The sequence below is a fragment of the Clarias gariepinus genome, chromosome 13, assembly GCF_024256425.1.
Source record: "Clarias gariepinus isolate MV-2021 ecotype Netherlands chromosome 13, CGAR_prim_01v2, whole genome shotgun sequence".
NCBI classification, from domain to species: domain Eukaryota; kingdom Metazoa; phylum Chordata; class Actinopteri; order Siluriformes; family Clariidae; genus Clarias; species Clarias gariepinus.
In genome coordinates this window covers 8800173-8867500 of record NC_071112.1, presented here as the reverse complement: position 1 = coordinate 8867500, position 67328 = coordinate 8800173, and the positions used below count along the sequence as shown (strand labels likewise).

At 37.9% G+C, this 67328-nt stretch overlaps 3 protein-coding genes across 7 annotated transcripts in view; all 3 read right to left on the bottom strand.

Moving 5' to 3' along the window:
- Positions 1–2378, bottom strand: part of clic4 (chloride intracellular channel 4) — a 31210-nt gene extending 28832 nt beyond the window's left edge. For both annotated transcript variants that reach the window (XR_008361865.1, XM_053509962.1), the window contains exon 1: positions 1991–2378. Coding sequence is in view for 1 of the 2 variants with exons in the window: in XM_053509962.1 (XP_053365937.1) it covers positions 1991–2056 (66 nt within the window). In the remaining variant the exon portion in view is untranslated. The remainder of the gene's footprint in view (positions 1–1990) is intronic.
- Positions 2379–6719: 4341 nt separating this feature from the next.
- On the bottom strand, positions 6720–22135 carry srrm1 (serine/arginine repetitive matrix 1). Of its 3 annotated transcripts, none has more exons than XM_053509596.1 (17): positions 22012–22135; positions 19330–19419; positions 18593–18715; positions 15648–15818; positions 15217–15302; positions 14915–15103; positions 14591–14794; positions 14362–14478; positions 13867–14021; positions 13582–13662; positions 13302–13388; positions 13063–13207; positions 12891–12974; positions 12486–12797; positions 11613–11838; positions 8177–8353; positions 6720–7356 (listed from the first exon to the last, which is right to left on the bottom strand). In XM_053509596.1, exons 1-17 carry the CDS (start codon positions 22030–22032, stop codon positions 7249–7251), a joined length of 2376 nt encoding a protein of 791 aa, XP_053365571.1. In that variant the 5' UTR covers positions 22033–22135; the 3' UTR covers positions 6720–7248. The 3 variants fall into 3 exon arrangements, with proteins under 3 accessions (XP_053365571.1, XP_053365572.1, XP_053365573.1); XM_053509597.1 differs by having other exon boundaries at positions 6720–7349; XM_053509598.1 differs by lacking the exons at positions 18593–18715; positions 19330–19419; positions 22012–22135 and adding an exon at positions 18190–18482.
- A 1778-nt stretch (positions 22136–23913) lies between these two features.
- On the bottom strand, positions 23914–44743 carry zgc:154055 (uncharacterized protein LOC556036 homolog). 2 transcript variants are annotated; one of them, XM_053510179.1, is made up of 11 exons: positions 44437–44743; positions 42281–42334; positions 41480–41588; positions 40809–40934; positions 37730–37903; positions 37230–37447; positions 36776–36937; positions 33571–33712; positions 33095–33315; positions 30543–30694; positions 23914–24475 (listed from the first exon to the last, which is right to left on the bottom strand). In XM_053510179.1, exons 1-11 carry the CDS (start codon positions 44619–44621, stop codon positions 24291–24293), a joined length of 1728 nt encoding a protein of 575 aa, XP_053366154.1. In that variant the 5' UTR covers positions 44622–44743; the 3' UTR covers positions 23914–24290. The 2 variants fall into 2 exon arrangements, with proteins under 2 accessions (XP_053366154.1, XP_053366155.1); XM_053510180.1 differs by lacking the exon at positions 42281–42334.
- Positions 44744–67328: the final 22585 nt, after the last annotated feature.

Here is a 67328-nt window from a genome sequence, read left to right as displayed (position 1 = left end):
TTTTCCAAAGCCACAATAAACAGAGGGACTGAAAGCTTAACTAGAGAAAATATGAAATTTTAAAACTGCTTTTGTCACTTCGAACTTCTCGCTGGAGTATAACTTCAGACAGATTCCTGAAAAATTTATCCCAGTCCAGGGAGAGGCACAGTGCTCTCCTGGAGTCAGCAAAAATACTTCAACCTCCCTGCAGGCCACATGTAGGAGGAGGCTGGAGTGAGAGAGAAGAAACACCATGACCCTGTGTACAAGAGTGAGACAAAAATTTATAGCTTTTGGAGGTGTAAGACGAAAGAAAAAGATTCTCCATTTTGGGGAACATTTCATACTTTCATGCAGGATCACGGAAAATCTTGTGATATTTGCTCAGACCAAACAACAGCTTATTGAAATCATCTTTTTGTATGTTACCAGATATTATGCAACTGAGAGTGAATTCAGACTTCTTCCCAGCTCCACCCCTTATTCCCCTCTTTTTCCTCCCCCTATGCACCCCGTTCCCTTCCAACCCCCTTCTCCCTCAGCCATTTTCCCGCTCTCTTCCAAAACGCAGAGCTTCTAGACAAAAGCTAGACACAGCAAGAAAGAAAAAGCAAGAAAGAGAGCAAGAGCAAAAGTGAGGTCTCAATATTTCCGTCAAACATCATCGGTTGGAAACTTTTCTTAACTGCTGTCCTCTTTCCGAGTTTGTGCGTTATTCTTGTTTAATACCAGCAATTTCGGCAAACCGCCCTTTACCAGGAATGACAGTGCGGTACCAGAAGACGACTGTTGCTCCACCCATTCTTTTATTTTTGGTACTTTTAGTACTTTATGCATATGACAGTTAGCCCGTGTGTTACTTTAAAGCCACCTAACATTAGTGATATTTTTCCACAAAACATTCAGCGTGGCAAAGGTGTACAAGCTTGGATGACAACAATGGTTACCATGGTGCCATTTTGGAAAAAATAATCAACCATGCCATGATGTAATAAAGCGAAGTCACAGGGTCACTGTTGCATGTCCAAACTCTTATACCACAGGAACTTGCTTACTATACAAATGTACATTCATTTAACAAACCCCCACAGAACAGTACTTGTAATCCATGTTCCTGTTATCGCTTATATCAGCTACAATCATTCGTTCTTTGGCTTCTCCTTTCTCCCATAAAGTTAATGATACTGGAAGTTAATGGTGTTGGCAAAAAATTACAGCTTTACCTCTGGTACTGGAGACTGCTTCCAGAAAAGTTTAATAAATGTCTTCGAACACATCAACATGTAGCATTGAAAGAGCGATTACTTTAGGAACAAATTTTTAAAAAATCAACCAACTAGAATACAGAACTTTAGAGTGCGACAGTTTAAACTATTGTATTACACAGACAAATATGAAATTAAAGGACTTTCATAATGAAACAACAAACCTAAGACAAAAACTCTTTCATGATGCATCTAACAACAATATTAAGCACATTAACACAAATGTTAGTATCCTGAAGGTAATCTTGCTGTAGAATCGCAACAATACATCATTTAGAAAAGAAAATGCAATACCAATATTAATATTTTAATATTACTTTAATAATACTTTTGTCTAGGATTTACCAATAAATGTAATAAAAATATAACATTTAATATATCCCAAGCTGTATATCGCGATGATAACGCGTGTTATGTATCAGAGCTAACTAACGTTAGTTAACTTCAAATCAGCGATAATGATTTCCTTTTAAACATAATAATAAAACAAAAAGAACAAAATAACCATTATCCCCAAACCATAATCTGATAAAATTATTAGATAATTGTATTAACCCATTTTGACCAAAAGCCAATTTTCTGTCCAGTTTAAGCATATTTAGACGGTAAAGATTTATTTTTTTAAATTAACGATTTAAACTCGTGCACTGCAGCTGGCGTTGATTTCTAACGGGTTTTTTTCTCCGCATCAAATCAGGCTCCTGAAACTGACACACAAAAAAAAAAAATTATTAGTGACTTACCTTCACAAAAAGCTCGATAACGGGCTCGTTATCGCCCTGTCCGTTCTGCGGTACCGACAGAGACATTCCCGAACTTTCCGTATCTAATTTGGTTTAAAGAAAAAAACGATAGAAAAACGCATAGACAGGCGCGCGCCCAGAAGGTGGTCCTCGCGCAAACTTTCCCCAGCGCTGAGTAAGGTTAGCTTTGTAGCTAACGCACTGTCTTCTTTGGAGAGCTAAACAATGGCGATACGCGGCTATTCCAAACTATTAATATATATATATTTGTTTATATATTCTTTTTTTCACAAATTCGAGATTAGGGATCAGGTCGTCATCGCTAGTCGCAAATACAGCCACTCTCAGAGTGTGGTGAGACTTGAGGGCGGGAGGACTGGGCATGGGGATGTGGACAAGGGAGGAGGGAAAAAAAAGCAACGGGAATATTTAAAGACGTGACGTCACCTTTAAGGTCGAACAAAAAGAATGGGTGGGGTTTAGAGGAGGAAGGAGGGGCGCTGAGTCTACTCTGTGAAAAGCTAAAAGGGACAAAATTGTGGACTGAACTCTCTCTCTCTCTCTGTCTCGCTAACACACACACAGTAACTTGACTTCTAACCAAGATTTGGCAATGTTTGTATTTGTCATTCCAAACATATATTTATTCCAATATATTTTTGGACGTCACAACCGTGATTTCAACCAAAATGTCTCTGACGCCCTCTAGTGGTTGACTGCAATTTATAAACCCTCCCACTCCGCTCTTGGGTTCCCAAGTGCAGTTCTGTGGACGGTGTAATGTGACCCCATTTAATAAAATACAAATACAACAATAACCTAGCTTGACGCTGTTGTTTTTATCTAGCCTAAGACAAAATTATTTTAAATAATTTTCAGGAAAACCCTTATCATCCAATCAGCTAATAAGGACCAGGCTGGAACTCAATTTGAGATTCATAAAACCATTTGTTTAAAAACTATTTTTCTTCATAATGTTATAATTTGCAACTGCATAGATTTTCAGTTTCAACAATCGGTGACCAACAATTTAAGAAATAGGGCATGGAGTTTGCATGTTTTCTTAGTGCTTAGTGGGTTTCCACTGGGTACACTGGTTTCCTCCCACAGTCAAAAGACAAGCAGATTAGGGTACTTAGTGTCCCCAAATTGTCCGTAGCGTATGAATGCATGTGAATGTTATCCAGAGGTCCTACTACAAGTGTTAAAATGGGAATATATACAATAGCCACCTTTGGCCTCCATGGATAGATGGATGGATATTTCACAGATGCAAGCTAATGTTTTGCTGATTCACTTGCCTTTTCTAGGAGTAACCTAATCAGAGTGCTGCAGTGATTTATTATAACATACTGTCCATGTATACCCCAGCTCTGTCAATTTCTGGCTAAGGATTGGCCAAAAGGTATTATTAATTTTTCTTCAACTCACTCGTCCCTGTGAATGAGCTATTACCATAGAAACAATAACATTTTACAAGTGGCATTAACATCAGAATAAACTTCTGCACGATTGTCAGAGCCGCATGTAAATAAAATTAATCAATACCTTTTTTGACCAATTGAATTTAACCAAACTGTCAAAGGAAGAAACTGATAGTTTAGATTCTGAAATTACATTGGAAGAACTCTATAATGCAGCAATGAATTCTCATAAGGGAAAGTCACCGGGAATTGACGGCATCCCGGTTTGATACTTTTTCTTGTTTAATGTAAAATTATATAATACTTTGAAAACAAATAAAAAGAAGAGAGAAAAAAATTAATGAATACCTTCTGACCAGTCAGAGTCTGCAATTCAACTTGACATTTTAGGATAAAGATTGACATGTATGTTTTTTTTTACTTTAGATATACAATGAGGTTTAATCACTTTGTCTGCCCTGGTTTCTAAAGATAAACTTGCTAAGGGTTCGTATGGTTTCCTGGGGGACGCCAAGGGGATCTACACACACAGACACAGCCAGACACACACTCATACAGAGTTATCTTATCTCTCAGCTAAGCAGGGGTAAGTCCTGGAACCTTGCGATAAAGCACAATAAAATCTCCGGTTAATTCACAGTTTTCAGTAATAATTTATTAATATCTTCGATTTTAAAGACTGCTTCTTAAAAAAACACACTGCTTTATTATTATATCCCGGAACTTTGGGACACAGCTACTTTCTGTGACACATTCAAATAGAGGTTGACTAAAAAGGCACATTAAAAACAAAATAAAAATATAGTTGCCAGCAACGATGACCTGTGCTATCGCCACCTGGCCGCGCCACACGACCTTAGGGCCTTTTGAGTATGTTAAGACCTTTAAAATGACAACACTGCCTGGGTGCAAGTCCTCTTCTGAGCATGCTAAGACCCAGATGCTAATGTCACTGAATATGGCATAAGTTTAAGGCATCGTCACAGCTGGATGTGTCTTTCTGGTGCTCTCGTGTGTTTGATGTGTATTGTATGTGTGTAGCATATGTATGTATATTTAATAGTGCTGATAACAAAAATGTGCATTTTTCAAATGACCCAAAGTATTTGACCTCCTGTTGCGTTGACCTTATGACATGCATAGTGATAATTGTTGAGCCCAATGAGATCTGGAAGTGTACCAAGCCACACTCAGGGCTTAGACTCGCAAACGTCCTAATGCCAGCAGATTCCAATGTACCAAATTTAATGAGTTTAGCATGTTAGAACCCCAAGAAGGGCCCGGATAATAATAAAAAAGAAATATATTACTAAAAAAGAAACAAACAAAAAAATCTTTAAAAGAACAAGAGGGCACATTTATGACATCAGCACTATTAAAACAGTCTTATCAGAGCGACGGTGATAACGTCAGTCATGTCAGCATCGTGTTACAAAAATACAAAATATGTATTTTGGTTAAAATTTAAATTTTTTTCCAATTTACTTTACAAAAACAAGTAGTTCCTGTTTTTATTTGATGGGAACTTAAAAAAAAAAAACTGAGCTATAGCCATTTGGCAACATTCCTAAATTCTGATATTAACAAGTGGCATGACTTAGGAAGAATGCTTGCTTTTTTAAAATTTATTTACTTAGAAGGGGTGTTCAAGTCAAACCACGACTTGTGAGGAAATTTTCTGGGTAGATGAAGACGTAAAACCGATTGACATTTACAAGCACACTACAGTGATGAGACTCTCAGCCTCAGTAAAATATTTGAATGGTGGAAACATTTTAAAGAAGGCTGTATGTCTGTGAAGGACGATCCCGGCCAAAGTCGCTTGGAGCCCACTGCAGTCAATCCTATGAGCATTTAGCAAGTGGAACACCTGATCCTTAAAAATCAGCATCTAACTTGTAACCAACTTGCAGAAGAGATCAATCTGTCTGTGGGACTGTACACACAATCATTCACCAACACCACCTGCGGAAACTCAGCTGGGAGTTAGTGCCACGTCCCCTGTACAGTCCTGACCTCGCTCCAAGCCATTTATACATGATTGGGTCATTAAAGGAGCATTTTAGACATGAAGCAGGCAGTCTAATCATGGATCTGGTACTGAGAAAACTTTCTACCTTGATGGTGTCCAAGCACTGATAAGTACAGTAGTATAGCCTGGGATTTTATAAAGAGATAAAGGGAGTTTTTACTCTCAGGACTGATCTGTTATTCTGCACAATCTCACTTTAATTTTTTGTGTATGGGCAATTTTTTTTGTATGGGCAAACCCAGGGTGTAAGTTAGCTTTTTTTGCAAAAAGAGTGGTATAAAGTCAATACCCAACATCAATGTGAAAAAACTAGTGAAAAACAAATCCGAGTTGTTTTACTGTTATCATACAAATACTGACTTCTTTATGTTATCTTACCAATACATGCACCTTTAAGAAAAAACAAACTGATTATTTTGCAGTGGTCTTTTTTTTCATGGTTGAGAGTCCAAGCCTTGGCCAATTAACTCCAAGGCTGATAAAACCAGACAAGCCCATTATTTAAACATAACTCTTGAACCACTTTGAAAGAAAACAGCAGCATGGCCAAAGACCACTGCAATAAAACACTGACACACCACTGATAATGTGACAATAACGTGCATGGCTTAAGAATGTTATTGTATGATGTACAGTATTCTATTAAACCGACAGAACCTTGCAAAAGTATTCATACCGCTTGGATTTTTCCACGTTTTGTCACTTTACAAATGTATTTTATTGCGATTTTATATGTGAAAGACCAACACAAAGAAGCACATAATGGTGAAGTGGAAGAAAAATGATAAATGGTTTTAAAAGTAGTTTTTTTACAAATAAAAATTTGGAAGTGTGTGCATATGCATTTCTTTTACGATTGCCCTGCATTTGGCTCAATCCATCTTCCCATCAACCCTGACCAGCCTGCCTGTCCCTGCTGAAGAAAGCATCCCCACAACATGATGCTACCACCACGATGCACAGTGTTAAGTTTCTGCCACACAAAGTGTTTTGCATTTAGGGACAAAAAAAAAAGGTTAATTTTGGTCCTATCTGACCAGAAGCACCTTCTTCCATGTTTGCTGCATCCCCTACATGGCCCTGCAAACAGGATTGCTTTTGGCTTTCTCTAAATGGTAAGATATTTTTTAAAACCTAATCCTGCTTTAAACTTCTCCACAACTTTATACCTATAAAAGTGCACAATTTGGACACAGTAACATCATGGACATGGGTGTAAAAACATTAATTCAACAGGACAAAACCCTAAACAAGCCACTCGACACCATTCAAGTTAGTCTTTTTGTCGTTTGTTTAATGTGACTTTTTCAAAGCCAGAAATGTTTGAACAATTTGAAACAACTTCATTACAAAACAAACATTAGGAGAAGAAACAAAGTTCTCACTTGTTCTCTGTTTTGCACAGTGTGTGTGTTTGTATTTTTACCGTATGGGACATGCACACGGGAATAAACACAGATCTACCCCAACCAAGAAAAAAAAGTAAAATAAAACACTGAGTAAGGTTATAAAGGGGGGGAAAAAAAATCTACAGACTGACTCTCGATCTCAGTTACCATCAGTTGAAGGAACAAAAGAATGAGAAAGGGAAGGGGGGGGAAATCGGCATTTCTTTTTTTCTTTTAGTTGATGAAGAAACATAACATGCTGCAAATTTCAACACAAACTGCATGAAAAAATAAAGTTACCGCCATATCAATATCGTGTGTGAACTCCTCAAAGTTTGTACTGAGAAGAAGGGGGAAAAAAAAAAAGAAGAAAAAAAAAAGAGAACAAAAATAGAGAAAGGACTGGGAGGATTCTCATGACTGTGAGGGGGACATCTGAGCCTTCCTCATGGAGCGCAGAGCTTTTTCCCTCAGGTGCTTCTCCAGATCATCCAGACTGTCCTCTACTTCGCTCTCTGATTCCTTCAGGAAAGGTAGCATTAATTAAAATCTGATTGAACACACACTTGCGACAAACACAATCAGGGGATGCATGCATTAACTATGTATGCAGTTAATCATACAGAGCATTATTAGCGGTTATTAACGATATGTGTATTAACCACATCATGAGCACTTCGATATCACCCTGTGCTGTGGATACTCTCTCAAATCTGTGCGACTTCCACACTAACAATTTTAGATTCTTTTTTTAATTCCATCTAGAAAAGTTAATAGTAATTGACTAATTGGTTATTGATTAATCATTAGCAATTTACACAATAAAAAAACTATTAACCAATGTTTATTTTGTGTAATTAAAAAATGAGAAAAAAAAAAAAAAAAAAACTAAGACAGAGACCAGAGCTAAACTTTATTTTTTTTAATGAAATTGTTTGTTTTAAGAATTTGGAATTTGTTAGTATATTCAGCATAAGTAACATAAGAGAACCGTTTTAATCCAGTTAAAACAAAAAACTGTTATCAACAATTAACCGATTATTGTTTGATTAGATATCAGTAAAGAAAAATGTGCAAAATTTACATCCCTATATCAACATCTTATCCCCTCATATATATACCCTTTTTATTTGTAAGAAAGTACCAGAGATCGCAGATAAGTCTCAAGAGTTTACATAGCAAACACTAGATTTGCTAATTGAACGTCTGAATGACCTAGCATGTGACCTCTATGTGATTTAGCCCGAGTTTGGCTTTAAAAGCTATATAAATGTGTGTGCTAGACAGGCCACACCCACAAGCATGAACAAAGGCTTCAGCAGATCCGAAGTTCACACTTCACCTTTTTCTGATCGGATTCATGCTCTTCCTCCACCCGAGCGTTGTCCTGTGTATCCCCTGACGGTGCAGCGCTGCCTTTCTCCTTCTTGTGCTTCTTGTGTTTTTTGTGTTTCTTTTCCTTCTTGTGTTTCTTCTCCTTCTTTTTCTTCTTTTTCTTGCCAACCTCTACATCAGAACCCTAAACGATTATAACAGAGAGAGAAAGAGCGAGGGAGGTGAATCTCTAACAAGCATTAAACAAATGCTTGTTAAACTGCACGAGGTGTGGCATGTGTTTAGAACCTAAGCAGTATTAGTAGATAACAGCTCTGTAACATCATAAAGCTAACATATAGCGATAAACATGTTATATTTAGTAGGGGTGTGCCAAAAAAAAAAAAAAAAAAAAAAAAATCGATTCACAGAAAAATCTAGATTCTCATCTGCAACGATTCAGAATCGATCTAAAATGTCCAAGAATCGATTTAATAAATAAATAAAATCAGCTGGCTGTTTTCAAATTAGCCTCCATTTTTGTAACTAGCCTACTGGTCTGTACTGATGTCATCACGCAGGCGGTTTTTGAACGTAAGCGTGCGCGGCAAATCACTAAAACAAAGAGGAAGCAAATATGGATGAGAGGGAGATCCAATCAGCCCCGTCTTCACTTAAAGCTAAAGTTTGGCGTCATTTCGGTTTTTACCGAATGTCTGGAAGCACTGCGCTGGACATGACACAGTGTGCAAGCTTTGCAAAACGAAGACTTCGGCAGCACAACAAATGCGCGTGCTCATATTACTAGGCATCACCCGGAGCTCAGCAACACGGAGCAGAGTCAGCCGCCAGCTGCAGACCAACGCACACTGCAGTGCTTCACGAAACTCCCTGATGTTTTTATTGTCTTCTCCGGTTGTGTTCTACATGATATTTGTGGTAAATTTTCCTGGAAAATGCATCTATTTTCAACCATTTTGTAATATGAAGAAGCACTTTATTTTTGTTCCAACTTATTTTATAGCTAGCTACTAATGAGTAGCAATTGACAACCAGACAATGTTTTTGATAAAAGGCACTTTCCTGAGAATTTAACTTAATAAATGTGAAAAAGACACTTTAATGTCTCCGTTTGTCATTCTGTATAGCAAAGCAGATGAAAGTAGATCATGATCAGAAACCCGACTAGAAATCATTATGAATAAAATCTAATCATTTTGAATCGAAAATCTTTTTGAATCGAAAATCGATTTTGAATCGAATCGTGGCCTCAAGAATCGGAATCGAATCGTGAGATGGTAAAAGATTCCCACACCTAATATTTAGCACCTTTATTTTACACATGAAACATGCCTGGTAGTAATGCGCAGGTCGGGTATTTTTCCAACCCGCGGGTCCCGCTTTTATGAAATTATTCGGCCCGCCGCAGCCCGCCCCGCACCACTGTATCTATTTTTACAACCCGCCCTGGCCCGCACCCATTAAATAGACATACTAGGCATTGTAATTTTAATGAAAACAGCCTTTATTTCAGCCTGAAAGTGCTTGAAAACATCGCCGTGTAAACTGGCAACAACATATGATTATGAATATGAACGATAAATCAGGTCATATTAATAAGATAATGATACACATCTTAAACATTTACAAAGCAGCGTTTGTAATCGAGGCTAAACTATTTTTTATTTTATATTTGTATAGGGCAGGTATTTCTACTTTAGCGTTTACAGCCTACGCTAAATAACCACTGACTTTTTTTTTTTTCATTTAAATCACACAGAAATGTTCATTTAGCGTTTTTACGTTCGCTGTGCAAAAAAAGAATGCTAAAACATTAGATTTAGCAGCCTGACCTTTTTTTTTCTTTTAATGATGTAAAGTCCTGACCTCAATTTCTCCCGCATCTCGTCTTCCATCTTTACTTTTATTTCTTTGTTTTTGTTGTGACTGGCAGCTGTAGCTGCTTGGCGCTTTCGTGACTTGTCACGTGACGTAACCTTATCAAAGAACTTAAAATATGAAAATAGATATTCCCAAATATTTAATATAGGCTATAGGGAATTGCACGCAACATACATGGATTTTTTTAATTTAATTTTGTTTTTAATTTATATCAGCACCTGAAGCAACACAGAAAAGTATGATGAATGCATGGCGGTAAAAACCAAGAGTAGTAAAGAGACCAAACAAAAAGCACAACCCAGTGTGAGCAGAACAAAACACATTATTACAGATGTGTTTGTAAGTCTCAGTAAATGACGTAGCGATGTTCAACTTGAAATAACTGCAGTGAAGGCACTGGCTGCATGGGACCTCTGTAAAGATGGTTTGGTCGCTGTCACAACAGACAATGGCACGCACATCGCCAAAGCGGTGGCGCTTAATCACTAGACTAGGTTCCAGTGCTTCATGCATAGACTTCATTTGGCCATTGGTAAGTTAAATTCATTTAATCCTTTTATATTTAAAGCTACTTAACTGTAAATTAGAGAGGACAGCTATTAACAGATTTTGTTTAAGAATAAATGGAAATACAGTGTAGAAAACGGTGTGTCACAAAGACCACTAGAAATCTCAGTTTAATTATTTTCATGATTATTGGCATGACTCTAAAATTTATGTGTTTAAAGGACACTTTTCCTTCCTTTAATCTTTTCTTCATCATTAGATTAAAAATGGTGAGTGATTTGATAAGAATACCAATATAGAATATGTTACATCCTCCATAAATGTCGCTGTTTTGGGACAAAATGTAAAAAAAAAAAAAAATTTTAAGTGGGTATTTGTTTTATTTATCTGTACTTTTGACTTTTTATTTTAAAGTTAATTAAATTTAGTAATGTTAAGAAGTTACTTTTGTACAATTTTGTTTTAATTTAAAAACATTGTTCATTTCTAGTTGCTAGATTGCACTGTATACGATATCTCAGTTGAGAAATTCAAATTTCAGCATTAATTAGTAATGTGGGTGCATTTTCCTTGAAAACAAGCAAGTTGAGTCATACCACTTGTTTACCGTATCGCAATCGTAAATTGCAATTTTGACTTCAATAATTACAATGTGACATTTTTTCCAAATCGTGCAGCCCTACTGGGCACCTGGCCATTTTAATGTGCATATTAACATGCCACACAAAAAATGTGCCTCGACAGGTGTATTCTGCTCCCCCATCCATTTGCATTTCAACCCATCCATTCACTCATTTGTGTAAAGATGAGATAAGCTACCTACACAAAAACATTACACCGAATCCTCCTCCTAATGCCTGTTGGACTCCCCGCATCACAGACTCTTAACCCTACTGTTGTGTGTACATGCTTAAGTTTAAACTAATAAGCCCTGCTCAGATCAGATTTTTTAATATAATCACAACTGAACTGGGCTGAAGTTCAGTTTTTTTTTTTAAGACAAGGTGCTCCTGCAAAACAGGAAATTAACCAGGGCATGTTGTGGCGGAGCCTACCTTGTTAGGGGAGGGGCTTCGAGAGGCACTGCTGGCCTTTTTGGCTGGAGGAGGTGGTGGAGGTGGAGAGCCACTGGCTGAGCGGGTGGGAGAAGGAGATGGGGATGCAGACGCCGGCCTCTTGAGAGTCCCGGAGGCTCCCGCAGAGGATGCTGGGAAACGGTCGGGAGAGGCAGAGCGTGACCGAGACGACTGTCTTCTCATCGGCCGTGGACTCTGAGAACCTCTGTTTAAAAAAACAAAACAAAAACACACATTACAGTTTCAGCTTGGTTACTTCTATTTTATGATTATGGGCAGATTGATGTCCAATCTTAGCTATTAAAACAATAAAGATGATTATGCAGGCCTGCTGACCCAGGAGAGAATAAGTATTATATGGCGTTTAATTTTATTTATTTATTCTGGAAAAAGACTCAGGTGTCCTCGGTTTTATAGAAGGAAGATTTATAATCATGCATGCAGTCCTCTACTCATCTTTTTTTTTTTTTTTATTTACTCAAGAGCTCCTCATCCACATGCTGACCTAATTAAACCCAGCCTAGGGCTCTTCACAGCATTTCGCACCTCTGACACTCATTAGATCACATGACCACATAATGTTTGAGAGGGAGACATGCTAAGGAAGTATCACGTAGCTTTGGGCAAGAAAAAATAAAATGTAAACGCTCACACACATGGCAAAATATAAAACGTGTATAAAAGATTTCATGACAAAATACAAATAATTTCAAAACTTAATTTCTAACCATTAAGCAGCTGAGGGTCCTAATAAACAACCCACACATGCTTTAATGCAATTCAGAGCATACACAAATTCAGCACTTTATTACTTATATTTGATTAACACAAACTTCAGCCAAGTTTCCTCACCTCTGTGTGTTACGTGGCTCAGGTGTACGCGACACCCTGCGGATGGCTCTGCCGTGAACGGGAGATTGCCCCCGTCGCTGTGGGGACGCCCCTGCGGGCGGGTACCTGCCCTGAGGGCTGCTCTGACGCCCTGAGGATGACATGGGTGGGCTACGGCGCGAACGTGGAGGAGGAGAGGAAGACGACCGAGGACTACTACGCTTCGGTGGAGCAGGTGAGGGAGAAGCGCGTCTCTTGTGAGCAGGAAGAGGTGAGGGGCTGTAACGCCGTTGGATTGGCGGGGAGTAGCGGCGAGGAGGGGGCGAGGGAGACCTGTAAAAACAGAGCATCAGGAATGAACTTTTGAAGAAAGAACGAGGCAACAATAGTTCCAAGAGATCTTTTATAATAAAACGTTTGTTATACCTCCGCCTGGGTGGAGGTGATGGTGACCTACGACGCCTGGGGGAAGGCGAGCGGTGACGTCGAGGAGACGGAGAACGTCTCTTCCTGCAGGAAATACCACAGGAATTAATATTTCCCAGATAGATAAAAGATTTTGACCTTAAAATACAACATCAATACAATAATTTGTTACCTAGGTGATGCATCCCGGTGGCGTCTCCTAGGCGACACGGGTGAGTGACTCCGCCTCCTCCTGATGTCACCATTCTTTGCTGGTGGCCCTCTTCCAGACCTCCTTGGTCCTTCATCCTCTGAGGATGAGGAGGATGATCCAGTCTCTAAAAATAAACAAATAAAAGAAAAATTTATTGCATAAAAAGAAGGGGGGAAAACACTACAGGAAAGTCTTTTGAAATCTGAAAAACAGGCAACCTGAAGATGATTGCTGATTCTGTCTGCGATACTGTCGCCGCTGCTGAACGGAATCGACCGCTGCCCCCTTCCCCAGCTTATCCTCCTCTATAACACAGAAGAGAGGTCACGTCAGTCAACACACACGGACAAACTCCACTAGATTTTCATTAGTTATTAACTACATTGCAGTTGCTACCAGATTATTCTGTAAAATGAGTCTCATTAAGTCTGAAGTGAGTTAATAGACAAAAGTGCATAAACAACCAAATAAAAATCTCTCGTTTGCACATACACCTACCGGATTCTGACAGGTCTGATCGTCTGGGTTTCGGAGCAGGAGACGGCGACTCGTTTCGTCCAGGAGGTCGCCGATTCGAACCTGAAATTCAAAAAGATTTCTCATAAAGACAAAGTGAGAAAGTAAATGAGCTTCTTCCTTAATTAGTGAGTTAACTGATCATGAGTTTAATAAGTTGTAAACCTGATTTGTGCTTCAGAGACAAAAAAGAAAAAAAAAGAAAAAAGCTCGATAAACAAAATGTCAGTAAGTGTGTGAAAGAAAGGAAGCGCACAAGTAACATACCCGAGGGACTGCGGCGCCTCCTACTGGGGCTAGTGGAAGTATCAGTGCGGCGTGGTTGTTTTCTGGGTGGTGTAACAGAGCTGCGTTTAACAGGCCTTTTATGAGGCGAGCGCGAGGAAGAGCTGCCTGAGGACGAGCGAGAGCGTGAACGTCGCCTGGCACAGAGATTGAGAACAAGTCAGAGAAAATGACACACACATACACAAATATATCATAAAATCACAGCTCTGAATACATACTCCTGATATGTAACCATGAAAACAATCAAATACTAGATAGAAAATATTGACACACGCATATACATTTCAAGATTTTCCCCCCCGACTTACTTACATTTAATTTTGCCCTTTTTAAAAAAAACCTAGTTGTTCACCTTTTCAGAGTTTATATCATATTTACCAGTAAAGACAAATATTTATCAATGGCCTAAGTTCTAATAACGCTAGAATTAAAATCAATATCTAAATGTAAAGTCAGATTCATAAGGAGTTGTACCTGCGGGCAGGTGAGCGGCTACGTCTGTGTCTGGAAGGAGGTGGGCGTCTCGGGGGACTCCTCCGTCTGGGGGACATGCGTCTCCTCGGACTCGGTTTGCGCCGAGGCGAGTAAGATCTGTGATTAGAAGATAAGTGCATTACCAAGGTGGAACTACATCCATGCTGATGTTTACAGGATTAAGTTACGTGTACATACACGCAGCCTTCCCATTTTAACCTTGGTTTACCTAGAGCGTGACCGATGACGTCGTCGGGGGCGGGGTGAGCGAGACCGCGTGCGATGGCGTGGACGATCTCGACGAGCATCTTTCTCCCGCTCACGCTCCCTGTCTCTCGGTTTCGGTTTGTCCTCAGTCTTTGCAGGTTTCTCCGGAGACACGTCCTTAGGAACCTCGGAAACTGAATCCGGCTTTGCGTCGCTCACCAAATCACTAAACAGAAAACAGCTCATACGTCAGATCAAAATCATTTTTATTATTGTAGATTTTCTAAGCACTTTGCTAAGAATCCTAACAGATTATCACAATTAACAACAAGTATATTCCAGTTACCTGGTAGAGGAAGCCTCCTGTATCAGAGGTTCCGGTTTGGAGCTCTCTGATTGGTCAGGTTCAGGCTGGGGCTCAGGTTTGTGACTGGGTGGACTGGGCACAGGCAGAGCTGGTGGGCTGGGTTTGCGTCGAGGCGAGCGAGAGTGGCTGCGTTTCCTTTCGCGCTTCACTGGTGAACGAGATTTTCTCCTGAAGGGCAAAAAAGATTGGAGGAAAGGTCTAAATAGATGCTGTTTATAAGAAGATTCTACAAGACATCTAGATAAAGAGTGTTAATTTCTGGATGCCGTTTTGGGACTTACCGTTTGGGACTCCTGGACTGAGCTTTCTCTTTGCTCTCTCTGTCCCTCTTATCCTCATCTACCTTCTTCATAACCGCCAGCGACTCCTGACCAGAAAAACAGAAATAAACACTTTATTTTACACTTTGGTAACTTTATGTAAATTGCTTGATTATCATACAAATGAAATAAATAGAAGCAAAATAAACAAGATAAACAGTCATCTTTAAACAACAGGCTGCATCTACTTGTGAAAACATACTGCTGCAGATCAGTTCTGCTAATTTGCCAAACAAAGAACAGAAGCATGGAACGTTTATCAATTATATTTGGGCAAAAAAAATATTTGTGGCTACACCTCCAAACTAGTCACATTCTACTATGAATGCAAAACATTTTCGCATTTACCTTTATATGCATATACTTATCACCATTGGGATAAAATCTCTGACCTGTCTGAGCTTGATCTCCTCTTTCTTCTGCTCGAGAAAAGCAGACGGGATTCCAGCGATGTTCTCCTGAGCGCTCAGCAGCAGGGGCCAGAGGTCCTTCATGAACTCACGTGCGTTCTTCCCGTTCAGAAAGCCAGTCAGGTTAATCTGCATCATCTTACCATCTGGATTCTACAACACACACATTGAGGACGGAAAGAGCAAAGCAATGGGGACGAAGATTAATACAGAGATAAAATATGGAAGCGCAGAACAGCAAGGATGGGCTCTAATTGGCCAAACCTAACCCTTTACACCAAACTCTTAGACACAAAGCTAGTGTTAATTATTTGCTTGTTTTCTTTAAAAAAAAAAAAAGATGAAAATCTGGATTTGGTCATTACTCAATCTTTGATTCCACAAGGAAAAAAACAACATTTTAAAAGCATGCATTATGTCTGGTTTCTGATCTTTAAAAAGAGCCCTCCTTGTATAGAGAGAAAAAAACTTTAATAAAATGAATAGACATGATTATGAAACCAGAACTCATTGCATGAAAGGTGAACAGCTTTGCCCCGCCCTCCCTTTAACTGCTGTGACACAGCAACAATAAATCCACAATACAGAGTGTGTCAAAAACCCCAAAGAGACAAAGTACAGTCCGGATGTCTTCAGTGTGTGCGCATCCTCGAGGTTGGGGGGATTGGAGCGCCCGCCGCTCCTGCACAGACAGGGACGCTCCGTTTGGCTCGCTTCCGCCTCCCTACTGCTTGTGACTCAACCACCTTGAGTATTATGTTATATCACTTATCTAAATTGCAAGAGACGAACAAGCAATAATGAGTACACAGGGCATGGAAAAAAAGTTTAATTTACTTTTTTCTTCTTCTTAAAGTTAGAACTAATTTCAAAAAAAGAAACAAAGTAAAATCATCTTGGGTGTTTTGCTAATAGTGAACTACTCAGTAATATGCTTTAACTACTTCACCATTTTCTGCCTGCATGCCTATTAAGTCTGAACAAAGCTCAGAGAGGGGACAATTGATTTTCGCAAAAAAGTCTCTCGCTCGCCTCCTGCACACCGACACAGAACAACTTACCGGCAGCCATGTAATCAATGTAATCCATTTATGACTTTAATCACCGAATTTACATAGCGCATAAAGGTTTATATTAACACACTAGTTTGAATACTTGGTATCCATAGCAACAGCTTGTTCAAGGGGATCAAATCGTTCATTTATAGAGAGAAGGAGTCTGCAGTGTCAAAAGTAAAGCTGTAACTCTTTAGAGTTTGTTTATTTTATTTTTTGCAATTACTTGGCAACATAAAACTATTCTGTAAAGTTGAAAACATCTAGAGTCTCTACTGTCATAGGCAAAAACCCAGATGTTGACTATTTTCCTGTAAAGGCATACCACTAATCTTTTATTATTTAAGAAGTGAAAAAACAAGGTCATCCCAAACCCATCTCTAAATTGTACGTTTTCTAATAATAGTCCAAGATTAAGTTGTTCTAAGGCAGAACTATAGATTAGAGAGACGGCATGATGTCACTTTTTTCCTTACACCGTTTTCTTTAAAAAGCTCTCAATTGTCCTACATTAAACATAATAAACATTTTAAAGGTTCAGAACTAAATTTCAAACTTTGCTGTTGGTTAAAGGATCTGATAACTAATCCACTGGTTTGTTCTTGCTGGCATCAGTCCGATCTGAATGCTGGCGAATGAACCTGAATCCGCCAACAGTTATAACATAATAAACTAACAAGACTTTAATCCTTCATTAGCTTTTTAGTGGTGTGTAAAGGTAAAAAAGGCAAAACTTTTATGAAAACATTGCTTGTGAACCCAAAGCAACACTTTCAGCTCATGATCCAAAATGTTAAATAACTAAATAAACAAATTTAAGGAAAGTTGGTAGATTTAAGGAAAAGACAAGTTTGAGAACAACCAGAACTGGCTAGGATCACATACAGCTATTTTCTGGCCTTTCATTTTTGTAGAATTATTATTTTAATTAATTTTCTGTAATAAAATATACAGTATAATATAGACAGAGAGACATAGATAGATTTTTTCTTTCCTTTTTTTTAAAAATAAAAATGAAAGAAAAGCATATTTGAATTATTTTTGTCTTGTGGGTTTTGTATTGATGGCATCAAATGATGGTTTAAATCTAAAATCCTTCCTCTAGGAAAAAAAGGAGAAAATGCACAATTTAAAAATAACACTAAAACTTATACATATATATTCAAACTTCCTATTACCTTCGGAATTAAGGTGGCTTCTTTTATTTTTTAATATTTCCATAGATATTGCTAATAAGAAAATTTTATAACATGTATAAAACTTATATAGGTTATATATAAAACTATCACCAGCATCAAGTCCGTAACAATATTGCTATCAATATTTACAGGGTTTTCTTTCTTGTTAATGTGTGTACTTCTATTTTAATGTGCTTCAGCAAATATCAAGCCTGAAAATAAAAAGAGAATAAAAACAAACTAATACGATTGATGACTGAGATAATGCCAAGCCCTGATCGTAAAACTCACCTCAAAGACACAAAGCTCATGATGAAGGGAGACTTGGGGTTCAGCGAGACTTTGGGCTCAGCTGAGATCTAATTAGGTGTTGGTGCTATACTTCAGTTGCAAGGAATAACATCCATATTGGTTCAGGCCTTTTAAATCATAAATCACATCATCGTTAGAAACAGTGCCGTTCAGAAGACACGCTGATACACATCACAGCATCTTGAGAAAGAACCAAACCATTTCTTTACCCAGAGCTAGCACAAAATGAATCGTGCCCTTTCACTTTTCTTTTTGGTCTGGTTACTGTATTTTAAGTTAATTTTTAACTCCTGACGCATTCACTCCTCTGCAAAAGCCTGGCACATATCCGAGTACAAAAAGAAGAAGAAAGACAGAGAGGGAAATAGAAATGAACGGCTACCTTCTCCTCCAGCTGGTTGAAGACAAACTCGACAACAACATCGTCGTCAAAGCCAAGGATCTCTGTGACGCGCTGCGTTATCCACGGCTTGATGACTTCCAGGTTTACTTTGCTCATGTCCACCTGAGAATTAGATGTATTGACAAAATGTTTAGATACCAAAAAAATGGCTTTTGAAACATTGCGGCTGTTAAATGCGGGAATTCCCAAAAAGTATTCAATTCTTAAATTATCTTCAAATACACAACATTCACGTCAGTATTTGAGTTTTATTCCAAATTCATGTACTTATAGCAAAATTCCTATGTCAAAATTCTGATCTGCAAAAATCAATCAATCAATGTACACTTAAACTCACAAAGGAAAATAATAAAGGATATAACATGGACCCAATAGACCACACCGAGCACATTTTGAAAGACATCACAGGACATGTTCCCTTGCAATTTTAGTGTTAAAAGCCCTAGCCTTACGTCAAAATGAGATATTTTCTTAATTTGTTTTACATCTTTTTGTTCATGAAATGCTGTCAGAACAGGTTAAATGAGATAGGATTAAATCATAGGAATTGTAATATAGAATGAGACTTGCATGGCTCGTTTTCCTGTTTGCATACACTTGTATGATTTTACATGCGTGTGATCTATTAAGTGATGTAACAACTGCCATGATGCGCATTAAATCACACTGGCATGTGCAGTCAAAGTGATCTCACACAACTTGGGGTTACTTTGTACCTTTTTCTCCAGACATTCTGCAAACTTCAGCTCCTTTAACAACTTCTTATGCTTGTTACTGAAGCGGTTATCCTGCTCCGCACTGGTTCCCTGCAAAAAACAAAACATGGCATTAATTATCCACCCTGTATGGACACAGAGATGCAAAGGTAAAAAGCTGTGAGATTCTGGTACAAACCGACCGTTTTTACCCCCCTTACATTTTTTCAAATTTGTTTCCATAAATTCTGTAAAGCTCCATACAAAAACAGACAGCAGTGTTTTATTCCTTTGTTTTAATTGGTAAAACCATAATTTTTTTATCATCCTTCAGCTACAATTTTATTGTGTAACAGTTATCCCCTTGGTAGATCGAGCTAGATATCCCAGTCCTGTGCAAAATAAAATAATCAGGTCCGTAGAACCTGCTGATTGCTTTTTTTTCTACATTGTAAAAAAAAATATTGTTTCCATATGCCCATATATACTGTATATTTTTATATACAGTGAAACCTTGGATTGTGAGTAACTTGGTCTGCGATCATTTTGCAAAACAAGCAAACTTTTAATACATTTTAACATAAGAAACGAGCAGTACACATGCGCTTTGTCTAATGAGCATCATGCAATCACAACTGAGCCAATGGCTCTTCTCTCTCAGACGCTACTGGATTGTGGGTAATCATCTCGCATGTCCTGTTTATGATAACAAATAAACAGTGTGTGCACATGTAAAGCAAGGACGATTCCCTTCCTCATCTCGTTTTACACGGTAACCCGCCACCCTTCTCTCAGGAGAAAGGGGTAGGGGGCTATTGCGTAGGATGACTCTCTTTCACACACACACTAATTGAAAAACACTGGTCGGGAAACTTCTTTAACTAGGAACCTCTCTAATTCGCACTCGTGCGCGCGCACACTAACAGAATAACTGCTTTCTCTCAGAGAAACTCTGGATCTTTAACAAGGAACACTTGCTTTTACCTCCATTTACGGATTTGTGACATTGCATTGTTGTTAAACATTAATCTTCTGCACTGCTGCAGCCCTTTCAACCTTTCCCAGAGGCCGTTATTGCAGTACAGTTACTAATGGAGTCACTACAGTTGGTCCCAAAAAAATGCTTTATGCTTACACGTGGTCACTACGCTATATTAAACAGTACATGCGCACTGAGACTGAGCATGGAAGACAATTACCCACAATCCAGCAGCGCAAGAGAAAACAACAACTGGCTCAGGTATGATCACATAACGCTCGGCATACAAAGCGCATGCATACTACTCCCACTTCAAAACACCAGTACTATCTAGCCCACCTTGCTCGTTTATGGCGTTAAAATGTCTTTAAATTTTGCTTATCTTGCAAACCCCTCGCAGACCAAGTTACTCGCAATCCAAGGTATATGTATATATTTTTGTTTAACTGATAATGGCCTTGCTTAACACCAAGTCATTTGCATTTATTAATGCTACTATAGATGTAAATTGTTCAATAATAATAAAATCTTAATCATGTTTTAATTTTCTAATATTTTTGTCATCAACATCACATCTTTTAGCCCCGACCTCATTTAAACTACTCACTTACTCATAGTCTATACCGCTTTATCCTGTATTCAGGGTTGCGGGGACCTGGAGCCTATCCCAAGAGGCTTAGGGCACGAGACTGGGTACACCCTGGAGTGCAAATCCATCGCAGGGCACACACACATCTATTCACACACCATGGGCATTTTGGGAACACCAATTAGACTAACTTGCATATCTTTGGACTGTGGAAAACCAGAAAACCCGGAGGAAACCCATCAAGCACGTGCGAACATGCAAACTTAATGCACACAGGGACGGTAATCGAGCCTGGCTGGGAAGCGAACCCAGACCCTGGAGATGCATGGCGACGGTGCTAACCACTACGCCCATTTAAACAGCATTATACTTTTTAAATAATTAATATAATATTTACTTAAAAAACATAATTGAATATATTTTTGCATTAGTTATTTATGCATAAAAGGTTTTTTTTTTAATGCACATGTTCAGCCCAACGTGTCGAGTTCATCTCTTTAATCATAAATTAATCTCAAAGGGTATTTTATTTTTACATTTAATCATGTAAATACCCATTTCTTTTAAGGCGACATTCTTAAATAATCACTTCTGACATTCCCGCGATGTGGCCTGTTGCAACCCAGGTCAGAACTTGCTAATATTTTACTACACAATAACAGATAACATGATAGAATTTACCTAATTGTTAAAACTGATGTTTAGGTAAAACTTTATATAATAAGAACAATAAATGTGAGTTTTGTCGTGTAACCAAACCCTAGCATTCGGCTAGTTAGCATAACACAACGCTACGGTAAAAATCAAACGTTTAAAAGATTTAAATCTCTTAAACATTACGCAATATATGTAACATGCACAAACGCGTCAAAATAACTTCGTATGTGTGGACTAGTTATAAGATAAGCTGTTTATTTTAAAATAATAAACAGAAAACAGGCTTAAGCTTGGCGCAATGCTAACGCCTCGCGTACTCGTCCGCCATTTTGTCTAACCTGCTCAGCACCACAGGTTGGTAAATACAGCGCGGTTTCTAAAACGCAGACAAGAAGATACACACACCAAACAATGCATTCATAAAAAATATACATGTTATTATAAAAACATTATTTAATATGATAAAAATGTTACTCACGCGGAAAAATCCCGCGTCCATTTTTGTAACCGTGGGAAAAACGAACGACGGTCCCCGTAAAGACAAGCTAGAACATCCCACAATCCACCGCGGCGGCTCTTAGCTCGCTCTTCTCTCGCGTCACTTCCGGATGGACGTACCTGAAAGGTGACGTCATCAACCTGTGCCGGGGCTGTTTCGCTTGGCGTTGCCACCCACTTGAACAACAACAAGCGTTCTCTACAATATATTTAACCTTTACATTTAAAGATTTTAGTATACTGTAATAGTACATAGTATGTAACACTGATATATTTTTTTGCTTTATCCTAACAGTATATCACAGGAAAAAAGCAACACTGCTATTATAATTATACTGTAATAATTTGCCCTCCAAACTATCCACTTTAAGATCTTTGAGGCCTGTATCTCAGAAATTCCCTCAAAATATTAGGCCGTGATGAAATGTCTGTAAAATTGAGCACCAAAAAAGTCCACTTATGAATAAGCCCTGTGAATTTAGACTGAAACGAGACTAGGCTTCTCCTCATGTCCAGTCCTGCAATTCCACTTTTCTTTTGCATTTATCATTATCAAGTTTAGCCTAATACATTACTGCACAGTCAAATTCCTTTTACTTTTCCTTTTGCTTAAAATATTGCAATCCACAAAGCATTATGGGTGACATAGTTTAAAAGAGAAAAAATTGTTGGTGCACGTCTCACTGGCGCATCTGTGACCAAGCCAGCAAGTCTTTGTGATGAGCCACAAGAGAAAGCTGTCTGAAAGGGATGTCTGGGTGCTAAACCGGATTGTATCCAAAAAACACTAAACCATAGCTGCCCTACTCACTGCAAAATTAAACGTGCACCTCAACCCTCAACCTTTGTTTCTCTGAGGACTTGACTGTTCAATAGTTCAGGCCTGGAACTTTATACAAGTCTACCTGAGTTTTCAATAACTAACTGGACTCCATATTAACATCAAATAACATCAACTGTTATGCTGAACTGCCTGCCAACTAACACACAGTATGAATGCAGATCAATTAATGCTTTCTGTTTCACCCAAATGAGGATGGGTTCCCTGTTGAGTCTGGTTCCTCTCAAGGTTTCTGAGTCTTTCCTTGCCTTGCCTCGCCCTCAGCTTGCTCACCAGGGACAAACTGACCATTTTGATTCATACACATTCAAATTCCATACAAACTTAAATAATTCTTTTGATTGTGTAAAGCTGCTTTGGGAAACCCTTCTCCATGTTCACTCAAGTTTGTTGACGATGGAGTGATTGGTTGCTTTACTTCCCAGGGAGCCCTCATGTCTGTGTTTCCTTCTGGCTCTCCCTTTAAGGGGACGGTTCCACTTGACCACGAAGATAGTCCTGGCCTCAGCTAATGCAGACAGTTGTTCTCTGAAGACTTGTGATTGCAGTCAATCAGTAGCTCAAGCCCGAATTTTTTTTACAAACAGTTTTGTACCTGAGCATTTAATAAGTAAAGTGGACTCCATATTACCTTAAACTCATCTTCTGTTATACTGAACTCCCAGCTTCCTAAGAGACAGTATGATTGCAGATCAATCCTTGCTATCCGGTACCACCCAAATAAGGATGGGTTCCCTGTTAAATCTGGTTCCTTTTAAGGTAGATTCCCAAGTCAAGGAGTTGACAACGTCACCCATGGCTTGCCCATTAAGGACAACCTAATAGTTAAGATTTATACATATTTCCTTACACTTTTCAATCTCATTTCTATAATTATTTGATTCTGTAAAGCTGCTCTGCGACAATGACTATTGTTATAGCGCTATATAAATAAAACGTATTTAAATGTTAGCACTCCACACTAACACAGTTAAATAATCACAACAAATCCCCAGAGGTCCAAAAGCATAAATCTTTAAAGTCATGAGTCATTTGTTCGCGTTTTGTTCTTAACAATAAAGTTTATTAGCTTGCAAAATGACTTTCTCGAATTAGTCTAAAAATCACAGGAACATCAGCAGCCTTGGGTTATTTTTTTACACCATTTAAAAACTCTGAGGGTAACAGGGTGACCTCAGACTAATAAAAAGGATGGTCGGTGTGAATCTGAAAACCAACAACATGATGTTAGTAGCTTCCTGTTCCTCCCCAGGTTAACAGGAAGATCCCTGAGCGTGGAAGTGTTTCCAGGTTTCAGTTCCCATCAATAGTCTTTCAAACTCTAAAAATTACTAAAAAATAAAATATTTTCAGAATATTAAAAATCCTATTTAAAAGTTGCAGTGATGTGTACAGATTGAAGAGGTTCAGAGAGAAGATCATAGTATCGTCAGCTCGTCCATGTCGTTTTCGAGAATAGTGAAAGCGTCTCGGTGTGTGAAGAGTGTGTGTGTGGCTTCATCACTGGTCATCTTCTCTTTCCTGCCCTTTTTCACTAGAGTCATGATCTCCTCTCGGGCCTCGTCCATTATTTGGGTGTGTTCTGTCCACCTGAGGAAGAGTCCTACACATGCACAAACCCACAAACACAAATGAAATACTGAAGATGTTTTAAACAATCTGATACAAATACATAAATACAATAGGGCTGCTTATTTCATTAGCCGGAAGGTACCAAAATTAAATATAGAATAAAGCATTTTGTGTAATGCTGTTCTAGGAAATTAATCAGGGATGATGAGAAGTTCTGTTGCTGTGTTGATGTTAATCATTTTTAAATATAGCATTTATTTTATTTATAATCTAAATTAAAAACTACAAGTTAATACATCTAAATCTGATTTAGAGTTTATGTAATAAAACATTTTACAAATATCAAAGTAAAATTTGCTTTCTTTATACCTACAACTTTATTTATAAATGTAAACCATAAAAACAATACAAGCATTAAGGAAATAAGATGGTATTTTCATGGTATTTAGCTTTCACAATAAAAAAAACTCACAATAATAATAATAATAATAATAATAATAAATAATTTAATAGATGTTTAATAATTTTTATGAACTTAATTTTTTGGAATGATTAATTATATAATAATAATAATAAGAAGAAGAAGAGGAATGAACAATTCCCATAACTCATTCGTTTTCAGTAATCCTGCGGTCCGTTCTTCGTCTGTCACTAATTCAGTTAGGTGGATTTGATTGTTGTGGATTTGTCCTGATCCTGGATTGTTTCGTTCTTCGATGCGCATCTCGCATTTGCTGTCATAGCAATATGTCCGTAAGCTTAAACTTGCTCAGAAGCAGGTTTATTTTATATAAACAGGATTTAGGCTGCGCTCCTGGTGGGTTATGATTGGTTGAAATGGCGAGGTCACATCTGATTGGTAAAAAAAGCACGACTGACGCGGACTGACTCACGTGGGAAAAGAAAAGTATCTTGCACACATGTGAGATACTGTGTATATATATATATATATATATACACACAGTATCTCACAAAAGTGAGTACACCCCTCACATTTTTGTAAATATTTTATTATATCTTTTCAAGAGACAATGCTAAAGATATGAAACTCTGATAGAATGTAAAGTAATCAGTGTACAGCTTGTATAATGGTGTAAAGTTAATGTCCCCTCAAAATAACTCAACACACAGCCATTAATGTCTGAACTTCTGGCAACAAAAGTGAATACCCCTAAATGAAAATGTTCAAACTGTGCCCATTGTCAATATTTTGTCTGGCCACCATTATTTTCCAGCACTGCCTTAACTCTCTTGGGCATGGAGTTCACTAGAGCTTTACAGGTTGCCACAGGAATCCTCTTCCACTCCTCCTTGATCACGTCACGAAGCTGGTGGATGTTAGACACCTTGCGCTTCTCCACCTTCCGTTTGGGGATGCCCCACAGATGCTCAATAGGGTTTAGGTCTGGAGACATGCTTGGCCAGTCCATCACCTTACCCTCAGTTTCTTCAGCAAGGCAGTGGTTGTCTTGGAAGTGTGTTTGGGGTCATTATCATATTGGAATACTGCTCTATGGCCAAGTTTCCAAAGGCAGGGGATCATGCTCTTTTTCAGTATGGCACAGTTTACATGTTGGCATTCATGGTTCCCTCAATGAACTGTAGTTCCCGAGTGCCGGCAGCACTCATGCAGCCCCAAACCATGACACTCCCACCACCATCCTTGACTGAAGGCAAGACACATCTGTCTTTGTACTCCTCACCTGGTCGCCGCCACACCCTTGACACCATCTGAACCAAATAAGTTTATCTTGTGTTTGATGTGTTTCCAGTATTTCATGTCCTTAGTCTGCTTGTCTTCAGCAAACTGTTTGTGGGCTTTCTTGTGCACCATCTTTAGAAGAGGCTTTCTTCTGGCACGGCAGCCATGCAGACCAATTTGATGCAGTATGTGGCATATGGTTTGAGCACTGACAGGCTGGCTCCCCATCACTTCAACCTCTGCAGCAATGCTGGCAGCACTCACATGTCTATTTTCAAAAGCCAACCTCTGGACATGACGCTGAACACGTGCACTCAACTTCTTTGGTCTACCATGGCGGGGCCTGTTCTGAGTGGAACCTGTCCTTTTAAACCGCTGTATGGTCTTAGCCACCGTGTTGCACTCAGTTTCAGGGTGTTAGCAATCTTCTTATACCCTAGGCCATCTTTGTGTGGAGCAATAATTCTTTCTTTCAGATCCTCAGAGAATTCTTTGCCATGAGGTGCCATGTTAAACGTCTAGTGACCAGTATGAGAGTGTGATAGCGATAACACCAAATTTAACACACCTGCTCCCCAAGGACACCGGAAACCTTGTAACACTAACAAGTGACATGACAACGGGAAGGGAAAAGGGCTGATTGGGCACAATTTGGGCATTTTCATTTAGGGGTGTACTCACTTTTGTTGCCAGCAGTTCAGACATTAATGGCTGTGTGTTGAGTTATTTTGAGGGGACATCAACTTTACACCATTATACAAGCTGTATACTGATTACTTTACATTCTATCAGAGTTTCATATCTTTAGCATTGTCCCTTAAAAAAGATATAATAAAATATTTACAAAAATGTGAGGGGAACTCACTTTTGTGAGATACTGTGTATATATATATATATATATATATATATATATATACACAGTGGTGTGAAAAACTATTTGCCCCCTTCCTGATTTCTTATTCTTTTGCATGTTTGTCACACTTAATTGTTTCTGATCATCAAACACATTTAACTATTAGTCAAAGATAAAACAAGTAAACACAAAATCCAGTTTTTAAATGATGGTTTTTATTATTTAGGGAGAACAAAAAACAAACCTACATGACCCTGTGTGAAAAAGTAATTGCCCCCTGAACCTAATAACTGGTTGGGCCACCCTTAGCAGCAATAACTGCAATCAAGCGTTTGCGATAACTTGCAACGAGTCTTTTACAGCGCTCTGGAGGAATTTTGGCCCACTCATCTTTGCAGAATTGTTGTAATTCAGCTTTATTTGAGGGTTTTCTAGCATGAACCGCCTTTTTAAGGTCATGCCACAACATCTCAATAGGATTCAGGTCAGGACTTTGACTAGGCCACTCCAAAGTCTTCATTTTGTTTTTCTTCAGCCATTCAGAGGTGGATTTGCTGGTGTGTTTTGGGTCATTGTCCTGCTGCAGCACCCAAGATCGCTTCAGCTTGAGTTGACGAACAGATGGCCGGACATTCTCCTTCAGGATTTTTTGGTAGACAGTAGAATTCATGGTTCCATATATCACAGCAAGCCTTCCAGGTCCTGAAGCGGCAAAACAACCCGAGACCATCACACTACCACCACCATATTTTACTGTTGGTATGATGTTCTTTTTCTGAAATGCTGTGTTACTTTTACGCCAGATGTAACGGGACACGCACCTTCCAAAAAGTTCAACTTTTGTCTTGTCGGTCCACAAAGTATTTTCCCAAAAGTCTTGGCAATCATTGAGATGTTTTTTAGCAAAATTGAGACGAGCCTTAATGTTCTTTTTGCTTAAAAGTGTTTTGCGCCTTGGAAATCTGCCATGCAGGCCGTTTTTGCCCAGTCTCTTTCTTATGGTGGAGTCGTGAACACTGACCTTAATTGAGGCAAGTGAGGCCTGCCGTTCTTTAGATGTTGTCCTGGGGTCTTTTGTGGCCTCTCGGATGAGTTGTCTCTGCGCTCTTGGGGTAATTTTGGTCGGCCGGCCACCCCTGGGAAGGTTCACCACTGTTCCATGTTTTTGCCATTTGTGGATAATGGCTCTCACTGTGGTTCGCTGGAGTCCCAAAGCTTTAGAAATGGCTTTATAACCTTTACCAGACTGATAGATCTCAATTACTTTTGTTTTCATTTGTTCCTGAATTTCTTTGGATCTTGGCATGATGTCTAGCTTTTGAGGTGCTTTTGGTCTACTTCTCTGTGTCAGGTAGCTCCTATTTAAGTGATTTCTTGATTGAAACAAGTGTGGCAGTAATCAGGCCTGGGGGTGACTACAGAAATTAAACTCAGGTGTGATAAACCACAGTTAAGTTATTTTTTAACAAGGGGGGCAATCACTTTTTCACACAGGGCCATGTAGGTTTGGAGATTTTTTCTCCCTAAATAATAAAAACCATTATTTAAAAACTGCATTTTGTGTTCAATTATGTTATCTTTGACTAATAGTTAACGGTTTTTGATGAGCAGAAACATTTAAATGTGACAAACATGCAAAAGAATAAGAAATCAGGAAGGGGGCAAATAGTTTTTTTACACCACTGTATATAAAATCACAGGTTAAATTCATAGGTTTATTATTATCAAATATGATATTACTAGTATAATGAACCCTCGGCATGTGACAGCCGTCAAGACCATTAATACAAATTCTTGTAAAATGTTAATTTTGTGGCACATTTATTGTGCCACAAATATGCAAATGAATATCCAAATAAATATTTTATATAATAAAAATAAATAGTTTTTATAATGAAAAATTGGACGAAACTAATATTATAATAAAATAAATAATATAAAAGTATACTGTACATGTTGTATTTGAAAAAAATATTAATATTTCTATTTTTTATATACAACATATTTATATTCATATTGCTTATTTTAATTTATTGTCTCATGTAATTTGTAAACCATTAACCTATTAATTTATGTTTTAATATAATATTTGATAGCGATTATGTGGAAGGGGGGGTCAATCCATGGCAGGCGGGCATTTCAGTGCATAACACGTCTTACAAAAAAAATTGAGCTCGTTCTTTTGCCATTTGGTCAACCAATCAAAGTGGTTGTGATCAGTGTTTCTACGGTCAATGCATATCGGCTTTTAAACCAACGCACGAACGCGCAATAATCCTAAACAACTCAATCCAGATATACTAATCATCAACAACAGGTGTGTTCGAAGAACCAAATTAGCCAGATCGTAATTAGCACAATGATCTCATCTTAGATGTGTCAGTTTATCTTGGATGTGTCAAGCGACGTACGAAGAACGGACCCCTGGCCAGATAATAATAATAATAATCTATATAAACAAAAGAAAAGTTTTGTCTCTACATTGGTCAAAACTAGCTCTTTCAATAATATCTTTATGTTTCATACATTGGAGGAACAAAAACCAGGCTCATAAAATTTTTAGTCTATACGAAGACTGAATGTTTGCATGTCTGTATGTCTGATCAGCTGATTTTGTCACAGCATCACACAAAACTGTCTGGACAGAATTTAATGAAACTTTGCCAGTCCTTTGGTATTTGCCTGAAGTTAAACCTGCGGCATAAAAGAAATCTAAATGTTGAGTAGAAGGAACGTTATGTGAAGTTATGTGCCAGATTACATGACTGCTGGTGGCGTGTTTTCCCTCAAGGTGGGTGTGACTATACACATCACTCAACAGAGCTAATTAACACCATAGTTTACCGTAAATACACAGAGTATGCAGAAGACACAGAAACTACCATAATGCAACTAAAATCTGTCCGAATCATCCCAAAACAGAAACGAACGTGCTACACAGCATTACTCCAGACACTTAAAACCAGTTTGTCCCATATATTCTGATTATATTCAACATATCCGCAGCTGTACAAGGTAAAGGCGTGTAAAATACTCAAACTGAGACGCCAGTGTTAGGCGCTAAAATCTAATTGTTGAGTAAAAGTGGTTATGAACAGTTACGTGACAGATTTAATAATCTACCTTAAACAGGGAGTGTATTTTACTAAGACAAAATAAGTACAATTTGCTATAAACAAGGCGTAAGGCACTCATTACTACAAAGAAAAACTATTTTGTAAGGTTAAGTTAGTCAGAGAGTTCTGCTGTACAGAAAGATAGGCAGATATGGCTGTCGACTTCAACCTGAAGTAATAAAGTAATAATATCACTGATTAGATTAAAGCTAGTCTTAAAGCTTATTTTTAGCTTTAACTTCTTAACTATTTCTACAAACTCTTTACCAGTCAATGGTAAAATACTAAAATTACAAATACAATACAAATACTAACTCTAGTAATAATAATTCACACTGGTCTGAAGCTGATATTGAACAATCAGTTACTCAATAAGACATCAATTAACTGTCTATGAGTGAAAGGATTTGTAGTGTTTCGCTCTCACCGGTCCACAGCTGGATGGACTGCGGCTGCACTGAAGGCCAGATGGCAAGCTGTGTGTGTTCAAACAGAGGGTTAATGTACTGCTCTCTCTCTGAACACTGCAACAGGAACTGGAAGAGACAGTATGTGTTTTCCTTCACATGCAAAGTGTGTCTGAAAGAAAAAATTAGACAGAAACAAACATACAATAAGGTACACCTATATTGCTTAACGTTGAGAAGGGAGCAGAAGAACAGACGTTTTTACTAAAGCCAGAATTACTAAGGCTACATTCACGTTACCAGCCTGACGTGTCTCAAATCTGAATATTTTTACCCTAATGTGACATCTAATTTTTCAGTGCTGCCTGAACACACAAATCCAATGTTTCTCAGATCAGTTTTTCAGATCAGTTTTTCAGTCCCTTTGTATGCGGTCCTACAAAAGGTTGGCCACATATATGATACGTGGTCATGTGACTTCATAGCAGTGTTAGCAACAGCTGCTAAAATGGATAAACAGAGAGGCCTGGCTAAATTCCTTCTCATGTACCACAAGAAATACAGCCGAGTAACTGCTTGTCATCATCCAGAGCAAAAACAGTCGCGCACACACATGACATGTTTTAACTCAGATGGTGCAAACAAAGACGTATCAGCGTGCACATACATGCCGTTTTAGAGGACAGTCGCGTCCACAAGAGATAAAAATAAGTATGAATATGAACCATCATGAAATGCAAATCTGATTAGTCCACCTGTAACAGCACATACTGAGGAGTTTAGTTCCTCTTCCACAGCAAAGCAACAAATACAAGTAATTATGTTTTAAATAAGTAATTAAAATAGTGATATTTAATATTGAGAAATGGCCATAACACAAGGTAGTTGTTCTCACTTACTTTATGGTCACTTTATAGCACTATTGTCAGAATTCAACAGTGCCGTGGGAGTTTTGTTAATAATTAGTAAAAAAAAAATTTTTTTTAAGTAAAAAGTATTTGTGTTTCGCCACTGTATAAAAGCTAAACAGACAGCTTGGTCTGATAATTTGAACAGCCTTTATTTGCTAATTAATGGATTATTTATTAATATATTATTAATTTATTTATTAGGGGTGAATAGTGGTAAAGTGGGACATTTTCTGAAAATGGTTGTTAAATATGATGTGCCACACCCCGGAAGTGATGTCATAGCCACAGATTTTTTTTTTATCACATACTCGCTAATAATGAACTCATTGTTGATTTTTAGTAGTAAAAACATATCCATGCAAAGATATAAATTATTAAGCTTAACTGTCCCACTTTACCCATTGTCCCACTTTACCACTATTCACCCTATACAGTGGAACCTCGGATTACGAGCTTAATTCGTTCCGGAAGCGGGCTCGTATTCCAAAACACTCGTAAACCAAATTTAATTTTCCCATAGGAAATAATTGAAACTTAAATTATTCGTTCTACAGCCCAAAAATATAAATACATAAATATAATTAATACAAAATATAAAGTAAAAATAAAACAAATTAACCTGTACTTTACCTTAAAAAAATTTAAAAATAAATCCCGACAGATAAGGGTTTTCGCTTGTGCACGCAGGGTGTATGTGTGTAAAATGTGCACACACACACACACACACATTAACGGATAGAACGTTTTTAAAACCGTTTAAAAATTAGCAAGAAACATTCCTAGTCACACTCACGTGAGCGCATACTAACAGGATCACTGCTGTAAGTAAAACAACAACAACAACAACAAAAAAAACAAATTAAACAGCTCCTCACCTTTGAAAACAATCGCGACAGAGAGGAGTTTGTGTGTTTATTTGGCAACCTGAGAGGAGGGGGGCTGAAGGGGGGCTCGCTCGCGTTTACGGCCCCCTTCTCTCAGGTTGCCAAACAAACACGCAAACTCTCTGCCTTACACAAACACACACACACACACACACACTCAAAAACGCTGCAAGCACTAAGACCCAGCAGGGGAGACGATAGGTCTCGGCTTTACAGCTCCCCTTCTCTCAGGTTGCCAAATAAACACACAAACTTCTCTCTGTCGCGATTGTTTTCAAAGGTAAGGAGCTGTTTAATTTGTTTTTTGTTGTTGTTTTACTTACAGCAGTGATCCTGTTGGTATGTGCTCAAGTGAGTGTGACTAGCAATGTTCCTTGCTAATTTTTAAAAGGTTTTAAAAATGGTCTCTCCGTTAATGTGTGTGTGTGCGCGTGCACGCACATCACACACACACACACACAGCGTGTGTGTGTGTGTGTGTGTGTGTGTATTCACCCAGCAGGAGAGGCGATTACCTACAATTCTGCTGCAAGAGAGAGAAAAACCGTTGGCTCACTTGTGATGATGTAACGCTCGTTGTTAAAACAAGAAGCGCATGCGTGAAACATGATACTCGGTGCTCGTAAACTAAGACAATGCTCGTTTTTCAAGTCAAAAATTATTAAAACTTGTTGCTCGTCTTGCGAAACACTCGTAAACTGCGTTACTCGTAATCCGAGGTTCCACTGTACATGAAAAATAAGATGTCCATATGAGGTGCGTAAAAGTTCGGCTCACCGTTCATATTCGTTGTTGCACAGGAAAGTCCCATAGTCAGAAGCATAGGCTTCCTGTGCCAGTCTGAGCAGCAGAGCCTCGCTGAACTCCAGCGCTAAAGGAAACTGACGCAGGATCTGCCACACGCAGTCCAGCAGCAGTAGAAAGGACGGGCACTCGTGCTTTAGCCGGGCGTGTGAGTAAGCTGAGTGGGCACAACGCTGCTGAAAACGGTGACCTGCCTGGAACATGAGGGGGAAAAACAATTAAAGTAAGGATCAACTCTAGGTTGTGGATGGAGAGAGAAGGTGGTGGTGAACTAGCAGGTAACAAGATTGATCTCAGGATACTAATACAATAGTTAAACAAGGACACATGAGTGTGATTGTCAAGGGTGCATATACCTATGCCAGTATAGTATATGTTCTTAAACCTAGTAAAAAAATACTATAACAAACTTCAAGATTTCACACATAACTACATCAACGGTCCCTCACCTGTACCCACTCTCTCTCGAGTAGTCGAAGGAAGCCTGTGAACGTCCTGCAGTTTGGATCTAAGATGATCTGAGCGAGTGATGTCACCAGCAGAGTGCTGTCTGTTCCCTCAGAGCCGTGAACCAACACTGAGTGACCATCTCTAAAATTAATATAACACTAAACATATTACACGCTGAAATATTTAACTGAACTATTCCGCAGAAACTGATTTAAACCTGGGATAAGAATGCTGTTCATGTTTATGTACGAGAGGCGTTCAAGTCAAACCAAGAGTTGTGATGCAATTTTTCAAATTCAAAAATTCAAATTCAAATTTTATTTGTCACATACACAGTCATACACAGTACGATATGCAGTAAAATGCTTAGACAACTGCTTGTGACCTAAAAATAAAAGACTATAAATAGGAATAGGAAATAAATAATTTAACTAGGAAAGAATAAAATAAAGTATACAAATTAAAGTTAAAAATAAAATAACTGTACAAAAAAAAAAAACAATATATGAAGAATATATGAAGAAATATATGAAGAATGAAGAATATATGAAGAAATATAGAACAATAAAAGCAGCTGTACGAGTAGGTACATATTTATGTAATTTTTGTGTGGAATGGAGTTAGAATGAATGGTAATAAAAGAATGGTAATGTCCAGGGTTGTGCAATCCACATATTTAAAGTGACTTATGCAGTGCAAGTATGCTTAAAGCAGTGGTTCTCAAAGTGTGGGGCGCGCCCCACTAGTGGAGAATACAGACATGACAGGTGGGGCGCAATGAATGGGAGAGAATTAGTGGAAAATAATAGGAAAGTACCTATTCTAATTCATGCTTTTCTTTATTGACAATAAAGATCGGACACTCGAAACTAAACAATCACACGCAAAGAAATGGATCATTAATACAAGTAAATTAAAATAACATCAGAGAAAAAGTGGAACCATAGTGCAACAATAACGGTTTAACGTCGGCATGTTAATTCCAGAGGAACAATATATAAGGAAACATTCTGTATTATATATGTAATTTCATTTATTCCTATGTGTATGCTGATGTTTCTGTATTGTTGTTAAACATTAATATTTTATCAGGCAGTACTAGTCTGGCATTTCTAGTTTCCAGTGTGGTAACAAAGTTGCTTTTTGATCCTTCAGGCGCTGAACAGAAGGGAAGATCAATATCGTTCTACGCTTTTTGTTGGTGTGCGGCATTTTGCGATGATCCCTAAATCACTCGTTGCGCCGTAGAGAATAATGGTGTTTATGCTTTTAAACATGTATAATTTAAGACGGATGTAGCTTAAACACAATGTAGAGAGGAAATATATGTGGGTATCTTATTCGTGGGTTTATTTACGCAGCTATTGATTTCGGAGATGCGAATATCAAACTAACTTTACCGCGGACACAAACAGGTGTTATGCGCTAAAATGCCCCCTGCCACGGATTGCCCCCCTACATAATCTCTATCAAATATTATATTAGGACATACATTCAAAGGTTTATTATTATTAAATATATTATTACTATTATAATTAACCCTAGGCACGTGACAGCCGTCGAAACGATTAATACAAATTCCCCAAAATGATTATTTTATGGCACATTTATTTTGCAGGGGTTTGTCAATGTACAAATAACAAATTATTTATCCCAAATTACACTAAATAAATATTGTTTGTGGTGAAAAATTACAGGAAACGATTTTTATTATAAAATAAGCAATATAAAAATATACACTTAGAGACAACACACCCCAGTCACGTTAATAAGCCACTCGACTTCTTTGAAAGAAAGCTCTAGATAAGTGACAAAGTAAGCCTGTTATAACAATAGCACGTGTATTTTATCTGTTTTAAACTTGGTGTTATTTGATCTTATTGGTTTCGAAATTGATTCTTCAATAAATAGTACATTTCGTTATCATTTTGTTGATAAGTGGGGCTTGAAAATTCGCTCACCCACTTAAGTGGGGAATGACAGAAAATGTTGTGGCTTAAAGTGATTTATTTAAAGTGACTTGTGATGGAGTGATTTGATGACCACGAAGTGTAGTTGTGCAGTGGCCACTAGTGTAAACGAATGTCCAGAATGTCCAATGTGTGTGTAAAAACCATATGTGTGGGTCAGTACTGTGTGGTGGTGTGATTGAGAAACTGTATTGCCTGCGGGAAGAAGCTCCTCCTCAGTCTCTCTGTGTTGGCCTTCAGGAAGCGGAATCGCTTTCTGACCTCAACAGATAGAACAGTCCATTGTTGGGATGGCTGAGGTCCTTCACGATCTTCCTGGCGTTGGTCCAGCGCCACCTGCTGTAGATTGAGTGCGGGTCAGGGAGCTCGGTGCGGATGGTGCGCTCAGCTGATCGCACAACCCTCTGTAGAGCTTGTCTGTCCTGCATGGTGCTGTTCCCGAACCAGGTTGAGATGTGGAGGGAATTATGGTATTAAATGAAGAGCTGTAGTCAATTAAGAGCATTTTAACATAATTCCCCCTTCTAGTGTCCAAGTGAGTAAGCGATGTGTGGAGGAGATGAGAGATGGCATCGTCTGTGGAACGATTTGGACGGTAAGCGAACTGTAGAGGGTCCAGCGTGTCGGGTGAAGGTGTAAGAGCGATTGATATTTACAGACTTTATGCACAGTGCAGTAATGAGACTCTTGGCCGCGATTAAACATTTGAATGGTGCAAACATTTGAAAGAATGACGATCTCCGCCGAGGTGACTTGAAGCTGACTGCAGTCGTTCCCTAGACCGATTTAACGCTTCATTGTCGAAATTCAACAGATAACTTGTTGGCAACTCGTGGATGAGACGCATCTGTCTGTGGGAACTGTACACACAATCATTCAACCACACCACTTACGGAAACTTCCCCATACAGTCCTGACCTCGCTCCAAGCATTTCCAAATGTTTGGGCCATTAAAGAAGTTCCTGGAAGGCCAGCGTTTCAGACGTGAAGCAGGCAGTCTGGCTGAAAAAAACATACTGCGAAACCTTTCCACCCAGATGGTGTCCAAGCACTAGTGAAAAGCTGGCATAAGTGCATTACTGTAGGCGGGAGGTTATATGGAAAAATAAAGGGGGTTTTTACTCTCATAAGTCTGTTCTGTTATTTTGCACAATCAGAACTCCCAGTTTGACCTGAACACCCCTTGAATATAATGACCAAATCATCGACTCAATAGATAAAGAACAGACCTCACCTCTCTATACACTCGGCCACGAGTCCCGCGGTGGACAGTGCGCTGTGAATGTGAGACAGCCATTTGGAGTTTTCCAGCTTACTCAGCCAGCGGTCCATGTTATGAGATGCGTCTCCGCACGCTTCTACTAGCTTTATTAAACTCTCCTGTAACACTTTACCTCTGAAAATAAACACACATTTCAGTCATTCTGTAACTGTGCTTCCTGCAAAACCCCCAAAAGAGGTAACAACTGTCTTACTTACACTCAAGTTCAGAAGTATTTGGACTCTTAATTATATATATTTTTTAAACATTTGCTATTAAATAAAAGCTAAAAGTCTGCTTGACCTCAAATCCATTGTGGTGGTGTACAGAGCCAAAAGTACAAAATATGTCACTATCTAAATATTTATGGCCCTGACTGAAGGCACACACACACCCCTAATATGCCTGCTTAAATAATAATACACACCTCTCCATATGTCTGTGTAACCTCCTCCAGGGGCGATAGAAGGATTTCGACTCGAACCCCCCTCCAGTCATCCTGGCCTGCTGGGCTTGCTGGGCGGAGCGTGTGTCTATGATGTAACCCAGCTCAGATTCGTCAAGTGCCGCTTGAAGCAGGAGCTCGTCCTCCTTACAGCGCTTCCTGTTGGCTCCTGTCATGGGCTGGCTGCTCCGCATAATTACCTGGAAAACAATTACAGCTTCATTAAATCATTATAACTATCAGCAACTACAGCACCTTTTGACTTTTTTTTTGTTTTTGCTGGATTTTACAGCTATATTATTCTTCTGTGTTTTTGTTAAGTGACACTTAGATTAGAAAAGAACAGAAACTGCTAATGATCCTGCCTAAATCTTATTAATATGAGAGTCTTGAGTTTTATTTATACATTTATTTTTATGCTTCTAAGCTGCACGTGTGTACAAGGGCAGCTGTATATATACCACAGCACTGTTTCATTTTACCATGCAGTTACGGTGGTGGCAGTAGCACAGTACGGGAAATCTGCCACCCTGTCGGAATTTTGCTGCCTTTACGAGAAAGTCATCATCCACCGAGTTCGGGACGATCAAAGCGCTCGGGTAGGACGGACACACTGAGAAATCCGAGTTCACTTTGCTCAGCCTCCATCTGTCCCACTGTTTAGATAAACATAAAAAGCGAGGGATTCAGGTTAAAACTATTTCAAGATTTTAAAGTATTATAACCTATTAAAAGTATATAATGAACTCTAAAATGTTAATAAGCTCTAATATCCTTTTCTTTTTAGGAAAAATGCTGCAGACTATTTAAATGCCAGGCCTTGTCCAAAAGCTGATCTTTCCAATCGCTAATTCCTCACTCCACTCCTGTAGGTGGCAATATTGCACTAATCACCCAAGGTGGCATGAATCGGTTTAATTAATCGAACCGACCGCACAAGATCGAATCAGTCTCAAAATCAATTTAACTGCTTTATATAAATCACTGTTAAGGATTAAAACACATTTACAGAAAGCTCTATTCCTGACGCCCTCACCCTCATTTTTCAATACCTTTGTTGATATCTACTAGCTTCATTCTACTAGCTGAAAAACAAATACATTAATCAGAAAAGCTGTATTGGCTAAATCAAACTAAAAACTAATACCCAACACTGAACACAAATCAAATCTGTTTCCTGTTCTGTTGCATTAGTATTTGCATTACATTGCATTTTTTTTTATTTCTGTTATTGCTATCAGCCAATGAAATGTTTATCCTTTCGACGTTTAATTTCATATTCTGTCGCATTTTGGGGTACAAAATTAACCCCCCTGTTGTTAACGTTGTTAATGCATCATTCATCATTTCCTTTTCCAAGGTTTCGCTGTTGCGGTTGTAACAGCAATCACCATAGTTCCTCTTCTGTATGCCAGTACCACTGTTGGCCACTAGAGGCAGCCACTAGAAGCAGGGGCTTCTGCTGGAATCCTCTTTAATCTGCTTTGTGTCCTTTTGTTTTTAAGGTTTTAAAATCTTAACTCTTTATACCTCTTTATAATCCTCTTTTTGGGCACCTAAATTCAGTTTGGCTTTGTTCAAGTGGTGGTTTTGCAGACATGAACACACAGCCATAAAACACAGCCAGGTATAAATAATGGTTTAAAACCATCCCCTGACAGCAACCTCTTCTAACCATCCAAAAAGGCAAAAGTGCTAACTAAGTGGCTCAGGGAACAGAACATTGAAATCTTGGGTCCATGGTGAGGAAACTCTCTAGACCTTAATCCCATTGAGAACAAACGAAAACCCACAAATTCTGACAAACTCCATGCATTGATTATAAAGAATGCGCTGCCAGCATGTTACCCTAAAGTTGATTGACAGCATGCCAGAGTGAATTGCAGAGGTCTTGAACAAGAAGGGTCTAGACTGCAAATATTGACTCCTGGCATAAACTTAATGTAATTGTCGGTAAAAGCCCTTAAGACTTATGAAATGCTTAATTATACTTCAGTATATCATAGTATACTGACAGAAAGATCTAAAAACACTGAAGAAGCAGACTTTGTGAAAATGAATGTCGTTCTCAAAACCTTTGGACATGCCTGTCTCTTTATACTCGACTGACCGCTGTCAAACCAGGTGACATAGTTGCTGAGCCCTTTCTAATTGTGTGTGTGTGTGTGTGTGTGTGCGCACACTTATGATACTTAACTTAGATGAGTAACTATGCTTATTTTATACTTTCATTTAAATACGAAACAAGTTTGTCTGTACACTAAATGCTTGAAAAGGAGCACACAGGAAATGAAAGCCTAACAGTATAATACTGTATAAACCAACCGATACTGCACTTGTAACAGACTTGCAATCAAGTGTGAAAGACAAATCCCTTGTGTATACCTGAGTGTGATAAACAAACTGATTTGTGCTGTGTTGTTTATCTTTATGGCAAGCGTGTCACTATTGTCTTCTGTTACTGAATACGAAAAACACACCAAGCAGCAGCCAAATTCTGTACTGATGTCAGTTAAAAAAAAACTGGCCACCCCAAAATAAATGTTAAACTCCGCCTATGCCATAAGCCAGATGAGACCCACCAGTTATACCATCATGACAGCTGGATTTCTAGTGCACCTTCTTAATCGTTGCTGATGACGTCATATAAAACTATCAGCCCATATCTTGATCCAGTCCAGGGGAAATGGTGTGTTACCACCTGATACGACTGGTACAGATAAATCTCTAGTCTGGACTGTAAAGAAATTAGAACCAGCCTCTATTCTCACTTCTTCAGCCCGAAGTTGTTTATGAACAGTGGCGCTGTTGTGCTCAATTCCATGAAAATCCTAAATAATCTCCTTTAAGGCATTTAAAAAAAAAAAAATCTGATAAAGCCAGGAAATCCACTGATCTTTAAATGCAAGTACAAATGCAGCCCATATTTTTCCTTTTTTTTCCTTGGTACACCCTTCCTCTGTCTCTCTGTGGAGAGTGCTTGTGTTTGCTTATAGACATGAAGACATAGACAAGTTTAGAAAACCTTATTGTTCTTAAAGTAGGGGTGGTGACCAGTTTAAAAATATGTGTGTGTGTGTGTGTGTGTGTGTGTGTGTGTGTGTGTGTGTATTTGTGTGCATGAGTCAGTGAGAGAGCGAGAGAGAGATCTACAAAAACACACAAGAGTAAAGATTATTTAAATATAAGAAGAGTGAATTAGAGAGGATGTGGAGGAGTTGAAGTCACTCTTTTACCACCATAGTACCTATGGCCTAGATATAAGATATAAGATATAATCAACAAATAGACAAATGTTTCAATCACACACACACACACACACACACACACACACACACACACACAGAGCACTTCTTTTCCTGTGAGAGTGTCAGTTGCTAACACCATCACTCATTTACTTCCTGTACCAAACCAACTGCTTCCTGTTTGTCCTCCTTAAAGGGGTTCAAAGCACACAAGCTTGTGTAAATGTGTGTGTGTGTGTGTGTGTGTGTGTGTGTGTGTGTGTGTGTGTGTGCGCATGTGTTTGAAAGTGTGTGAGTGAGTTGAGGATGACCTCACCAGCCTTTCTGTTTGTGTGTAGTCCTGCTCCGGAGAGGAGAAACCCCAGGGGTCGCTCAGCCTGAGGCCACGGGGCCGGTGGAAGAACGGGTACATTTCTGTTACATTCTCCAGAGAGGAGAGAGCCTGATCACACACACATACACACAATGAACAATCCTTACTGAACAAGAAAGCCAAAAAAAAAAAAAAATCACAATCATTTCTCTAATACAGCTTTACTGCAGGATTAGTATTACAGCTTTGTGCCACTCCAGGTCATGCTGTGACAAGAGAATATTCAGTGATGCAGAGGTAACATAAAGCAGAGTTACTGTTGTTCCCCAAAGTGCATGCTGAAATATTTTACTCCTCTTACACCACAACAATTAGTCAAACAACACATCACAACAAACAAAATCTATTTTTTGTGTGTCAGCTGTACAAGTCCCTCTGAATGAGCCGTTACCATAGACACCATGTTAGAATGAGTGCCTTAACGTAAACCTGAGATACCTGAGAAAACCTCCCGTCCAATTAGAATCCAGTATTCAATACCTAAAGCAGGGTAATACTAAATATTTATATCATGATATAATTGACAACTTGTTTTCAGTCAACATCTTTTTAATATGCAAAATGTTGCAAACTGATTGGAGATAAAAAACAGATCGCTGATAAACTGCATGTACCTCGATGGAGCTGGCGATGTTCAGGCACTCTTCCATGCCGGGAATATCGAACTGGAGGATGCGAAGGTCCTTACATTTAATCACAATGCTACCAGACGACCCAGATGCTCTAAACAAACACAAACACACACACACATATTTTACAGGCGTTAGATTACATTAACTGTCCCTCTGCAAACTAAAAGAAAGCACGAGGAAGCGGTAAAGCATGCACATGAACACAGCTGCCATCAGCAAGCAGACTGAAAAAAGTAAGACAGATCGTCTGCACCATCAAGCTTTTACTGGCACAGTGTATGTTTTAAATGTTCAATTTAGAGCAGAGATTTCATTCTTGACATTTAAATACAAAAAAATCAGGAAAATTTTGGTCATATTTTTACACTTTAATATGAGCAAAAAGGAAGGAAGTGTGTTAAAACCATTGGTAGCACCTGGTTCTGTAATCCCATCACAAACAGCAACGTGATACTTAAGCAATAAAGTAAATAAAAGACTTTTAGCCATAAACTGCAGCACAGACTGAGCACATACAGCAGAACAAAGAAAATGAACCAGGATAAATGCGAGGATGTACAGTACAAGACAAAAACAGGTCTGATATAACAGGGTCTAGGATTGACCCCTGAGGAACGCCTTGCGTACCACAGACAAAAGAACGTCACAAAAAAAAAGCAAAACACAGCGCATCGCAACAGTGCACAGACAGGAAGTGACCCATAAATACTTATTTAAAGGGATCATATAATTTTAAAAATATGCCAGTCTGCATTTGCAGTTTGGGACACAGCAATATCAAACCTTTGCTTCTGGTTTGCTTTGAAGCCCTGAGGATATCCGAGAAGATTCTCAACACTGATACGGAGAGAGAAAGAGAAAGAGAGGGAGAGAGATAGAGAGAAAAATGTCATGATAATATAAATCTGATATCATTTCTACAACACACAATCATTTGTCTAATGATATAAAGGTTTGCTAAGAAACAGCAAAACAGGAAATATAACCTTCAAAAGAAAAATGTAAAAAGGTAAATTTCCAGGAAAATAAAAAATGGTAAAATACTTTAAATCAGCTCCATACATGCATACATTATTTTTGAACCAATAAAAAGATATTTATTATTCTACTGCTTTCTATATAGTTCTTATTTCTTTGATGTATTGCAATGTTTTTGAAAGAGTCAAATTATATATTTTTTTAATCAGGAACAAAGGTTAAAACATTAAAAATTTATAATACAAAAAAAAAAATTATAATAAACTAAACATAAATCTTAGGCCTATTTCTATACATATTTTACTAATTTTTGTATTGGGCAATAACTTGGCTTATTTTTAAAAACAAAAATAACTAAAATATGAGTATAATCCCTCCTGTTAATATTTGCCCTGAACACAATTTGCACACTTGTTTGTGATTGCTAAAACACATCCACAGGGGTTGGCATCATTTAGGCTTGAATACAACATCCTTTACATTACGTAGTAATGTATTTTCAATACCCAGTATTGACAGTTTGTATTGTATTAGTATCCATCCCTAGTAAAAAACATCTTACAGTTTAACACTCATTTTCTTCTGAGAGTCTGACAGTAATTAAAATCAACATGTATTTATTAGGTCTCCTGAAGCCAAATATACCTCACAGTGGACAGGATGCGTATCCTTATCGTTTTCTTTAGAGTTAATGATTCTGTGACACGGCAAGCCAAGATAAACACCACATTCCCAACTTACTGATAAGTTTATATATAAAGCACAGGTTTAGACATGACTGACGCATGTTACAAATGAAATAAAGTTAAAAGAGAATAATGAAATGTTACTTTTACCTATAGTTTTATAACTATATAATAAAATGTATGTGATTTCCTTCTTTTAATATTAAAGTAGATCCGTCAATAAGCATGTCTAAAATTGATCCATCTATCCATCTAGAAACCTCTGTAGTCCAACTAGGCACCATGGAGGCCAATGGTGACCACAATATTTATTCCCATTTATCACGGCTGTGGTAGGACCTCCGGTCAACCTTCACACACACATGTAGCCTATTCTACATGTCTTTGGAATGGGGGAGGAAACTGGAGTACCCGGAGGAAACCCACCAAGTACGAGGAGAACATGCAAACTCCACTAACACTAAGCCTCCCTAGGATTGATAATTCCACAGAAATGTCTGATTCACAAAGAGTCTGGATTGTTGAGCTAGGAATCTAAAAATCCTGCTTTCCACGGTTAACATAATTCTAGTTTAGTTTAAAAAAAGGCTAAAACCTCAGCGGAGTCATGAGCTACTCGACCCCTGGGCCTTCATGCTGTCTGCGGATGAGAAGAACAACCCTGTAATTCTACCCCTAGGCCAGCTGTTGCTCCTTAAGCAACAAGGAAAGTCAACAAAGTGTCTATCATGTATTAATATCAAACCTTACTTGCATAACATATTATTTTGAAAATATGCTATTATAAAACTATAGGCGTCTATTTACTGTACTTCTTGCATGTCTATACATGTACGGATGACAGTCTTTACGTTTGTCCTCTACATGTAGGCAACATTACATTTATTTTTTTCTTAGTAGAACATAACTACAAAGCACAACCTTCATAATTGCCATTTCTTTGTTGTCTTTGACACTCAGCATAAACTTGGATTTGCAGTGTTATACACATCTAATTGCCTAATTGTGTCAATCTGTAATGCATTTAAGGAGATTTTTGGAAAAGCACTTTTGTTATGTTTTTCCAGGGTTGCACAAGATCTTACAAAAATAACCAACATGGTTAAACTGTACAGTCTGTAGTACTATATCTGTACAGTTGTACATGGAATCACGTGTAGGTTATAGAATTCAATTTAAAAACTATGTGCAAAATATAATCTCAGGTGCAAGCTTCGGGGGAATAAATCAGACTGTATAAATCTTTATTTTGAGACAAGTGGCTTTATTTCTCACCTCTTCTCGATGGCATCGATGTTCCTGATGAGCAGCAGGAGTTGCCAGGTGCTGTCCTCGCCTCTGTCCGAGAACAGGAGGTGGTGTCCGGTCACACACAGCGCTCCCGTCCGCGGAGCTCGCGACACCTCTCTGAGCACCACGTCCTCAACATTAGCCGTCTTAATATGCTCTGAAAACTCCATTTCCGTTGATTACAAACATCGACCATCACGTATAGAGGCGACAGGTTTCACAAAAGTGCCACAAACACCCTTACAACCGAGCAGCTTCCGCTGTAAAAGACGTTTAAAGAAGTGATGACTGACTGAATCGGTTCCTTCTGAACAACTCATAAACGAGTCGATGAGGAGAATCGATTCCCAACTCCGAAAAAGCTCACGCAACGGAAAAGCTGAACTGGATTTTAACCTTATTTAATTTAAAGTATGTATCTTTTTCAACGGAGGAATGTCGAGAGAATCGAGTGTGGGGTAGACGAGGCTTTAAACCGATCCGTTTGAAAGAATCGATTCAGTAAAAATGAGTCAGAATGGATTTCGATGGGGTTTTAATGCCCCTCCCCTGAATACTACACACTAACTACAAGCGCGTGAATATGAAGTGCGCGTTTTATGTAAAAAAACAACAACAACTGTGTTGTAGTTATAATGTATTTTAAATTTAAAGGAAAGAATAATAAATGTACCCCATTTGAAAATTTTTGTGCTTGAACTTTACTAAAACTCAACTGATCCAGTTTGAAACCATCATCTGTCACTTTCTTGCAAACTCGAGTCTTATAATACCCACAATGCCCTTGTGATAATAGGGCATGGTATGCATCTCTCCATTTATGTAGGAACGTTTGTAGTGCAACTAGGAACCATTTATTCACATTTTATTACCCTAGTAGGACCTCCGATCAGCATTTACACACCGTCATTCACACACTATGGGCTTACTGTGGGAGGAAACCCACCAAGCACAGGGAGAACCTTTTTTCCTTTCTTCCCAGTAAATTAATCAAAGCAACTGTATAACCAAGACAAAGCAATTTCCCCCTGGAATTAATTAAGTTCTTTGAATCTTGAATGAAACTCCATGCCCACAGACCTCGAGGAGAGAACTGAACCTGGAACGCGGATGTGCAAGGCGGCAGTGCTAACCACTAAGCCACTGTGCCGCCATGCCTCGCTCGCTTCATCTCTATTGAAAGTGAGCGATGCAGTGGCGCTTTAGCTCTTTTGGTCTGTCCAACACTCTAACCTACTTATCTGTACACTCTGCTCAAACAGACCAGCTTTTAAAGCATGATCTTCGGCCTAATACATTGCTGGCTAGCTAAACTGAGGCTCAACTGCTACGCACAGCTGCATTGCATTCTGGGATTGTAGGCCTCGAGTTTATAAAAACCTCCCTCTAATTTCTCATAAAGTCATTAATATGATGTTGGCTAAAAATATTGAGTGAGAAAATAATCTGACTTAGATTTTTTTTCCTCATATATAACATTCTATCATAACTATGCTAGCAATAAAAATAACAACAACAGTTGTCTCCTGTATTGTTTTAGTGACACACAACTATTATTTTTGTACAGGACTTTCTCACCAACCAACAGATGATCACAACAATCACTAAACCAAGAGAGAATTTCACACTAAACCCTTTCTTAGGGACCAGATTTTACCCTGCCATGGTAGCGTCAGAGTGGCACAGGACTACCTTACCCATTAGCCACAGCATGTCACATGTTTCTGCATAAATAGCACCCCTATTATGTTCCTGTTTTTAGTATCACATCAACAAGCTTGTTATTGATATTGTCTGTTTTTTCAGGTGTCATTTTTAGTCTGAAAGTTTCACCTTGCATCCACAGCTGTCTCTGACTTGTGGCTGTGAGTGTGTGTATATTTGAACTTTTATAACTAAATACATCATGAGCCATAACAGTAAAACCATCAACCTAAAACCACGTAGGTTTTGGGTCCCCCTTGTGCTGCCGTGGCAGCTCTGTAACTGTGTTTCTGTATGTCTTTCCTTTTGGCTCTCCTTTTTAGTTATGCTGCCATAATTAGTCCTCCTGCAGTTCCTGCTTGCACTCTGCACTAAATATACATTCACCATTTACATTATGTGACTGTGACCATACCTAACTGTTATCTCTCCTTCTCTTCTCTCTTTCTCTGTCTTTCTTTCTCTGTCGAGCTACACATGCCACCCCTGAGCCCTGTTATCCAGACCCCCTCTGCCCTCTGGACCTGTCTGACTCGTCTTGGTGCCCCGCTTCTGGTTGGAGATGTTGTCGCATTGGATGCCCCGTATGGTCTGCTTGGGATGCGTGTACCATAAAGACAGTCCTGGCCAGACAGCTGCTCGATCAGGACTTGTGACGGCAGTTGCTCCATAATCAGGACAAAAATTTCCTACAGTCTACCTCAGCTTCTAAAAACGAACTGGACTGCATATTAACTTAAAGACTTCCAGCATGAACTTCCAGCTGCATAACACAGCTGGAAGTACGACTGCAAAACAATTCCTTCTATCCGTTATCACCCAGTTAGGATGGGTTTCCTGTTGAGTCTGTTTCTTCTCAAGGGTTCTTCTTGAGAAGAAGTATTTGCTTTTTACTTCCTCCTTTCTACTCAGGAAGCTTTTCCTTGTCACCGTTGTTCTTGGCTTGCTTATCAGGGACAATCTGATTATCTTGATTTATACACATTTTTCATGTTTTATACAAATTTCCATAATTTTCTTCTGATTTTGTAAAGAATTCAATTGAAATTGTCCCCTAGCAGCTTGGCTCTGCATGGCCTCTGGGGGAGTGCTGTTGTGTTTGGCACCAGAATATTGGTAGCAGACCCTTTGAGTGCTGTGGGTTGCGAGGTGGGACTTTAGGATTTGGGGCGTTTGGATGCTGAGTCAGCAAACTTGGGCTCTTTGTCTTCTGGGCCCTGTTTGTAGGCTGGAGTGCACTGGGTGTTCTGGTAACTTTCTGCCGTGTCCAGAATTGACTTTTTCCGTTAATTTGTACTTAAATGACTTTTCTGTGGGATCGGACCAGATGGGATGGCCTTTGGTCCCCTCATGCATGTGTGAGTATAATTGGTGGTCAACAGTGTTCAGTTCAACTGGTGGTGGTGCTGATGCACAGATGATCTCCAATCCCCAACTCCCTATAGTCCAGCACATCTTTGGCATTAACATCATCATACGCTGATATATTTAAAAATTTATGGAGTTAATATGTTTTTCTTTCTCGATAATTTATTTCCTTATATTTCTATTTTATTTTTGACTGCATGTTTATTATTATTATTATTATTATTATTATTATTATTATTATTCAAACAAGCAATCTCATAACTAAACAAATAGATCTGTCCAGTCCTATTGTTAGACCTTCAGTTTTGCAAAAGACTTATGAAAGCTTTCATTTCCTTCCTCTTGTGTGTGAGGCTCGGTAAAAGACGAAAGTGAAAGTGTGCTGAAGGTCTCCAGAACACATAGGAAGCTTGTCAGTGCACGCCTAAACCACATTTATTTTCATTTTCACCTGCTCACATTTGCAAAAGCAGCAGCAACAACATCAAACAACAACAACAACAACAAATAAATTGAAGAGAGATATTTTCACATGTATATACTGTTATATACTGTATATCACTCATACTGTACCAGTGCCTCATTTAAGCATGATTTTCTGAACATGTCACACTGTCAAGCCTTTGTTTTACCTGTCATCTGTTTCTCACTATCATTCTTAGGTTGGAAGTTTCCCCTCGGGTCCACAGTGCATGTGTACGAGTCTTGCTTTCTCAGCTGTCTTTGTGTTTATTTGCACTGTGATTACAAAACGTATCTACGCTTCCCTACATCTCCCAGAAACTTCTTTAAAGGCCCAATCATGTGGAAATGGCTTAGAGTAAGGTCAGGACTGTACACGGGATGTTGCAATAACTCCCAGCCGAGTTCCTGCAATGTGTAAGTGGTGTTAGTAAATGATTGTGTGTACGGTTTCAACATCCAACAGATAGATGTATCTTTTTAACAAGTTAGCGACAAGCTCTCCATCAATTTCAATGGATCAGCTGTTGAACGTTGAATGTTTACAGGACCAACTGCTGTGGTCTCTGAAACACCTCAGCCAGGACTATCATTTACGGACCCGCAACCAAAACGGTTCAAATGTTTTACTTCGGCTAAGAGTCTCATCATCCTGTTAAATCTTTTGGAAAAGTTTTACACCTCCATTCACCGAAATTTCATCACAAGTCTCGCTTTGATTTGAATATACCATATGTTAAATTAGGGTGTAATAATACAATTTAAATACCATGAATGAAAAAGTGTTAAAGAAATAAAAAGAGCAATATAAATGATAATGATAACTGAAATACAAAAATCAGTTTGTTTAGGTTTCAGATTTGAAATAAAGTTTTAGAGTCAATTTACATATAAATTAAATTGGGAGGAAGAAAGAGAGCGCGAGAAAGTCTTCAATTTGCCTGTAAATTTAATTACAATAAAAGCAAACCAAAACACACAATATTTGTTTGTTAGTTTTTATAGAGTAAGGAGTAAAATTGTACTATTTAAAGATGCACACTTATTTGCTCAATTATATGTAGTTAATTATAGGATGATTTTATTTAATATTCAAAAAGTTTACCACACTTCCCCATGAGTCACCAGAGTCAGGACCTGTGAAAGCAGTATTGTTAAAAAACTTAAGCAACAATTTGATAATGATACTGTATTTAATAAGGTAATTTAAAGACGTGAAATTGTTCTAAATCAACAGTGCTAGAAAATAGAATACAGTGGAACCTTGGATTACGAGCATAATTTGCTCTGGAAGCGGGCTCATATTGCAAAACACTCGTAAATCTAATAGAATTTCCTCATAAGAAATAATGGAAACTCAAATTATTCGTGTCTCAAGCCCAAAACAATTATAACATAAAAATAATTAATACAAAATATAAAGTAAAAATAAAACAAATAAACCTGCACTTTACTTTTAGCAAGGAACATTGCTAATAACTTTCGAATGAGTGCACGCTAACAGAATCACTGCTGTAAAGTAGAAAAAACAATAACAAATTTACCTGCACTTTATATTTAAAAAAGAATCGCGACAGAGCAGTGTTTCTATGTAGAGCAGAGTGTGTGTGTGTGTGTGTGTGTGTAAAGTTGAGAGGAGAAGGGTTGCGTGTGTGAAGGGGAACGATGTCCAATGACGCGTGTGCTCACATAATGGCAGGCTGACACACAGAAAAAGAAAATGGATCTTTAACCTCTCTAATGAGACTTTTTTTTGCTTTATATGCATGCACACACGTGTGTTATAAGAAACAGTACACACGCGCTGTAAACACACGCTTACAAACACAAAATAAAATATGGTTTACACACACAGACAGTGTTATAGTAAACAGTACACGTGTGCACGGATGTTGATTATACCAGTGAGAGACTAAAACCGAGCAGAGGAGACGATTACCCACAATTCCGCAACGCGCGCGAGAGAAAAAACATTGGCTCAGTTGTGATCACGTGACGCTCGGCGGCAAAACAAGAAGAGCATGCATGGTACATGATGCTCGGTACTCGTAAACAAAGACTTGTTTTTTTTCAAAGTCAAAATTTATTAAAAATCGTTGTTCATCTTGCGGAACACTCGCAAACCGCGTTACTTGCAATCTGAGGTTCCACTGTAAATCTTAAGAATAATGAATAAAAAAAATAAATGTAAAGGTTTAATTATTTAAAATTATTGAATGTACAGTATATATTATTCGTTACTTTATTACTATTACATTACATACTGACTGCTTATCCACTACACCTGCCAGTATTTCCCAAGTTTCACCACAACACACTCTGGCACCAGGCGTCATGAGACCAATTCCTATCCCTGTCTATAAAACACACATGGCATACAAATGCACATATAAGCATAAATCTTCAGCTTCATTCAAGCAATAGTGACACAGTAGTGAACTTACACTATAAGTGAACATTGCACACTAAAATGAGTCAAACAGGAAAGTCACATTCTTCTCAGTTCTTGCTTTTAGAGGCTTTTGGAAATAAACTTTATGAACTGAAAATTCCTCAAACCCTTTCTGTTCTGGTACTGGAATTAGCACTTTCCGTAGAACACAGCATTAAATGAGTCTAAAAAAGAGTTTCTGCTTTCATACCACTTACTTAAATCTTTTGTTCTCCTATATCCGAGTTTAGGTTAGACAAATAACAAAACGAATTCCTAACTCTTTAAGAAGTCTCTAGAATCATGAGTGAAATGAAGTGTAGATATTCCTACAGACTATTTAGGAATCGACAAAGAAATGAACAAAATAAATAAAAATAAAGAGATAAACATGAGAACATGCAGAAAGACCGCTTTAGTTGCTTATCACAAATCAAATCAACTCTTTACACTTTTACCTCTGACTTTTACAAACTGACACTGGAGACTCCTTCCATACATGTCAATTGAAAATTTTTTTAAGCATCTGTTATACCAGACCCTGAGCTGTTACTACAGAAACGATAATATATTGTATAAAAACAGAGTGCATTAATGTACTGTACACATATACAGTACATCTCAATAAATCAGAATATTACGGAAAGGTTTTTTTTGGGTAATTTAATTCAAAACATGAAACTCATATATTCTAGATTCATTACATACAAGGTGGAATATTTTAAGCCCTTTTTAGTTTAATTATGTATACGGCTTACAAAATATTATATTTCATTTCCAGTTCTAGTAAATTACTATTAATATAATTATAATATAATATCAGTATAAACATGGTGTATCTTTCTGTCTACTTCAGTGCACTCATGAGGAAGAGTGTTCACTTTATAATCAACTACAATCAACACCCTCAACAAGGAGGTTAACCAACAGATCATCCCTGAAAGAACTGGCTTGTTGCAGAGGTTGTATCTTTGTACAGTAGATGCAGAGGTTGTATCAAAAAATATTCATGGAAATTTGACTGGAAGTGAAAACTGTGGTAGGAAAAAAGGTGCTTAAGCAACAGGGATAACTGCAGCCTGAAAAAATTGTCAAGCAAACGATTGATCTTGGGCCACGAAGCACAGATATCTTCATGGGTTGAAATAAAAAATGGCTTGAAATATTTGACTAAAAAATTAATCTAGTATCATCTAAAGGCAAGCTCAATTTACTTACAAAGGTAGCTAGACATAATTATTTTATATGTACATTATATACTGAACAAGTCCTCACATACATACAGTATACTGTAGATTGTCAGTTAATTTATGGAAAAGTATTTACACAATACTACATAAAGTATTAATAGCAATAACAGCTCATGCTTTTCAAATATTGTGCAATTATTTGCAAAGAATTAACTATGCCACATACCTTAAGCTCCAACACTAGGTTAGTTTCACTTGTGAACACGTTGCTGATACCGAAGCTGACTTCCATATTAGCTCAACTGTTTTTTTAAACATGGCCACCTGTTATTACACACTTTCAATGGAATTAGCACATGCAAATGAAATGCACACACACGACAAGAAAATGTCTGTGAGTCTTACTGGGTTATGTTTTAAATACATTAAATTAAAGTGCAAATGGTACAAATAGATACAAGGGAATCAGATTTTTTCACTCTTATGTAGCCATTAAAACAAATGTGCTGTTTGTAACCATTTAAGGTCCAGAGGTTATGACTTACTCAGGGGCATCTGAACCACACCATTTGAACTTTTATTTACTCTAATGAACAGAAATACAGGTACTCAATCTTGGATGACAAATTCCTATATGTTGTAGTTGTGCATATGTGTGTTTTAATATCTGCTCAAAAAATACAGACTAACAGTGTAACAGACTAAACTTCTGTTTAGTGTAACTCTAAAATGCATGTTACAATAAGCTGTTTTTTCTTGGGCTTTGTCCATTTTTATCCTAGTGATTTCCACTTCTGAGCATTTGATCTGCAAGACCTGGCACAGGTTTCCTGTCGCAACCCTCTCATTATCTAACTGTTCTTGGAATTGGCACTGCATGCAGTGCCTGGTTTGTATGGGCCATAGTATTAAGAGTTTTGTCCAAGGAGCCACCAGTGGAGACCCTTTGGTGGTGGGGCTTAAACCCCAGACCCTCTGATCTGCAATCCAGGGCTTCAACAGCTTGAGCCATCACTGCCATCTTACTAAAAACTTAAACTTAAACTTAAACTTGGACTTAAACTCCAAACACTTAATTTGTTATGATAGTCTGGGTGACTTAAGCTCTGTAAAGAACTGCAGGTGACCTGAGAACTGAGGTTTCAACACGTGAGTGGTGATTATGCTTAAATTAAAAATTCTCCTTCTGTCATAGCTACTGTAGTGGTAATTGCACATAACATAGAAAATCTGTTCACTCCAGCTGCCAGCTAGTCAGTTACTAGGTTCTTCCATTTCAATTATATTAACAAGCAGAAGCATGAAATCACCAAATCCAATTAATTAGCACATATTTATTGCTTCTTTTCTTTTTGTTGCTCAAATAGATACTGTATGAACACTCCATGATAACTGTTTTTTTTTATTAGTCATGTTTGTACCCAAATTTAGTTATGTTACCTGCAATTTGGTTGAGCCTAATACATAAATCCCAGCATCTGTATTTAATCTCGCTTTGGAAACCCCCAAAACTTTTCAAAAATGATCAGCCTAGTTGGAATGTAGAATTGTTCTATAAAAAGTGTTATAAGTGTTTGGACCAACATATAAAGCTGTTATGAAATAAACCACTTTTTTTGTTTCTTGAAACCATTTTATACAAAGCTTTGACCATATAAAAATTCACAGCATCGAGTCAGACCAAATTAAATTTGGATATTTAAAATTGGCATCATTTAATACAGAAATGATCAATAAAGCTTAAATATACAGCTTTGTAAATTTAAGTTTTTCGTTAAAGCCCCAATGATGTTTTTCAACTAAGTATAAAGTTAAAAAAAGGATTATACTACACTAGAGGTATATTTGGGTTTAAAAAAAATTTACTCTAAAATTCACAGAACTAGTGCTTAAGAAAGGCATACGTGGCACTAGATCCTCTAATCCCCCAGTACTGACTGACAAGTACAAAAAACAACAAGGCCACATGAATGAAGTATTAATGCCAAATGTAACATGAAGTACTGTATATGATATATAATGTAATATTTAAATTTATTTGAAATCTGAACACTCTGTGATTATTATAACAGATAATTCACGTGGTAAAACTGATCTTTTTCGTTTCTCCATAAAAAGTCAAGTCTATTAAAAATTAATAGACTCATTAAATGTGTCCATTGTGTTGTACGGTAGTTCAACATTTTGATGGACAGATGGACCACATACTGTTTATACATTAAAATAAGCTACCTAGGTAGAAAAGAATTAATGTGTGACTAACTCTAAATATAAATAAAAAGAACTTCCTTGATGCCACCCCAATTCTTACCCGGGGACGGTAAAGGTACTACAATAAAAAAAAATATATATATATTATAATAATAAGCATTAGAGATAAAACAGTTGAGCATTAGAGATGAAACAACTAACAAGACCTTCATGCAAAGACAAACAAGTATTCTGATCCACGTTGCCGTTTTCCCTAAGACCTGTAAAACACTTGAGATGCAAATGAGACACATGACTTGAGGCTGTGGCTGAACCAATTATCTTTTTCATGCTATTACTACCACTCAGTCGGGAGGGCCGAAGACTATCACGTGGTTCCTTCGAACCACGTGACGCCAGACCGCATCTTTTCGAACTGCTTGCTCACACACTGTTGGGGGTGCGTAACACACTCGGAGGACAGTGCTTTCTGCTCCTTCTGCTTGTGTGAGCTCACAGACACGCCTGATTGGCTGTAGAGCCGTGATTAATGTGATCCCTTTAGGATGAAATGAAAGAGCAACTTTTGTGTTTGCCTTATTTCTGTATTCTGGAAGCTTGTATCTTTTTTTTTATTAATTTGTTGGCTTATTATCACAGAACAACTTTAAAATTTTCTTTTAGGAATTTTGTATTTTAGGAATTTTGTAACTACTTTAGTGCATTAGGCCAATAGTAGGTGATTTACCACTTTAACCAGCACACTTTTATAACTGAACAAGGCTAACTGCACTTCACATGTCACTGTCACATTATCTCAATCGATTCATATTTTACTTGTGACATTCTGAGCTTGTCTATTTAAAGCTTGTATTTCATTTTGGTCTTTGTATTACGTCTGTTGAGTTTAAAGTTGTTTATTGTGTTTTGTGAGTTCAGTTTATTGTTGTGTCCTCAGCTGCTATGCCAACTCTAAGCTAAGCTAATGGTTATGCTAAGTCATAGCCATGGTTTTTGGTTCTTTTTCATGCTGACTCCTGCCTATGTTTTGTTTTCATGTAGTTTTCATCATTTTTAATAAAAGCTTTGGATTTTATCTGCAAATTTACATGAATGTAGTTATTATTCTGATGCCTGCCCTGGCACTGCCATCATCTTTATTACAAGCAAACTTAGACATTCTGATAGCACCTCTGTCAACTCCCTAACAAAATCCCTTCATCCATTGTCATTTGTGCAACTATCACATTTTATGAATCTTTACAATATCAATAAAACATACATTATTTTATATATTAATGATCTTTAAGTTCTTGAAAAATAATCTTACAATGTTAAGCTTTGATGATGCTTGTACTGGTTGCCTTGGTAACCAAACATTTGTTAATATGTTGGTTTAAAAAATATAGAGTACAAGTGACTTGATACTGGGATGAATATACAGTTGATCAGCATCAAGTGCATTAGCACTTTAAATGTATATGATAACTTACATTTTGTACATCATAATCACTCAAATCTATTTAATTCTGTCCATCATAAACAGAAAATTTTATTACAAATTTATTTAGCTCTTTCTTTTATTTCTTAAAAAAAGGGAAAAGGGATTTCAGATGAAAAAGGTCTGCACTATTTATTTAAGGTAAAGAAATCAGATTTTTTTTAAAGGAAACTTGGCATTGTAATAATAATAAGTTTATTTTATATATTGCCTTACAAGATACTCAAGGCCGCTTTACAATAACAGAAATATTTATACATAAAAAGAGACATCAGAAAAACAACAAAAAACAAAATACAGATAAAAATGAAACCCATAGCATTTATCTAATCACAAATTCCCAGATTGGGAAAACAGGAGGAGAAAAGATATGTTTTAAGGTGGGTTTTGAAATCCTGTAGTGAAGAAAGATCACGGATGTGTTTGGAAATAGAGTTCCAGAGTGAAGGGGCAGAAATACTAAATGCACGTCCTCCAAATGATGCTAATTTATGGTGAGAAATTAACAGTGGACCATCATCTGCAGATCGGAGTGTGCGAACAGGGGAGTGAGTATAAATAAGATCAGAAATATATGGGGGGCTAAGACCATGCAGTGCTTTGAAGGTGATAAGAAGAATCTTGTATTTAATGCGGGAGCGAACAGGTAGCCAATGGAGTTTGTGTAGGATGGGAGTGATGTGTGAGGATTTCTTTGAATAAGTGAGGACCCTAGCAGCAGAGTTCTGAATGTATTGGAGCTTATTGTTGTATTTGTTGTATTTGGTAGACCATAAAAAGAAAAATTACAGTAGTCAAGTCGAGAAGTAATGAAAGCGTGAACCAGTGTCTCAGCATCCTTGATGTCTAAGAAGGGCCATAGACGAGCTATATTACGGTGGTGATAGACGGCAGATTTAGTAAGTGATGAAATGTGAGGTAGAAAGGAAAGATAGGAGTCAAAAGTTATACCCAGCTTTTAGCAGTGCAGAAAGAAGCAATGTTTTTAGGTGAACCAACAAGTAAAAAAATCTGTTTTATCAGTATTGGGAAGGTTACTGGTCATCCAAGAATTTATGTCATCAACACAAGCTGAGATGGAGTTAGTGGGAAAGGGATGGTAGTGTCGAAAACTGATATGGACTTGACTGTCGTCTGCATAACAGTGAAAATTGAAACCATGACGGGGGATTATTTTACCTAGAGAAAGCATGTACTGTAGATAATGAACAGTAGTGGGCCAAGAACAGAACCCTGCGGAACACCATGAGAAACAGGAGCAGCCTGGTGGATAGTAATATAGTGTTGACGGTCAGACAGATAAGTAGTAAACCAGGATAAGGCAGTTCCAGAAATACCAAGAGCAGAGAGACATGAAATGAGAATACTGTGAGGGATAGTATCAAATGCAGAAGAAAGATCTAAAAGAATCAAAAAGCTAACAGAGCCAGCATCAGAGACCATAAGAAGGTCATTGAGAACCTTAAGAAGTGCTGTTTTGGTACTGTGGTAAAGGCGAAAACCAGATTTATACAGATTATGAGATGACATTATGAATAGGACTGTAGTTGAACAGCAACAACTTTTTCAAGTATTTTTAAGAGTGGCAGAAAATTTGAAATTGATCGGTAGTTGGCCATATCAGCCGGGTCAAGGCCAGGTTTCTTTAAGACTGGTCTGACAGCCACAGTTTTTAATTCAAGAGGAACAACACCAGTGTTCAAGATTTTAGAAATGAGAAGTGAAATAGGTGGTTAGCACTGTCACCTTCGACCTATGAGGTCGATTCCCGTCTCTGTGTGCATGGAGTTTGCATGTTTTCTCCCCGTGCTTGGTGGGTTTCCTCTGGAAATTCCAGTTTCCTCCCACAGTCCAAAAACCTGCCCAGACCAGTCCAGGGTGTATCCCACCTCGTGCCCTACCGTATGTATGGCCCAAGTGCCCAAGTATGTCAGGAAGTGTGCATGAAGCTAAGCACCACTTATTATAAAGAAATAGCTTTATTGTAACAGAAGTTTTAAATTCTTTAAATTATAATAAAAGTAAAGTTACATTATAATGGGAAAATCTACAGAGATGAAAATAAAAAAAAGTGGAGACAATTGGCTTTCGCACTTCCTAGGGGACAATTTGTTGGCTTGTCTTAGAAATTACGGGCTAACTTATGCATGGAATTATTGTAATAAATTTTACTTTATTTCACCCAGATAATAAGACTTTTTTTTTTTTGCTTGTTTTTGCTTGTACATGTTGCCTTGGAAACCATTAAAAAAATAAAATAAATTTTTTTTATGGATTAGAAAACTGTCCATGTGAGTTTTATGAAATTATTGTCAAATTACAATTAATCAGAATCAGTGACAATCAAAACAGTACAACATTATACCCAGGCACTATAACTGCGTGTGATAAAGTCAATTTTGTTGTTTCTAACTCATTTTATTCTGTTCATCATCAATGAAAAACTCGTAGATGCTGACTCTGTGATTTGTTTATAATTTTACTGGCACCCATACAAATAAAGACTTTATGTATTAAGAGTTTATTCAAGCCCTTTAATCTGATCTATTTTTTTCTGTTTTTCTTCCAATCAAAATAACTAATTTCACGTTTTAAAGCATTTTATAATAAAGGTAAAATCAGGCTTAAGAGTAAAAGCAGGGAAACAGTCTGAAGGAGTTTATTGTAAACAAAACAGCGTCACATGCATTCTAAACTTGCATAAAGTTTGCATTGTCCTTCCATCAGACTGTGAACTTTTGCAATTTTATTTGTATGCTGCTGCTGCCATCAGTATTTTAATTCCTGTACAATCTTCAGAGCCGAGTGCCTTCACACCACAGTTAAGGATGATGGCTGTTCTCTCCATCCTGCTCCTGTTGGCTCTAACAGATACAGCCACAGGTCTTTTTCGGAAAAAATACATTTATGGCAGTACACAATTGTCCTGGAGTGATGCTCAGACATTCTGCAGAAATAATTATGTAGATCTATCAGTTATTAAGACTCGTCAAGAATCCACTGATTTTGCAATTCAAACAGCAGCTCATTCGTTCACAAATTGCTGGATCGGTCTTAGAAAAAGACAAGATGAGACAACGTTTGCACAGTGGTCTGATGGAAGTGCACTGGATTTGGTAACGGGGTTGCCTGCCCCTACTGCCACCAAACAGTGTGTGTTCACTAATAGGAATAAGTGGAATGTGGAAGATTGTACAAAGACTTTGAACTTCTTTTGCCACACTTGGGAACCTCAGATGATTGTGGTTCAGAAGATGATGAACTGGGAAGATGCTCTGATGCACTGCAGAACAAATTACACTGACCTGGTAAGCGTCAATGTGGAGACAGATCGCTTTGTGATCAACAGCACAAGTAATGATACTCTAACTAAAACTTTTTGGACTGGTCTACGTTTTATGGATGGCTCATGGTTTTGGTCTAACCACATGTCTTTGGGAAACCTGATTTCAATGCCTTCATGTCCTGCACATCCTCTCCGTTGTGGAGCAGGAAACATTAGACTGGGTGTCTGGGAGAACAGAGACTGCAAGGAGGAATTGAACTTCATTTGCTACCGCAACACTTGGTAAGTGCTTTGAATCAAATCTGATCAATAATTTGTCTTTTACTTAATGACATCAAAATCAAATGTAAAGCTAATAAAAATAATCTAAATAGAATTCATTCGTTAAACGATGAAGACTTTTACTGCAATCAAGACCGGTACGAGACATTGAAGAAATGAAGAACAGAGATTGTGAGCAGATTCCTATCAATGAAACAGCATGTAATATTGTAAACTGAATTATTTTACAAGAATTGTTCCTTCAGTTCCCAATACTTACTCCAGTGCTAGTAGTAAATCATTTTCTTTGTTAGATGTTTATTTGCCCCACTATAAAGCATACTGTATCCATTACCAGTAGGTATGATATGCATTATACCATAAAATATGTGGTTCTTAACACATGAAATGACCTTTGTAATCATGTTCACCAATATGTTTATAATAAATGTTAAATACAATTGTCAAGTTTCCAGTTTTTGTCAAAGTAAGCAGTGTAATTTCTACTTGGATGTTCTTCATCTTCTTGCAACATCACAACAAAACATTCATTATCTACATAACTACAGAGACATTAGGACTAAACACACAACTGTACACTTCAGCTAGACATCTGAGGTAAAAATATAAACTACCGTTCAAAAGTTTTAGAACACTTTCTAACTCCATGATGGTTCCTGATTTTTATTTCTTTCTACATTGTAAAGGAATGCTGAAGGCGTCCAAAAATGCATTAATCTCCTTTGAACAGTTAATGGTGAGATGTTTCTGCTACTTCTGCTATGTAAAGACTTAATTGATAATTTTTTAGGCTGATAACTCTAAGTGAACTTCTCGTCTGGGACAGAGGTAGGTTTTGGTCTCGCCCTCCTGGGATGGTCTTTATGAGAGCCAATTTCATTATGGTGCTTGACGGATTTTGCAAATGCACTTGACAATACTGTTCTTGCAAGAACTTTTACAAAAAGGCTGACCTCTGTGTCTTAAAATAACAACTTGTTTTTCTTGTTGTTACATAATTACCTAATCCCATATGTGTTATTTTATAGTTTTGAAATTCCCAGTATTGTTGTAGAATGTAGAAAATAAATCACTGAAAAAAAAAAAAAAAAAAGAAATTTGCAAGTGTTTTAAAACTTTTGAACGGTAGTGTATGTTCATTCACTACAATGAGGTAAAACACAGGGCAAAAAAACCCCACAGAAATGACCTGCAAAGTAAATAAAGACTTAAATTGAAATAAAAATATAAATGCTGGAACAAATCCTTAAAACCAGTTAAAATGACCTGTAATGCTTGCCACCAACATCTAACTTGGTGGAGTTAGAGAAAATTTGCATTTTCAAATAGATGTAAATTCCAAAATCAGATTTGTCCATCATGTAAAGTCCACACTAATTACAACAGCCAGGATTTTTTTTGCATTAATACCATCATCTTCCCATCAAACGAAACCAAAGGGGGGCATAATCCAGTGTCTTCTTGTGCCGGTCCCGAGTCTGGATAAATGCAGAAGGGTGTGTCAGGATGGGTATCCGACGTAAAACATTTTCCAAATCGATCAATTATTGATAGGACTTCCATACCGGATCGGTCGTGGCCAGGGATAACAACGACCGCCACTGGTGCTGTTGACCTACAGGGTGCTGGTGGAAATCGGGTTACTGTTGGTTGAAGAAGGAGAGGAGGATGGATGCAGTGAGAGAGGACATGAAGTTAGTTGGTGTGAGAGAAGAGGATGTGGAGGATAGGGTGGGATGGAAGCAGATGATTAGCTGTGGTGACCCCTGAAAGAGAACAGTCGAAAGACAAAGGAAAAAAATCATCCTCGCATGAGTTACTGTATATAAGCATGTAATATATTTTTTTTCATAAACATCATTTAAAAAACAGGACTATTTTGACCAGGCTTTACACATTTGTATATATTAGGTATTTTTACATACTGTAAGTACATCACCCTGCGGCAGAGCCACACATTCCACCTCCACAGAGATACGAGTGAAATCAGGTGGGTTTTTTAACCCAATGTCAACTTACTTTTTAATTGGAACCTACCCTCTGCCCTCCAGAGAGAGGGAAGATTGCCTGTCTCATTACATTGCCCACACACAAGGTCCTGGCTTGGACAAGTGGAGTCTGGAACGTTCTAATTTTAAGACTTTTAAAGAGGACATTACTGTATGTGTGACTTTACCCGTTTACGATTCCAAACATGACCAACAACTGATGTATATCAGACAAGGAGAGCTGAGCACTGCAGACTATACCATTTTAGACACTTGCAACAGAAGGTGCTTGGAATGAGAAGACCCTAGTTACTGACTTTCAGTATGGTCTTGCTGATCCTGTGACGATGGATTAGACTGTTTAAGCAGATTGGAATCCTTGAGTCCACACCATCTGCCTCGACATGTGTCTCAGAGATCCTCATCAAGACTTCACCCAGAGACCTCCGTACATACTGCTACTAATAATTCATAAAATGTAACTTCTGCACCCCCTGAAATCCCCAAACCTATGCAGATTGGACATACCTAGTTATCCACTGCAGAGATGGAACAGAGGAGGATCACTCTAACAAAACAATGAAGGCAGCACCAGAATCAGGTAACGTGCCACCACATCTAAATATGCTGGACTTCAACTACCAATCCTTTAGCTGGCATGTAGTGTACCCACGAGATTGACTCTATGCTGTAACTCTATGCTGGGTCTGACTGGGTTTCTCCCAAAAACAATTCTTGAGCGTCTTCACAGCGAAATTCTGAAACTAGAATCTCTAGAGTGAAATTTGAATTAAATAATTGATTTGAACAAAATCAAAGAATAAACTTCTGCTGTATTTTTGCTCATTTTTACAAATATGTTTGCAAAGATTTATTAGATAAAATTGTGCGTGCAGAAATGAATGTGCGTTAAAAATGGCAATACAAAAAAAAAAAAAAAGAAAACATACTTTTAGGAATATTAGCAAAGAATCGCCTCGCAACAAATGACTGTGATATCTATTGATTTAAACACTTACCCCACTTACAGGTAGTGTCTAAATTTAACTTTACACTAAATTGTACACTTTTGACATCTGGTGGTCAAAACTAGCAGAAGTGTTTTTAAAAAAACAGCACAAGTATAAAGTATATTAAGTAAAAAAAAAAGGCTAATACGAGAACTGGAGAGTGAAAGATATATATTTATATGTTAATAAATTAAAATTTTATTTGCACTTTATTGCTTTTGTCTGTCCATTATGTAATGCTATCTGCATGATAAAAAAAAAGATTAAACCCAAAAAGAAGAATAGTGGAATAGTAGAAAGAAGATAATATAAAAGAAAATTTACTTTGCCTGTTTCCAGGCTTTTTGGTTTAGAGGAAAATCTGGTCATAAATAATAGATTTTTTAAAAATTATTCTGTATGAGCACCATTAGTGTTTTAAATTTAAGTCACTAAAGTTTTTCCTTTCTTTCGCTGTCTTCTGTTTGCTAATTAATTTTCATCGATATAACACTTTAAAACATCCATTTAAAATAGAATTTAAATATAAAGAACCTATATCTGCATTACTGTAAAGGTGCTTTATGACAGTATCAATGATTAAAATGATCTATGTACAATCATAGGAAAGTATAGAAGTTGATGAAAACCACAAATTTGTTATTTTGCATCTGATAAATTCAAACAGAGGTAAAAGAGGGAATACTGTAATGAATCATATTTTTTATTTATCACATAATTATTTATATATAAAACAGAAATTCTGTTTGGTCGGTCAGTGTTTGCACTGGTAGTTCCATGACAGGCGTGTCACAGGTGTTCCACGCTGAGACACCAGTAGGCAGCGCCATCGTCAACTTTTATGTCATAATGTAAGTGTGTCAGAGGCGTTTCAAAGAGACTGTAACAGTAAGCCAAGTTCTCGCTGAATGTAACAGTGGGTAGGACGTCTACGGCGAATGTCAGGCTACTGAAACTCTGGATCAGACACAGAGCATCTATAGCGACAGCGCATCCTGTACATCAGGCAGACGTCAGGACTATTGAAACATTGGAGCTGCATGAGGCGTGGCAGCAAGTTAACTACACTCTCCATTCGCAGGTAATGGTAGCATGCCGGGTGGCAGGATCTGGATGCAGGTACATTTACATTACATTTACATTTAGGCATTTGGCAGACGCCCTTATCTAGAGCAACTTATATTTGTATTTTATTATACAGTACTGTGCAAAAGTCCTTGGAACCATATTATATGCTGTACCAATGTTGTTCTATATGCTTATCATGTCTGCATAATTATGTACAAAATCATTCAGTATTTACATATATAACTTAAGAATTAATAAATAAATAACATTGCAGGAGAATATATGCATGGCTGTAAAGAAAGAAAATAGGTACCAGAAGAATTCATATTCTCCAGCATGCTTAGTAAAACCTAACAACTATTTTACTTATGGTACTGTGCAAAAGTCTTGGGCACATACAAAAATATGGCGTAAGCAAAAGATGCTTTCGAAACCATTCCTGTGTAAAAAAAAAACTTCTATAAAAAGCAATAAAGAGTAAGAAATTAAACTGAGGTTTTAGAAACAGATTTGTGCAGTTTTATAAGAAAACAGCTGTTAGGTTTTACTGAGTTTGCTGGAGAATATGAGTTCTTCTGGTAACTCTGTCACACTTTCTCCTTTCTATTTTTATGCAAATCCCAGGAGCGTACATTAGGTTTTTTGTAAAAACAAAAAGGTTTTTTAAAGGTATATATGGAATTATATACCTTTTAATTAATTAATTAATTAAAAGGTATATAATTTTGTACATAATTATGCAGACATGGCAAACAAAATTGTTACAGCATATAATATGGTGCATAAGACTTTTGCACAGTACTGTACATGTGAGCAGTTGAGGGTTAAGGGCCTTGCTCAATGGCCCAACAGGGACAGCTTGGCAGTCATGGGATTTGAACCTGGGACCTTCCGAACCTCCGTAGAGGCGTGAGTAATCTTTAGTACATAAATAAAAGTTTATTGAATTGAAAATATATTGTAACTAAGTACATCGTGTCTAGGAATTATTTTCTAATAAATGAGTAATTAATAATAAAATCACAATCTCATGTGCACAGGCATACTCATAGTGTGACATGCTCATGCACTTGCTTATACCAGACAAAAGGAGTGTTATTATGCAGAGCTTGGCATTTAATCATTTAACCATTCATGTAGTTTTCAAGATTTTGTCATTCTTTGTCATCATGTCTATTTATAAAAGTGTTATACAAATAAAATTGAATCAAATTAAATTCTAAACGTATTTAATACTATTATTACCTTCTTGCTAATACCAAAACAAAATCCCTGACACAGGATACAACTTTAAAATCCTAAACATGTTTATGATAACACTGTCATAATTTAAAAACAACATAAAACTGGTGACAGGATCACCACCCAAGGTTCAACCATGCGTGTGAGGGCTAAAGACCAGCCCGTCCAGTCCACAGAAAAGCCAAAGTAACACATTCATTCACTCATCGCCTATACCGCTTTATTCTATATTCAGGGTCATGGGGGGCCTGGAGCCTATCCCAGGAGACTTAGGGCATGAGGCAGGCACAGCCTGGACAGGGTGCCAGTCCATCACAGGGCACACACACACACACACACACATACACACACACACACACAATGACCGCCAATTAACCTAACCTGCATGTCTTTAAACTGTGGGAGGAAACCAGAGTACCCAGAGGAAACCCACCAAGCACAGGGAGAACTTGCAAACTCCATGTACAAAGAGACCGTAATCGAGCCTGGTCATTAATTGAACCCGGACCCTGGAGGTGCAAAGCGACAGTGCTAACCACCGTGCCCAAAGGCAACACAAATCCCAAGGCAGGGCCCAAAAAAGGCCTTCTGCATACAGGACCCAGCAGGCTCAGAGCCCTATCTTCCAACGGGCTCCAAACTCCACTCATGGGATGCACCAAACAAAGGGACGCCCCAACCTGCAAACCACAGCACACAAAGGATCTGCTGCGAATGACCACACACCACAGAACACCACCGGAGGTCCTGCATACCATGCCCTGAGAGACCAGAGCTGCCCCAGGGGCAAAAGGGAATTCAAAACCTAGGTGGTTTTACATTGATCGATGTACCGTACTGTACATTCATTGGCTGAGATATTTTGTTTCATCCTCAGTACTATGTTCAAAAACAGTGTTTGTTTGTATGATTAAGAGAAAAAGGTGACATAAAGAAAATAATTTTCCAATATTGTAGGAGCACAGTAGATCAGGTTGATTTGAATAAATATTCCATTAATTCACATTTAAATAGGGTTGGAACCTTTTCTGCATTGTTGGACAACCCAACACAGAAAGAACATGTTTTTTTAGACACCTGAACATTTCCTTGCCATGATGACTGGCAAATAAGCTGATTTAAATCTCCATGGGGCTTTCTTTGGAATTAGAAGTTCGTCCCAGGCAAAGAAAAACCAATGTGCAATTAAAGTCCATAAATCTTAACAACCATTGGATGTGTAAGGGGGTATACCAGGACATAAAACAACTCTTTTTATTTCTTTAAGTTCTTTTTGAATTTTAGCAAGATGGAATTGTTACTTAGTCTCGATTTCATACACAAAACACACAACATCCCTGTTTTATGCTTTTCTCTCCATCATTTTCATTTCTACCCCAATTAATCATAAATGTAAAGTCCCACATTTACATATAGTATGTGTTTTGCATACATAAATATTTTTGTTGGAGGTAATGAGATGGGAGACAAGGTCTATTCAGCTATGCATAGTTTTAAGAAAACTGAGACTGATAAGGTGGGAATGGTGTCCCAACAGTACTGTACGTGTGCATCCTGATTTTTTATGTGAGCATGTTTTAGCAGATGTGTGGACCAACACAACTCATCTCAGAGTGGGTCTAATCTTCACCTGCTGCATAAACTACCTAATTCAAGGTCCATTTCATTTCAAACACAATTTAACATAAATCCCAGGGCAATTGAGAATGCAATGTTTATTAGCAATCTTTTTTTGTAAACTATTCAACTTAAATTGGAATTAAATTACCCTTAAAAAGCCATATTTCTGAATTGTCTTCGGTTGAGTGCATTTTGGTTCAAGAATACCCTTACATGCAGGTTCCTGTCTGCAGAAATGTATTTACTTTAGATTTTAACTTTTATTAATTTTAATAAACGTGTTTGCTATCCATCTACTCCTCTGGTTGCAGAGTCTTGCTTTCATATTACAGAATTCATCGTATTAATGTTCACACAAGCCCATACATTATCACAACCTGTTTTTATCTTTTTGTGTCATAGAGATAGATGATATTAGTCCGTCTGTCTGTCCATTCTTGTGATCTTAACGGGTCATGTAACTCCACCTGCACGAGCATTCTCAACAGGTATTGGAGTAAAAAACATTGCAAGTAGTTTAAGTTTTTCTTTAAGAAGTACTTTCTTGCTTTGTTAGTAAGTTTACCTTAGGTTGAAACTATGATTGCCTAACCTTCTGGCCTGGACAAATTGACCCTAAATGTTTGTATCTGTCTGACATACTGTAAGTACTTTTAAATGCGTTCTAGCGCACTTCAAGGTACCCCAGGACTTGCTATTGGTTTGTGGAGTGCTGTATTTGACAAAGTAGATAAAGCCATTTTCCAGGAACGTCTCAATCGCAAAGTGCTAATTAAGAGTCTGTGGTTAGCAGTTTATGGTTGGAACTGGTATGGCTTAGAAAGAAAGGTGGACGACAAAAAAGAAAGCAATTTCCCTCTGGGATTAAAAAAGTTCTTGGAATCTTAAATCGTGAATCTTGATAAAAAGGCATTGGTAGGAATTCTGCGGTTTAGGAAATATATACTGAGCAATATGACTTTTTATAGTGATTGAGAAAAACAACAGGCTGGGCAACATACCAAGCAAAAACCCAACCCTAACTGTAAAAACAATACAAATACCTTACCTGCCAATTAACATAAAGACAAACAAAAGACGAGTGCTTTCTAAATTTCCTGACTAACAAAGCAAACAAACCAACTAGCAGCCAAGCTACTCGGGCCTACAGTACATTAGATCCCTTTTACAGTCCCATCAAGAAAGCAAGCAAACCAGCAGACACTCACTCACTCACTCACTCAAATATACACTGTCTAATAGATGTGATAACCTGGTCATTCAGTACATTCAAGTCATCAGTTGACGTAATTGTATAGTCTCATAATGACGCAGAGCCTAGACCTGAGTACCAGTAACCCACAGCCTTAACCGACTGAGCCACTGTAGAGTGGACACTATGTTTGAGAAATCCATCACTTTAATCCTGTAAGTTCGTATAACAATGCGTGTGTACTTTCATTATTAAACATAGCTCTGATTTCTACTGAACATTATCTATAGTGCAACTTCACTAGGCATTTTATCTCTAATCACAGTCACACATTTTTATCCTG

Excerpts from the sequence above, each read along its gene's own strand:
- srrm1 (XM_053509596.1), bottom strand. The coding sequence starts at position 22,032 with ATGGACGCGGGATTTTTCCGC. Across the intron at positions 15,819-18,592 it reads TCAACCAGCTGGAGGAGAAG|AATCCAGATGGTAAGATGAT; the intron begins GTAGCCGTTCAT and ends TGTGTGTTGTAG. Across the intron at positions 13,389-13,581 it reads ATCAGACCTGTCAGAATCCG|AGGAGGATAAGCTGGGGAAG; the intron begins GTAGGTGTATGT and ends TCTGTGTTATAG.
- zgc:154055 (XM_053510179.1), bottom strand. The coding sequence starts at position 44,621 with ATGGAGTTTTCAGAGCATATTAAGACGGCTAATGTTGAGGACGTGGTG. Across the intron at positions 37,904-40,808 it reads ACACACAAACAGAAAGGCTG|TGGGACAGATGGAGGCTGAG; the intron begins GTGAGGTCATCC and ends TTATCTAAACAG. Across the intron at positions 30,695-33,094 it reads TGCAACAACGAATATGAACG|ACACACTTTGCATGTGAAGG; the intron begins GTGAGCCGAACT and ends TTTTTCTTTCAG.